Source organism: Nycticebus coucang, chromosome 18 (genome assembly GCF_027406575.1).
Source record: "Nycticebus coucang isolate mNycCou1 chromosome 18, mNycCou1.pri, whole genome shotgun sequence".
In the NCBI taxonomy this organism is placed as follows: Eukaryota; Metazoa; Chordata; class Mammalia; order Primates; family Lorisidae; genus Nycticebus; species Nycticebus coucang.
Genome location: NC_069797.1, coordinates 56,724,402 through 56,796,134, shown reverse-complemented (window position 1 = coordinate 56,796,134; position 71,733 = coordinate 56,724,402). Strand labels below are relative to the sequence as shown.

Genomic DNA, 71,733 nt, shown 5'->3' with positions numbered 1-71,733 from the left:
TGTGTTCTTGGCAGTGCAGAAGCTTTTTAATTTGATCCAATCCCAGTAACACATAAAGTGTTCTCCCAGGCCAATTTTTTCAAGTGTTTCCCCTGCACTCTGTCCAAGAATTTTTATAGTTTCATGTCTTTAGTTTAAGTCCTTTAACCAGTCAGAGTCAATTTTTGTTAGAGGAGAAAAGTGTGAATCCAGTTTTAGTCTTCTACAGGTCGCGAGCCAATTCTCCCAGCACCATTTGTTAAATAGGGAATCTTTCCCCCAATTTATATTTTTGATAGGCTTATCAAAGATCAAATGACATAAGTGTCTGGGTTCACCTCTTGGTCTTCAATTCTGTTCCATACATCTACCTGTCTATTTTTGTGCCAATACCATGCTGTTTTGATCACTATCGATTTATAGTATAGTTTGAAGTCTGGAAGCATAATTCCTCCCAATTTGTTTTTATTTCTGAGTAATGTCTTGGCTATTTGAGTTTTTTTCTGTTTCCATATAAAACAAAGTACTAATTTTTCCAGGTCTTTAGAGTATAACAGAGGTGCTTTAATAGGGATTGCATTAAATCTGTAGATTGCTTTAGGCAGTATAGACATTTTAACAATGTTTATTCTTCCCAGCCATAAGCATGGTATGTTTTTCCATTTGTTAACATCTTCAGCTATTTCTTTTCTTAGAGTTTCATAGTTCTCTTTATAGAGATCTTTCAATTAAACTGTCTTGTGAGACCCCAGAGTCCAGTTGTAAAGGTCAACAGTGGTGATATTGACACTCCTCAAAGGTGAAGTATCAGTCAGTTAGTCTTTGCCACTAAAGAAATTTTAACAAATATGGGGGAGTTAGGGACTAGGTTCCCAATGAAAGCTAATGACTACCTGGGCATGGTAAAGAAGCCTAGTCAAAGATCAAATATAATCAACTTTGAAAGGCTTTCCGAATGTTAAACAAATAACTCAGGGGCAGGCCAATTATCAGTCAGGGGCCAAATTACTTAAACACAAGGAAGAAACTTTAGGAATTATGTAAATAGGAGCTGGCCAAGGCTTATAAAAGGCCCAATGTGGAAATCACCACCAAAAGTAAAAATCTTCTCCAAGCAACCCAACCCTCAAAGCAATTGTGGACACCATGGCCTGCTGCTCCACCAGTTTCTGTGGATTTCCCAGCTGCTCTACCAGCGGGACCTGTGGCTCCAGCTGCTGTGAGCCCAGCTGCTGCCAGTCAACCTGCTGCCAGCCAACCTGCCTCCAGACCAGCTGCTGCCAGCCAACCTGCCTCCAGACCAGCTGCTGCCAGACCAGCTCTTGTGGAACCAGCTTGGGCACTGGCTGTGGCCAGGAGAGTGGCTGTGGGGCTGTGAGCAGCCGCACCAGGTGGTGCCGCCCAGACTGCCGCGTGGAGGGCACCTGCGTGCCCCCCTGCTGCGTGGTGAGCTGCACACCCCCTACCTGCTGCCAGCTGCACCATGCCCAGGCCGCGTGCTGCCGCCCGTCTTACTGTGGACAGTCCTGCTGCCGCCCAGCCTGCTGCTGTGAGCCCACCTTTTAACCCTGTTAAAAGCCAGGTTGCTGATTTTCAACTTGAAGTTTCAACTGTCAACTTAATCCATGAACTAGTTATTTCTTCAAGCACTCCTGGACCACTAACAAAATCTTGAACTTTTATTTGACTTTAGTTATGGGGGTTACCAACTATTTTTAGTTCTCAGGCCTGTCTGATTCAACACTGGAAAGACCTTGATCTTCTCCCTGAGCATGCCAACATACAAATTTACAAAAGAAATGAAAAAACGATTTTACCAGGGGATTGACCCTCAGCACGCATTCAACCCTACACTCAGACTCAGTGCTTCCAAGGCCATGGAAGAATCATCAGCCTTCTCACATATATTCACCTCCTCTCTTCTACCACTCTGCAAATTGCACTTTCTATAAATGGGGCATCATATGCCAAAGTCTAATAAATTATATCTATTGGTGCAGAAAACATCTTTTCTTTTCATTGAGTGTATTCATGATGTATATTTCATAGAAAGTCATACAGAAGATTTTAATCTGTTTTAAATATCCCACACTGCTCTTCTGACATATAATAGAAATTTGGAAAAGTCCAGGAGAGGTTAATTCATTAAAAATATACAGAAAAGGCAATTCCTTGGGGCCTCAGAAATGGCACAGACTCTGTGGCCTATCCTGACCTCACACAGTGCTTTCACAACCAGAAAATTATAGAAGCCAAGATATTTTTCCTGTCTGTTAGAGGAATGATGTTCTGGACAATCTGCAAACAATGGAAATGTTTCCTAACAAATCACATAGTCTTGCAGGACATAGCAAGAGAAACAGAAGCTAGGGAAGCCTCTCTGAAAATGTGTGTTCTCAATTAGATGGAGTTTTTTACTCCAAACTCTTTTTTCCCCCCAGTTTCTATACAGGAAGTGAGCATAACGAAGGTTTTGCTTTATTTTCATAAATGACACATCTACTTAGGTTTAACATGTTCACTTGCATAAATATAAATGTGTGTTTATGTATAATAATACACATACGCAATAAAATTATATACATTTAAACACAAATACTAGGGAATGTTTCATAGGGTAGGTGGTTATGGACAAGGATCAGTATTAATTCAGGGTTTCTCAGAATTAGAACTAGGAAGTACAGAAGGTTTTTTTTTTAACTTAGGTATAAGTTACAATGCTTAATTCAAGGGCTAATGAAAATCTAGAAATTAGAAGGCATGCATAAAGGATAACATGTATGCAAAAGAGCAAAATATTGATTTCCCTGACGTATTATCTAGAAACCTCATTCAATCCAGAAAACACCCATGAATAACAGAAATGAAAAATGTTCTATCCCCTTGATTCTAACTACACACCAATCCCTTTAACTTGTCACTACCTAGACAGCTACTGCTGGGAGAAAATATAAAATGACAAGTGACATGTGTAAAATGCAAACTTGGCTTTTCATCATCACTATAGGTTGAGAACTATTCATCCCCTCTTTTATTCAGTAAGCATTTACTGAATCTCTACATGCAAAATGGTGTATATGGCACTTCACAGGATCCCAAAGTGAATTAGGCATGGTCAGATTACACTCTTAAGGAATGAATGATCTAGTAAATCAGTGTTAGCCCTGGAATGTGTATGAGAAATCCTCTCATGTTACAAATCAATAAACCAATATCCAGATGAATTAAGTGATTTTTCTGAGGTCACATCATCATTTCGTGGTAAAAACCTGTTTGAGAAGCCCATTTAGTTTGATTAACTTAATTCTCAGTTAAGAGCTTGGTCCCATACATCATGTGACCATCCCTAATTACCTAAAGCTGGATCCATTTAAAGTCCCTTTCAGCTTAAAATTTGATGATTGTAGGATACACCTATAAATTGTATAATATAAGTGAAATGGATAAATTCCTAGAAGTTATACACATTTGTTGTATACAAAAGCATGAGCTAAATATGATCAAGGCTTTGTGTAGTATCGAGAAGGGTATGATTGAATAAATTGTGGTATGATCAGGCTTTGGAATATTGTACAGCTATTAAAAGAATACTAATATATATATATGATACAGCAACAAATCATATAATCTAGATGAAATGGATAAACACACAACCTACAAACTTTATCATGAAGAAACGGAGAATCTTAACAGACCTGTAACTAACAGAGATTTGGAATCAGTAATCAAAAAGCCTCCTAGCAAAGAAAAGCTCAGAAGCAGATGGTTTCATTGGTGAATTATATCCAACATTTAAAGAAAAAATAACACCAATCCTCCTCAAACTCTTGGAGAAAATTAAGAGGGTAAAACACTTCCAAACACATTCTATGAGGCTGGCACTACCCTAATACCAAAGCCAGATAAAGCCATTGTAAGAAAACTACAGACCAATATTTCTAATGAATATTCATCATAAAAATCCTCAAAAAACACTAGCAAACAGAATTCAACAGCTCTTTTTTTTTTTTTTTTGAGACAGAATCTTACTTTGTTGCTCTCAGTAGAGTGTTGTAGTGTCACAGCTCACAGCAACCTCTAGCTCTTGGGCTTAGGTGATTCTCTTGCCTCAGCCTACCAAGTAGCTGGGACCACAGGGGCCCACAATGATGCCTGGCTTTTAAAAGGATTAAATGCTTCAACCAAGTGAGATTTTATCCTAGAATGCAAGGATGCAAGGATGGTTCAACATACAAAAATCAATCATTGTAATACACTGCACTAACAGAATAAAGAAAAAACTTATGGTCATCTCAGTGCAGAAAAAGCATTTGACAAAATGCAAAACCCTTTAATAATAAAAAGAAAAGCCTCAATAAACCAGACATAGAAGGAACTACCTCAACATAATAAAAGTCATATATGAAAAGCCCATAGCTAATATCATAATCAACAGTGAAAGACTGAAAATGTTTCCTCTAAGATGAGAAACAAAACAAATGTGCCCACTTTTACCCATTGTATTTATCATAGAACTAGAAGTCCTAGCCAAAGCAATTAGGCAAGAAAGAGAAATAAATAAATGAATTGAAAAGAAAAAACAGATCATATTTGTTCATACACATGACCTTTTATGTAGAAAACCCTAATGATTCCATGCCAAAAAAAAAACTATAAGAATTAACAAACGAATTTGATAAAATTGCAGGTATAATATCAATGCATAAGTCAGTCGCATTTCTATACATTATTATTTTTTAATTTCCTCTTACAATACCATCAAAAGTAATAAAATGTTTAGAAACAAATTTAATCAAGGACAGAAAAGACTTGCACAACAGAAACTACAAAGTACTGCTGAAATAAATTAAAGAAGATGGGTAGCACCTGCAGCTCAAGGAGTAGGGCGCCAACCCTCTATACCAGAGGTGGTGGGTTCAAACCCAGCCCCAGCCAAAAACTGCAAAACAAATAAAATAAAGTAGGGTGGTGCCTGTGGCTCAAGGAGTAGGGCTCTGGTCCCATATGCCAGAGGTGGCGGGTTCAAACCTAGCCCCAGCCAAAAAATAAATAAATAAATAAAATAAAGTAAATTAATTAATTAAAGAAGATGAAAATGAATGGGAAGATATATCAGGTTCATGGGTTGGGAAACTTAATATGTTAAGACGTCAATACTAACCAAAGAATCTATAGATTTAATTTACTCCCTATCAAAATCCCAATGGTGCTTTTTGCAGAAATAGGAAAATTCATCCTAAAATTTATGTAGAATCAAAAGGGGTTCCAAATAGCCAAAATTATCTTGAAAAAAAAAGAGCCGAGTGGGTTTTACACTTCCCAATTTCAAAATTCATTACAATGCCACAATAATCATAACAGTTTTGATGATTGCAAAATTTGATGATTTTAGGATACACCTATAAATTGTGTAATATAAGTGAAATGGATAAATTCCTAGAAATTATACACATTCGTTGTGTACCAACGCATAAACAAAAGCAAAGTGTGGAACTGACATAAAGAGAGACATATATAGATCAATGGAATAGAATGGAGAGCTCAGAAATAAGCCCTCACATATATGGTCACAAATTATAATATTTTCTCCTTCATTCATTCATTTAAATTGACAAATTATATATATTTATTGTGTACAACACTTTGTATTGTGTACAACAAATGTATTGTGTACAATACATTTGAAATATGTATTACTTTTTGCAATAGCTAACTACCTATATGCATTGACATTAACTCACATACTTTTTTTTGAGGTGAGAACACAAAATATTCTCTGAGTAATTCTCAATAATACCGTACATTGTCATTAATTATAGTCGCCACATTGTACAGAAGATATCTTGAAATTATTCCTCCTGTGTATGTGAAGTTTTATATCCTTTGACCAATATCTACTCACATCTCTCCCCACCCCATCCCATTAACCACCATGCTACTTCTTCTTCTTCAAGCTCAGCTTTTTTAGATCTTACTTGTAAGTGAGATTGTGCAGTGTTCATATTTTTCTGTCTGACTTATTTCAGTTAGCATAATGTCCTCAAGGTTCACCTATGTTGCTCCAAATTCCAGGGTTTTCTTCTTTTAATGGCTAATAACATTTGTGTGTGTGTATTGCATTTTCTTTCACCATTCACTCAATGATGAACACTCAGATTTTTTTCCATATCTTGGCTATTGAGACTAATACCACAATGAACATGGAAGTGCAGATATCTATTCAGAATACTGATTTAGTTTCCCTCAGGTATATACACAGAAGTAGGATTTCTGTATTATATGGTAGTTCTCTTTTTAATGTTTTGAAGAAACTTCATATTGTTTTTTATAATGGTTGTACTAATTTACATTTTTACCAATAGTGTACCAGGATTCCCTTTTCCCCTTATCCTCCCCAACATTTGTTATTTTTTGCCTTTTCAAAAATAACCATTCTAACAGATATGAGATGATATCTCATTATGGCTTCAATTTGCATTCTTGGATGTTTAGTGATTTTGAGCATTTTTCATACAGCTGTTGGCCATTTGTATGTCTTCTCTTGAGAAAAGTCTATTTAGATCTTTTGCACATTTTTAAGTTGGGTTACTTGTTTTCTTACTATGGGTTTGGAATTGTTTGAGTTTCTTATATGATTTGGGTATTAACTCCTTATTAGACATACAATTTGCAAATACTTCCCCCCTTTCTGTATATTGTCTCTTCACTTCGTTGGTTGTTTTTATTGGCTCTGCAGAAGCTTCTTTGTTTGTCATAATCTCATTTGTCTATTTAGCTCCTTTTGCCAGTGCTTTTGAGTTCACACCTAACCAATCTTTGCCCAGATAAATGTCACAGACCTTTTCTTCTCTAGTTTCATCAATTTGGGGTTTCATGGTCCAGCCTTTAACCCATTTTTTGTTGATTTTTCAACATGGTATGAGATAAAGGTCTTATTTCATTCTTCTTCATGTGAATATGGTCAAATGATTTTCAACAAAGGTGACAAAACCAGTTAAGATAGATATAATATAAATGGTTTAAATAGCTGACACAAATTTTATGTTGTTATATTTTACTACAATTAAAAATTTTTTAATTGTAAATATATGCAGGAGACCCAAACCTTACTAAAATAGTCTGGTTATACTTGCAGAAGCAGGGGTAGAGATATCAAAGAATGTGCACCAAGCTGTTAATATTGATTGTGTCCTGAGTGCCTGTTTTGGAAGGGATGTGTGTGTGTGTGTGTAGGAGGAAAGCTATTAATTTTTCTTTATATGCCTCTGTGCTGTTTGATCTGTTACAATGTGTATTCATTACTAGTATATACTTTTTCTTTTTTGTCTTTTATTTTTTATTTTTTTAATTTCAGGTTGATATGAGGGTACAAATGTTTAGGTTACATTATTTTCATTTCTAAGGTAAAGTTCAAGTTGTAGCTGAACCCTTCATCCAGGGGGCATGCTGAACACCCTCACGTAGTGCACAGTAGGTGAGATGATAGCTAGTCGTCCTCCCTCCTCCACGCTCCCCTTGCCCTCACTTCCCCACCCCCTCACTAGACTATACTTGGGTTTTGCTTTCATGCGGGCTTGCAGTTGTTTATCTATTGGTTTCATATTAGTATCAAGTACATTGGATACTTGCTTTTCCATTCTTGTGAAACTCTACTGAGAAGAATGTGTTTCAACTCCCTGCAGGTAAACACAAAAGATGTTAAGTCTCCATCTTTTGTTATGGCTGAATAGTATATGGCATGTACTCCATGATATACATACACCACAGCTTGCTAATCCATTCATGTGTTCAGGGGCACTTGGGTTGCTTCCACATTTTGGCAATTGTGAATTGAGCTGCAATAAACATTCTAGTGCAAATGTCCTTGTGGTAAAATGACTTTTTTTTTCTTCTGGGTAGATACCTACTAATGGGATTGTGGGAGCAAATGGAAGGTTCACTTTTAGTTCTTTGAGAATTCTCCATATTTTTTTCCATAGAGGCTATATTAATTTGCAATCCCATATATTTTTAATTTAATAGAGTCAGTAAACAACCTGTGAGCAAAAATCTAATAAAGATTTCTTGGTAATATGTGTATTGATGACAGCAAAAATATTAGTCAAAGCTCTAACTTGCACAAGCTAATCATAGAAAGGCTTACTTGGTTTGAATGTCAATAAATCAAGTTATGTTTTGATGACACTAATATTAGTGTTTCCAAGTATGGGCAAATTGTTTCTAAACTTATGATCATGATGGAGTGATCACTTAGGAAGAAAGTCAGTTTAGATAAATTATGCATAAGGTTATCAAAGGACAAATATGACAAAGGAAGCCAGGGCAACACTTAGCTCAAGTCCAGTCTGTCATGTGACTTGCATAAAGAAGCATTGCTGTGATTGGCTTCCAGGATGAGCCCTCACTTAGTCCCAAAGGTAAAAAGGAACATGATGAGACTTAATTGAACAATAGTCAGATCAGGTTATTAAAATGCTATTTTTAATTTTTTAAACAACTCAGATATTAGCCAGTCTGAGACAGACTTTGCAATTGACATCAAAGAAAGATGTTAGGTAAATATGCAGCTCTAAGGAACATATAAAAGGACAGGAAAATGCAGCCAAAACGCAGAAACTTCTCTTAACAGTACAATTCTCAACCCAACTCCTGACACCATGGCCTGCTGCTCCACCAGTTTCTGCGGATTTCCCAGCTGCTCCACCAGTGGGACCTGTGGCTCCAGCTGCTGTGAGCCCAGCTGCTGCCAGCCAACCTGCTTCCAGACCAGCTGCTGCCAGCCAACCTGCCTCCAGACCAGCTGCTGTCAGCCAACCTGCCTCCAGACCAGCTGCTGTCAGCCAACCTGCCTCCAGACCAGCTGCTGCCAGCCAACCTGCTGCCAGACCTGCTCTTGTGGAACCAGTTGTGGCTTTGGCTGTGGCCAGGATGGTGGCTGTGGAGCTGTGAGCAGCCGCACCAGGTGGTGCCGCCCAGACTGCCGCGTGGAGGGCACCTGCGTGCCCCCCTGCTGCGTGGTGAGCTGCACACCCCCTACCTGCTGCCAGCTGCACCATGCCCAGGCCGCGTGCTGCCGCCCGTCCTACTGTGGACAGTCCTGCTGCCGCCCAGCCTGCTGCTGCGAGCCCACCTGCTGTGAGCCCACTCGGTAAAAGCCAGGGTTGCCTATTACTTAAGAAATGAAAGAAGAAGCCCAGCAAAGCTGCCCTGATCTCTGAAGAATGTTCAGTTTTACCTGGAAGCTAAGTATTACAATGCGGCTAAACCGCTCAGCGATCATGAAGCTCTCTAGTCAGGACCTCGATGGATATGCTGAGTTAGCTCACTGAAACATGCATGAATCAGTGTTCTGGCTATCCCGCCCTGCAGAGCAGGGGACCAGGATGGGGTCATTCTTCCTTTCAGTGACTCTCTGCACCCCACCCTATCTCTTGATCCCCATACATCTCTGACCTGCTTTCAGCTTTAACCTCCCCTGTTGATTGCGAATAAAATGTTTTCATGTGCAAAATAAACTGACTTATGTCCTCCTTCTACCTTTAAGCATGTCCTCCTATAGATGGAATCCATGAACATAAAGAAAGATGAAATACAAATTAAAATGCTCAATCCATTCATTAATAAAATCTCCATGAATTAAATAAGCTTTATAATTATTCTTACACAGTAGAACCCCTATAAATTGACCACCCAAGGGGCTGTAACAAATTGGTCAACATACAGCGGTGCTTAACATAAGGAACTGGGCCTACTATACTGATACGTACGTGTGGTGCATGTCCGGTTTATGAACATTAGGTCAACTTTAGGAGGTGGTCCATGTACAACAGTGGTTCTCAACCTTCCTAATGCCATGATGTATTTTCATTGTTACACAGGGGTCTTGACCCACAGGTTGAGAACTGCTGATGTAGAGTGTGGTCAACTATGAAGATTCTACTGCACTTACCTGCTCTCATCTATTACGATTAGCCATTTTTACCTAAAACTTTCAGGCTGATCAAAGCTACGGATACCAACTAGATGTACCTATACCATTTTTAGTCTCCTTTCATTTAACATACTGGATGTTCTTCACTCACACCCAACATCTAAAGAAGTTGTATTACCTAAAATAGATTTTTAAATGTCTACCAAATACTATCTATTTTCCAAAAGCATTTAGATTTGATTCCTATACCTTAGCCTATCACATTCTTCCCACTCATCCCCAAATTGTTCTCTAAGCCTCAACTCCCAATATTTGCCTCATTTACTGTATAACATGTATCTCTGGCCTCAAGGACAGGAGGACAAATAGCTCTAGAGAGCAACCATTGAGTTCCACCATCAGATGCATGAAACAAAATATACACAAAACAAAATTTGAAACACCGTATTACATTTTGCACTTTGCAAACCCAAGTTGAAAGATGGTCTTTTAAGAAGTTAACACAAACCTAGAACAACAAAAAAATATAGCTTTTACCACTCAATTTTTAAATTCCTCATTAAGCATTTAAGTGTAATATTCAAAATACACAAATACACACTAAGAAACATACTTTTCAAGTTATTTACAAGCTCCCAGCACTTACCTCTACTGTTTAATTAGTAGCAATGATGGATCACACAAGATTGTGCATTTCAACGAAGAATAAAGTGCACAGTAGAGAATACACTCTTCAAAACGTCATAAGTCCTAGAGGTTTTTTTCCTGAGACTTGGCTCAATTATGAAATCCAGAAAAAAATTCAACATTTCCTAGTCTCTGTTTACAGCAAATAACAAGGCTTTTTCATGAGACACACTCCAGCTTGAAAGCTCTGTTTCATCGTATTTGGCACTGACATCCCTGAGTCATGCCTTTTACTCCACCTATTCAATCAACATTCATCCAATCAGATTCAATAAACATTTATTTAGATCCTACTGGACGGTAAGCACTCTGTTGGACACCTTCCTATAAAGTGTATCATTTGATTCACAAGAAAATATTTCTGGCCTGGAACGTAAATAATATTTACACATTTCAAATTGGTTGACGTGAAAGGACTAGAATGGTAGTTTGATATGATGGTGGAGTAAATGAGGTGGAAGGTACTTCTTCAGTTCAGTGAATGTCCTGCTGCCCTAAATTCAACAGAATTTCTCCAAGAAGAAAAAAATAATAGTCAAAAATAACAACACAATTACACTTAGCCTTAGTGCTCTGGATAGATTGTCACATGGACTAATTATCATGAAAAATGAGGGTGTTTACTTGGCTAAAATAGGAAGACTCTTTGAACATGGGAAACCACAAGTATGTTCCAAAGAGCAAAGGACTAGGATGAGGAGTCCTGGTGAAACTATAAAACAAAGTAATTTCCAAATTGCTGCTCATAATGTGTCATAAGTGTTTCAACGTAAGCCAATCAGAGGACCACTAGGCAAGAGATTGAAACGAAAACAAGGAAAATATGTTGAGAATTTTATAAACAGCAGCTGGCTCAGATATATAAAAGGCCTGATGTGGAAGTCCAGCCAAAACTCAGAAATTCCTCCAAGCAACCCAGTTCTCAACCCGAATCCTGACACCATGGCCTGCTGCTCCACCAGCTTCTGCGGATTCCCCAGCTGCTCCACCAGTGGGACCTGTGGCTCCAGCTGCTGCCAGCCAACCTGCCTCCAGACCAGCTGCTGCCAGCCAACCTGCCTCCAGTCCAGCTGCTGCCAGCCAACCTGCCTCCAGTCCAGCTGCTGCCAGCCAACCTGCCTCCAGTCCAGCTGCTGCCAGCCAACCTGCTGCCAGACCAGCTCTTGTGGAACCAGTTGTGGCTTCGGCTGTGGCCAGGAGGGTGGCTGTGGAGCTGTGAGCAGCCGCACCAGGTGGTGCCGCCCAGACTGCCGCGTGGAGGGCACCTGCGTGCCCCCCTGCTGCGTGGTGAGCTGCACACCCCCTACCTGCTGCCAGCTGCACCATGCCCAGGCCGCGTGCTGCCGCCCGTCCTACTGTGGACAGTCCTGCTGCCGCCCAGCCTGCTGCTGTGAGCCCACCTGCTGTGAGCCCACTTGTTAAAAGCCACGTTGCTGATTTTCAACTGCCCTGGACACAGTCTCTCTAAACTATTCTCTTAACCACTAGACCAAGCTCTCAGAATTCTCTCGTATTTTCTGTTGTGGGGGCTACCACACACACTACAGTGAATTCCCTGACCCTTCACTGGGGATGCAGAAATGCTGCAAACTCACTTGCTGATCATCAAATTGATTTGGATATAGAAGTTCCGCTATTTCTGCAAAATTAAAAATCACTGACATGCACAGCTTATCCAGAAGAACTGTCCACAGTTACTTTTGCCCTGCTTCATGGTCTATTATTCTCTTTTGTTTATCTGATTTTTTTTCTCCAAGATCAAAGGCACCAAGGTATAGCCAAGTGGCATTTCTTAGACAATGGAAGCTCCCCAGCCAATATTCAGCTTCTGAATCCAGAAGTAAGCTAGAGTTTAACTCATGTTGGTTTTTGGAGCATAATGATGTTTTTTTCCTGTTGGCTATTTCAATATCTATGATACCATGTCTTCTGTTCTTTCTTAATAAATGTTATATACTGGGCAAACACATCACAGTCTGTTTCTACTTGTACATCACATGATTTAACTGCTTGTAATTTAAGAATGCTGACTTGAAAGAAGTTCATTTGCTTCTTTTTCACAGAGAGAGAAGTATAGAATTCATTCATACATTCAATAAAAATGAATCAACTGCCACTTCTAAAGCAGGGACAATAGAGATCAGAAAAACACAGAGTGAATTCTCATCCCTGAGAAACTTACCATCCAGAAATAAAAACAGATATGTATAAAAACAGCTACATAAAATGTAATGAGATGAGTTGTATTCTCTTAGAAGCCGATAAGATGCCTCCTGTGGGGATAGAGTCCTCCTTGGCCAATATGCCTTGAAAGGCCAACTCTGAAAGCCAACTCACACTAGGTCCACTTCCATGAGATATATGTGTCGCAGTTCCAAAAGCCTAATGGATGGATGTGAAACAATTACACACAAACAGAGAAATAGTTTTACTTCTGCAAGGGAGTGAGGAGAAAGGAGAACACAGTCCTTAGGGTGGGTCAATGTTCCTGTGAAAACCAATGAAAGAGCTGAGTTTTGCATCAAGATTGATCACGGGAAGACATAAAATAGCCCAGGAGCCAGGCAGAGCCAGGAGACCACAAGAAAGTAATGCCCAGGATTTTCTAGAAATTGTGCAGAGGCTTTGGATTATCACTGCTACGGGAAACGATATCTTGGTTATGTGCAAAGACAGAGACAGAGGGATAGAAACAGGGTTTCAAAAAGGAAGAGATCATTTCACTTTGGGACCAGAAAGGCTGTGTGGTGGGGCCAGCACCAAGGAGAGCTTCACAAGGGAGGTGACTTGGAGGGGGGCCTAGAAGGTCATTCCAAATAGAAAAAGAAAGAATGTGGGTTGGTCATTAGACCAACCCACAACCTATTAGAACGGCTAAACCCAAAGCAGTGACAACACAAAATGCTGGCAAGCATGTGTGGAGCAATGGGAACTCTTACTCAGTGCTGCTGGGAACTCAAAACAGTACAGCTTTATTTGTAACTGCCAAAACTTGAAAGTAGCCAAGAGGCTCTTTAATAGGCAAACAGATAAACCGTGGTATATTCATACAATGAAACAGCCTCTGTGACAGCATTCCTTTCTCAGTAAAAAGGACATGCATTGCTGGCGTACCCACATTCTCTTCACCTCAACTCTTTCTCCTACTCTTACAGGCATCAGATATGATGCCTGGAGTTGCAAAATCTTAAGAGAACGGGAGACACACTGATCCTCACATAGTGGAGCATCTGACCCAATGCTAGCAACTGCCTACCTGTGAAAAGAATACTCCCTATTTGATCAAGCCAATATCTGTTAGCTTTTCCAAAACTTAAAACATATACATTCCTGGGCGGTGCCTGTGGCTCAAAGGGGTAGGGCGCCAGCCCCATATGCCAGAGGTGGCAGGTGCAAACCCAGCCCTGGCCAAAAACTGAAAAAAACAACAACAACAAAAAAATGGACATTCCTAACTATTACATTATGCAATGGAGAAAGCCCTCAAAAGAGCAGTGTCCTCTACATGACACCTAAGCAGACTTTTAAAGTGCACTGAACAGTTCAGTGAAGGCAAAAGGACATACAATTCAAATTCCAAAGTAAAAGCAGGAGCCTTTCTTTTCTGGTCGATCATTGACCACATGAAGGCAGGTGAGCAGTAGAAGTGATAAGGGTATGTTAATGTATGAAAGGATAAAAGGAAGAATGAAAAGAGGATAAAAGAACAAAACACAGGAGAAATGAAAGAGGTGGGGGACAAGAGGCTGGAAAGAAGAGGAAGAATGATGGGGAAGAAACACAAGAAGGAGTAAGAGGGAGCAGCGTGGCCTTGCTAGCACCATATGCTGCACGACTGCAAATATTCTCCATGTTAACTTCATTTTGTATAGCATTTGTACCAATCCTATGAAATAGATATTGATATTCTGCTTGTAGATGAGGAAAATGAGTCTAAAAAGAGGTTAAAGAGCTTGTTTATAGTCACATGGCTGATAAATGATAAGTTAAAAAAAAAAACTGAAATCTGAACCCAACTCTGACTCCAAAATTCATGAAGAGAAAATTAAATTAAGGAACTCAAGTAGACCAGACTGAGCAAGAGTGAGACCCCAAGTCTACTAAAAACAGAAAAACTAGTTGGGTATTGTGGTGGGTGCCTGTAGTCCCAGCTACTTGGGAGGCTGAGGCATGAGGATTGCTTCAACCCAAGAGTTTGAGGTTGCTGTGAGCTGTGGCACCATAGCACTCTATTGAAGGTGACAGAGTGAGACTCTGTCTCAAAAAAAAAAAGAAAGAAAAGAAAGAAACTAGAAGTAAAGAAAGGTGTGGGTTGAGTTTCTAAGATTTAATGGTAACATTTTGGAGGCTGTGGGCTTTAGAATAACTTACTCTGTGCTAGTTGTTAAGTTGTGGTCTTGCAAGTCCACGTCTTCATTTGTATGCTCAGCTGGGTAAAGCTGGTGGTGTCTGCAAACCACCTTGCTGCTTTGCTACCTTCTCCATGTCAGGTTTAGCTCCAGCCAGACAGCAACCTATCTTCAGATTTCTGAGTCCCAGATACATTGGAACCATCTTCCAAATTCAAGGACACCAGAAAATGTCAAGAAAAAAATATAATTGTCAGCACTGCAGGACCATTCCTCTAAATTTATACATTTCACCTCTTAACTTTTCCCTTTCTTGCTTCAATCCTAAAGTCAGTAGCTGCTGCCTGTGGTAGCTACTTTCATGTTCAAATAACTGGCATGGTTTTTGTCTCCTCGGTGGACCCTGATTTATATAAAAGTTGATATCAAAAGTAGTAACAGAAAATAGACCTATGGAGAAGGGATTTTAGAATGATTTGGTCCCTATACTTGAAAACAGTGTTAAACTCCTTGTCAGCTGAAAACAGGACACATTGCTTGCAACAGCATCACAGTTACTCTTTCCTTGATTTTAATGAAGTACCTACTGAAGCAAAGTGCCTTGGTGCCCCAAGTGGCTGCTGTCCTTAACTCTCATAACCATCATGATGATGTCTTCTGAGCATGCTGTAGTGGTTTCAGAAAGAAAAGGAAAAACCGAGACCTTACTATCTCAGATCAAGTCACAATCAGAAATCCAGAAAAAATTCAATGGCAGCCCAAAAAGAATCATTTATTTCTAGCAGCCATATGAATGATACTACCCCCAAATTAAACACTAAACATATTCATTTGTGTGGGTCACATAATTGAAAAGTCATTTGAATTCACAGCTTCAAAAAGTCTCTTGTGGAAGTAAGAGAATTGATAAAAAAAAAAAAAAAGGAAAAAGGAGGGTCATTTAAATTTGAAATAGGGGTATTGAGTTATATTTAACAGAGGTTAAGAACCTTGAATTTCCAAGTGACTCAGAGAATCTCATTTCAGTGAAAATAGATTTCCTGCCAGTGTCTGATGAGAATAGCTGCCTACTTCTGGAAAATCCTTTAATAACCTCACTTGAGGAAGTTACTTGGAAGAAATGCCTCTCGTCCTCGAGAGTCACCTTTCAGCTACACCTTTGATACTAATCCTGTATCTAAGATTGAATCTCAGGTGCCCCATAAGGCAAATACAAAGTATGACCCAAGAGGAAATAGCTCATACATCTAAAACCATTCAGTAGGCCAAGACCCAGAACACTGGCAACATCAAATGCTGACAAGGATGTGGAGGAACAGGAACTCTCATTCATTGCTGGTGGGAATGCAGAATGGTGCAGCCACTTTGGAAGACAGTTTAGTGGTTTCTTAAAAAATTAAATATACTCTCACCATACAACCCAGCAAGCCTGCTACTTGGTATGTACCTAAAGGAGTTGAAAATTTATTTCTACATATGGATGTTCATAGCAGCTTTACTCATAATTTCCAAATGAATATGAAGCAACCAAGATGGCCTTCAGCAGGTGAACAGATAAATAAACCATGGTACATACAGACAATGGAATTTTGTTTAGCACAGAAAAGAAATGAGTTCTCAAGCCATGAAAAGGCATGGAGGAGACTTACATGCATATTACTAAGTGAAAGTAGCCATTTTGAAAGGCTACATGCTACATAATTTCAATCATAACATTCTGGAAAAAGCAAAACTATGGAGACAGTAAAAAGACCATTGGTTGCTAGGGCTTACGGGGAGAGTAGGTGGAGTAAACAGAGCACATTTGTCCAAACCCATAGAATGCATGATACAAGAGGAACCCAGGTGTAAACTGTGGACTCTGGATGATAATAGTGTAGGTTCATCAACTATAATGAATGTGTCATTCTGGGATGAGGGGATATTGATAATGATGAAAAGCTAAGCATGTGTGGGGCCAGGGATTTTACGGGAAATCTCTATAGCTTCTGCTCAGTTGTGCTGAGAACTAAAAACTGCTACAAAAAAAAAAAGCATATCAAAAATGTGCGATATTTTATTAGTATATGTTAGCAGAAACCCGGGAAATATGTGTGAGAGTGTATTTTTTAGTGTAGTAGTAAATCAAGGAAGATGGAATATAATACTGTTTGACATATTGATATCATTACACGTAAATATTCTGGATGTAGAGTTCTTCTACAAAGAATTCCTTGGTTTATTGACAAAATTTGGACTCACCAATGGTCTATGTTTATTAAAGCTCAGATGTCAGAACTTCTCTGGCATGATGTAAAGGAAAGATCCAAAGACTTTAGAAGATAGGAATTTTGAAATCATATGATATTTCACATCTACCCATCCCCCAGTAATTCCCCAAAGGTGCCAGGGACATCTATCTTCAGTCAAGGCTTTTAATATTCCTAGAGGAAACTCTCAGGGGTAGGCTAGGAATGATGTTGGGAAATGAGGCCACTCTTTGATTTCAGTAGAGATAACAGGATCAGAGCAGTGGAGGCTAAATCACATTTAACTACCAAAATAAAAGTACCTTTGGCCCTTGAGCAACACAGGTTTGAATTATGTGGGTCCACTTACATGTGGATTTTTTTTTTTTTAACCAAATGCTGAAGGAAAATACAGTATTCTTGGGATGCAAAATCTATGTACACAGAGGAACAACATTTTATATATGCAGGTTCTACAGGGCCAACTGTGGGACTTGAGCATGTACAAATTTTGGTATATGCAGGAGTTCTGGAATCAATCCCCCACAAATACTGAGAAACAATTCTACATTTACTGTAAAGGTCAACAGAGATACAGTGGTCATCAGAACACTTTCACCCACAGGCATCTTTGTCAGTGGTATCTCAGGAATGAAATAAATGTAAAGCCATCAAAATGTTGGTTGATCTCAGACCTTCTGGGGATTTTACTAATTTCCAATTGTTCCTATAACAAGTTACCACATACATAGTAAATTAATAAAAACACATCTATTATCTTACAGATTTAGTAGGTCAGAGTACGGCAGGGCATGGTGGGATTCTTTGCTCAAGGTCTCACCAGAGTAAAATCAAAGTATGAGCTGGTTTACAGATAGTTCTGAATGATATACTATCAACAACTGAAAATGGATAGCTTCATCATCACAACCCCACTTGAGAGTGGCCCTGAAGAATGGTGGCAAAAGGAAATATGCTCAATGGGAAGAACTTCAAGCAGTAATTTTGTTATTCACATTATCAAAACTAAAAGATGCCAAAAGTACATATCCACAGTAACTTATAGGGAGAGTCTTTCCAATAATTTAGCTGGAAAGACAAAAGACTAGGGAATATCAGGGTTAGAATATTGGTGGCAAGGAAGTTTACAGCAACTATAGCAGAGGGGGTTCTCAACGATCAGGTGGACAATGTAGCATGTTCTATGTATGTCATTCAGCCTCTTTCCCAGCCATATCAGTATTTGGTCAATGGACCCATGTACAAAGTGGCTATAGTGGCAGCAATAGAGGTTATGCATGGGCTCAACAACATAGTCCTCCCCTCCCCAACATTGACCTAATGCTACTAATGAAGACTTAACCTGCTCAAAGCAGACTTCAATAACGAGCTCCTGAATTTGCATCATCCCCTGGGGGCCCAGTTACACAGCTGGTGATAAGTTGATTACATTCAACCCCTTCCATTATGAAGCCGGCAGAGATTTAACTTACCTGAAAGAGGTATTCTGGATATGCATTCCCTGAGCCACCATGCCTAGGTTTAAGGAATGTTTTATTTGCCATCATGGCAAATTCTGATCAGCATAGTTAAAGAAAAGTAACAATTGGTCCATACCCATGGAATTATCTGTTGTTATCACATAATGTCATTGCCCAAAAGTAGCTGGTCGTATAAAAAGATTGAATGGCCTCCCAAAGACTGTCATGGCATTAATTGGGAGATGACACACTGAAAGGATTTTTACAGACTGCAGAATATGCTTTGATTTCCAAGACTAATGTATGAAACTGGGTCTCCCACAGCCAGAATTAAAGGGTAGGAGTGAGAGTAATATCTCTCATTATTAAATTTCATAATACAATTGTAGAGCTTTTTTCTTGCTTTTTTTACCCTACAAGTTTGAGTCTACTAGTTTAGAGGTCTTTGCTCCCAAGGAAAAAAATTCTTCCACTGGAAAGTAAAATAATGGATTGGAAGTTGAGACCAGCACCTGGCTACTCTGGGCTCCTCATGTCACTGAACCACAGGTAAGAAAGATTACTAGATTTTGTAATCAGTCCTGGATCCCAAAAGGAAATTTCGGTTTCTACTACACAATGGGGAGAGCAAAGACTCTATCTCGGACCCAAGAGGTTATCTTGGCACTTGGTAAAAGTTAATGGAAAGCTATATAAACAAACAAAAGGACAGTATGGATTCAAACCCTTCAGGAATGAAGGTTTAAATCAGGAGTATGAAGAATTCTCAAAGAACTAAAAGGTGACCTTCCATTTAATCTCATAATCCCATTACTAGGTATCTACCCAGAAAAAAAAAAATCATTTTACCACAGGACATTCCCACCAGAATGTTTGTTACAGCTTAATTCACAAGCACCAAGATGTGGAAGCAATCCAAGTGTCCATCATGCCATAAATGAATAACAAGCTGTGGCATATGTATATCACTTATCCATTAAAAAATGAGGGAGGCTTTACATTTTTTGTATTTGCCTGGATGGAGTTGAAACACGTTCTTCTTAGTAAAGTATCATAAGAATGGAAAAGTAGCCACTGTACTCAATATGAAACCAATATATAAACAGCTACATGCCCACATGAAAGAAAAACACAGCATATTCTAGTGAGGGGGAAAGTGGTAGAAGAAAAGGAGAGGAGGGAGGGCGATTGGCAAGTTCTCCTCTAATGTGAACAATGTGAGGGTACACAGCACACCCCCTGCAACCTGAACTTTACCTTAGAAACAAAAATAATGTAACCTAAACATTTGTCCCCTCATATTAATCTGAAATTAAAAAAAGAACCCCAAACAGTTGAAGTCTTGGATGAGGATAAAGTCTTGGATGCAATGGGTGTTGGAGAAAAAGTATGATAAATATCTAGCCTGGCCACCAATTATAGAAACAAGGATTTTAGAAATGATGCACATTTTTTTTTTCAAAGATAGTAGATTCAATACAAAGAATGGGTTACATGATTGGAAGACTGAAAAGCAAAATGAGATTTCTGGGTTATCCAGATAAAAACTTCAGGACTGTTTTCCACTCTTCCCAGGACTGAGTGGACAAAAGAGAGGAGATGGGATGTTGCAGAAGGGACCTCTCTGTCTCTTCATCCCAGGATTAGAGAACAGAGAGAAGTCTGGGCCTCTGTCTATCTACCAAATAGTGTGAAGATTGAATGAGATCAAGGAAGTGTTAGCAGGGGAGTCTGCACAGTTACCTTGGGGACACAAAGGAAGGGCTCCTCAGACTACCCTACCGTCTTAACACCTGCATCTCCAGGCCCAGCATGAGATTGCAGACCCTGGGTATGATCTCAGCCATAACACTTGAAAAGGAAAGAAATGACCAACTCCCCCTCAGTGTGGGGCTGCCTTTTCTCACGTAAACAAACGCACTGTTACTCAGGTTGGGTTTGCCATGCAGGACAGGCTGGAGGAAATGAGAACAAGTGGTTGGCTGGGAGCTGCCAGCAGCCTGCAGAGATAGGTCTGAATACTTGGAGATCTCACATGCAGTGTCCAAGATGAGCTCGGCTGGCAAGTGGAGTGGTGTTCAATCTCCAAGTTGTGACAATGCTCATTTTTTCTTTGCTTGTTTTTCTTTTCTCCCTTTGTGTAGTATCATGGAACACTTATATCAGTCCTGTGAAATAGATATTGTTATCTTGGTTTTATGGGTGAGTACATTAAACCTAAAAGAGGTCAAAAGTTTGCTTACAGTTACACAGCTCATAAGTAAACCCTGAAGTATAAATCCAACTCTTAGTCTAGAACTAAAGAAGAGGGAGTGAAATTAAGGAAGTGGAAATAAAGAACGGTGTGGGCAGATTCAGTAAATCTGAAGATAGTTATTTAGGAAGCTGCAGCCCTTAGAATAAACTAGTCTTTGTGTCGGTTGGTAAGTTACTGTTTCTCAGTTCCAAGCCCTGCTTCCCGGGCGGGGCGGGGCGATGCTGGTGCTGCTGCAAACCACGGGGCGACTCTGCCCGTGGCTCTGTCGGCCTCCGCCACTAGGGGGCAATAGAGGAGAACTGCAAAGCCGGAAGGGACTCTTTCCTTCCTTCTGCTTAATTACGCTTCCGTGTGCTGGCAGGTGCCGGGGTTCCCACCCCAGCAATGCTTCTTCACCCCCGCAGGTGCAGATCCTGACCATGGCAGCTATGTTTGTCGTTTTCTCAACGCTCGTAGAGCCAACTTCATTGTGCCGCCCTCAGAGTCACTAGCAGTCCTCTCCTAAAAGGTCTGAGTTTCAGCTCCATGGGGCAACCCCCTTTCTGAGTTCCTTAATTTCAATTCCTTCCTTCCTCCTTTTAAGACTAGTGCTTTCTACAGTTTCTATTTGTGGTATCTTAGGGTATTCTCTTAACCATTTCAGTTATCTAGCTAATGATTTAGTTAAAAATTCTTCATATAAAATTTACTCGATCCAAACAATGGATGTGGTTCTTGTCTCGTGGTTGGACCCTAACCGTTAAACTCTTATTACCTTTAAAAATTCAGATTATGTAGTGAACCTTTTGTTCAGACTTTTCACTTATTCCCTTTGGTTAGTCACCATCACTGACTCTGGGGAAAAGAAATAATCTCTGAGCTTCAGGAGTGACGGCCAGGGCCTAATACGCATAGAATCTGGTTGAGAAACTAGAAAGATTGCTCAGAACTATTTATCTGTGTAGTTAAGAAAGTGCCACTATTTCTGTCAAAAGCCTTCCACGGAAAGAGGGCTGTGCCAGGAAGAAGTGAGTGCAGGCAGCTCTTCGTTGATGACAGACTTATCCCCAAAACCACAACTCTCACTTAAGAACCCTGCTTTCCATCATGGTTGTTCCATTAAAAGCCAATAGACAAAATTAGTTTTAAAAGCTCAAAGACACAAAGATTTTGAGAAACTTGAAGGGAAAAAACATTGAATCATCACATCAACTAAATCATGAAAGCCTTAAATAAGACGGAAGATTTAAGAGTTAAGTAAAATTATTTGTGTGAGGTTGAGAAAAACCAATCCAAACAATTATTAGTCTGTGTTGGTCCTACTAATGTCTAAGCACATATTTCTTTTGTTTTTCTTCATTCCTGCATTATAGATATGAGACAGAGACATGGGATGGATATGCCACAGGACCCTAAAATTTTAAATCTTCATTTCTAATGGGTTAATATTTAACATAACAAAATTTTAAGACTTCTTTTTCTCAGATTTTTAACATAGTATTTATTTTAGTTGGATGAAACAAATCAAATCTTTTCTCCAAAGGAGCATAGGAATCTTGGTCTGAATGGGGCCAACATAAAGAACTATATTATCAGTAAGATATTATTCACTTGTTCAAAAGATGATACCTGCAAACCTGGGAAAAAAATCCTAGTGGGGTGATCATATTATGGGATGAATAAGTGAAGGAACTCAGCATTTTCAGAACAACTGAGATCAGACGCATGAAGAAGTTTGAGAAAAACTAGAAATGACAGAGTTTGAGAACAACAGCCACAAAGAGCTCAAAACAGAAGAAATCCAAGGTTCCCTAGGCAGGAGGGTGTGAAGGAGACACAATGGTAGAATCCTAAAGATAGAATTCAGGAACTCTGGGGTTAGTGTGTTTAAACTTTACATCAACATTTACTGTTTTAGTTTTCAGATGAGACCAAAATGAAAAAGAACTGCAGAAAGGTTGAGAATAGAAATTAGAGTGAACCAGGAGCTGAAATCATGTGTTAACATGTCCTAAGCAAAACAAACAACTTGTTATGTTGTTTTGAGTATAGACTGTACATTTTGATCATTCTGCAGATGGTTTTAACAGTAGGGAGGGGAGGAAGTGAGATTGTGTCACACTTTATGGGGGCAAGACATGATTGCAAGAGGGACTTTACCTAACAATTGCAATGAGTGTAACCTGGCTTATTGTACCCTCAATGAATCCCCAACAATAAAAGAAAAAAAAGAAAAAGAAAAAGAATCAGAAGACTTGACCTTAAAATCCCAAATATACCCACTGACTGAGTGTGATCTTGGACAAGACCTGTAGCTTCTCAGAAGCTCAGCTTTTATCGTCAACAAATGGGAGTTGAAATACATCACAGTATTGTCATGAATATCAAATAAGGTTATTAATAGTAATAGGCCCGGCACGTAGTCATTGCCATTTTTTTGCCGAAAATAAAAAAATAATTTTTTGTTGATGCATCCTCTCTATTCAAATGTATATTTTTAGGAGCAGAAAAATTCCTTGGGTTATGAAGAGGATAGAAATAGCCAGATACTCATGTGTAAGAAAAAAAAACTGCTAAAATAAACCAAACAAAAAGAAAACAAGAAAATGATTGCTCAGGGTAATATTTTACTCCAGTTGAATGGTTGGTTCTTCTTTATCCTAAACTGCACTCTCGAAACTCAAAACACCCTTAATATTTGTGGAAATTTCCCCTCGAATCATGCTCCTTCCTTTCTGCTCTCTTCTTTCTTCACACACTTCTTCCCAACTGGACCAGAAGCCAAATTTCCACTCAGGAACTCTGGCCAACAATGATTATAAGTGGTTCTAACACATCTTATTCTCCAGGGAAATTTCTCCAGCTGTATTTGAATGTAAATTTCATCACTTCATATAAATCACAGGTATCAGTGAGAAGTACCAAATGGGGAAGAAAGAATTCAATCCTCCAGCTGACAGAGGACTGCTGCAGCCCCCTCTGTGCGCTAAGTCCTGGGGGGCTGTGACGACTGTCTCCACAAAAAGGCAACATGGCAGAGGGGACATGAGAAGCGGCCACTGCTTCCTAATGGCCTCGCAGGATTCCAGCAAAGCAAAGCTGAGAGGCACTGCTTCTTCCTTTTGTAGAGGTGGGGTCTCCATTTGTTACAAAAATAGTGGGGATAACTGTGACTGACAGACTTTCCAAGCATGAGAAGCTAGAATGTTAAATTCCTTCGTTTACCACTGGATACCCCCATTGAGAAGACCTGAAAATGGCAGGAAAAAAGATCTGCAGCTTCCCTCAGCTTATTTAATTAATACCACACCTATGAGAACCATTATTGAACATTTACTATGCTCCAGACACGGCATTACACATTTCACTACATTACTTAATTTATTCCTTAAACATCCCATCAAATGATGGGATTCACAAGGTAATTTCCCTGCTTCAGGAAAACATACGCCTGTGGCTCTCAATAGTCTAGCTAATGACATTCAGACTTCTCATACTGGGAGTCAAGACGGTCTGCGCCATCTTGCTTTTATCTCAGGGGCTTGTTCTCTAGACTAGAGCAAACTTTCCAGCTCTTTTCCACTTCTGTGCCTCTGTTCTACTGTTCCCGACAGCTGGGCTGCCTTTCCTACTCCTCTGCCTTGTGTTCCAGTCCTGGGTACCCAGGGATCCTCAGCAGATTCTTTTTTGTTGTTGCTGATGGGGATTCATTGAGGGTACACGGAACCAGGTTGCACTGATTGCTTTTGTTATCTAAGGAACCTCTTATATTTGTGTCCTGCCCCCAAAAGGTGAACCACAGCAGATTGTAAGACACTTAAGAGGACACCTCAGTCCTGCTTCTCCTGAATGCTCTAAATCTCCTAGCACAGTATAAGGCAAACAGTTGGTCCTCAGCAAATATCGGTTGAAATAAATGAAGTTACATGTTTTATCTTGCAAATGTAGTAATTAATGATGGTGAGATTATAGAACACAGACTCTGGAGCCAGGTTGAGATTCCAGTTCCATCATTGACCAGCTATTGACCTTAAGCAACTTACTACTCTAAGCCTCAGTTTCCCTTGTCTGTAAAAAAAGAGGATAACTTTAATATCAACCTCCTAAGGTCATTATAAGAATTAAACGACATATTACATGCAAAGCACTTAAAAGTACATCTGTTACATAAGGGAAGTCTGTATGAAAATTTGCTATTATTATATAGCCAGCTATATGTTTAGTAAACTAACAGCTCAAAATGTATTTTAAAATAATGACATCAGCTAATATTTAAATACATCACATTTGTCTCTTAATTCCAAAAAATTTCAAGTACTACAGGAGATCTTTAGAAAACCAATGGTTATTTCATTGAATCCACTGATCAGATTCATCCAACCCATGTAGAAAAACATCTGATTCAAAATAAAATTATGAGATACAACTATTGTTGGCCAATGATTTCAAGGATGAAAACCCAAAGTTTACTAGCAAACAATTATAAGTTGAGATATCTCAATATTATATTGCATATAGTAAATAACTGAACATTTTATTTCCCAGTGCCTGGCATCTATTAAGCACACAAATTTTATTGAATGTCCATTTTTCCAAACCATGTTACCTTTAGCTCATACTTACACATTACTTAACTTTGTAAAATTCTCTGTTGCTATTTGCACACTCTGAAGCCTACAATATTATATGGGAATTAAACTGAAAACCCAGGGTTCTCAAGAAAAATATGCAGAAAAGGTAGGCAACAATTCCAGCGAGCAGAAACTGGGTAAGTGACAACTTAGAGGATGTCACATATGCTGTGTGACTGGATGCTGTGAGATGGGCATGGCATGTTGCCATGGGATCATACATGTCCCTGTAAGATAAAGGAGAAAGGCATCCCCTTTAGGTCATAAACACCTACACAGCTAGAATGAATATCTGTTGTCCTTGGATGGAAAACTCCACTGCTTCCCTTCAAAGGAAATCCAATTTGAGAGTAATGTTCAGTGTAGGCTAATAAGGTGGCAAGAGTTATATCAGGCTTGACTATAAACACAAACTGGAAAAAATAAATCTTCTCTTTGAAAAGACCCCAAAAGTGGGCGGCACCTGTGGCTCACTGGGTAAGGCTCTGGCCACATATACAGGGTAGCAGGTTCGAACCTGGCACTGGCATTGTGGTAGGCACCTGCAGTCCCAGCTACTCGGGAGGCTGAGGCAAGAGAATTGCCTAACCCCAGGAGTTGGAGGTTGCTGTGAGCTGTGATGGCACAGCATTCTACCACGGATGATAAAGGGAGACTCTGTCTCTAAAAAAAAAAAAAAAGTTATTGAGAATAATGTCTTCCAGTTCCATCCAGGTTAATATGAAGGATGTAAAGTCTCCATTTATTTATTTATTTATTTATTAAATCATAGCTGCGTACATTGATATATTCATGGGGCATCATTCACTAGTCTCCATCTTTTTTAATGGCTGAATAGTATTCCATGGTGTACATATACCACAGCTTGTTAATCCATTCCTGGGTTGGTGGGCATTTAGGCTGTTTCCCCATTTTGGCGATTGTAAATTGAGCTGCAATAAACAGTCTAGTACAAGTGTCCTTATGGTAAAAGGATTTGTTTCCTTCTGGGTAGATGCCCAGTAATGGGATTGCAGGATCAAATGGGAGGTCTAGCTTGAGTGCTTTGAGGTTTCTCCATACTTCCTTCCAAAAGAGTTGTACTAGTTTGCAGTCCCACCAGCAGTGTAAAAGTGTTCCCTTCTCTCCACATCCACGCCACCAGCATCTGCAGTTTTGAGATTTGACAAGAATGGAGAAGCATGAATCCTATGTACTCAATTTTGATATGAGAACAATTAATGACAATTAAGGTCACGGTGGGGTGGGGGAAGGGGAGAGCAGAGAGAGAGAGAAGGAGGGAGGGGTGGGGAAAGGAAGAACAGAGAGAAGGAAGGAGGGAGGGGGTGGGGCCTTGGTGTGTGTCACACCTTTTGGGGGCAACACACGATTGCAAGAGGGACTTTACCTAACAAATGCAATCAGTATAACCTGGCTTATTGTACCCTCGATGAATCCCCAACAATAAAAAAAAATTAATTAATTTAAAAAAATAAAGTTATTGAATTGAAGCCCAGGATCCTTTGCCTGTGTGCTCATCAAACAGCAAAGTAGACATTCTGCACTGAATAGACTGATGTCAACAGCAGCCCTGATACCAGCCATTCTTTCTTCCAACCTATATTATAATCTAAATTATAATTGATATTCACCAGAAATCTAAAAGGTCATGCAATTCAGGAAATAAAGACCAAGTATTGTTACTTACAGGCATTTTAATTAGGATGACAAACTTAAAAGGTTTCTATATCCTGCTTTTGCGAAGGGATGAAGCGCTCACTCCAACAGGCTTCAGGAAAATTGGCCCCAGACCGTGACCCTTCCTGCCACTCCTGCTGACTCAGGAGCTGCCATCCTGGGAGGGTTTTCCCAACAGCAATCCAGATATCCACTGAGTTCTCAGGAGCTGGCTGTTGGTAAGGCACAAAATGGCTCACAACAAACTGTGACTCATGACATAAAACTCCAGGAACTTCGCAGGAAGCCAGATGTTCATGGTCTGTCACAGCCTCCTGGATCTTCACCTCTAGTTCAGCTCCCTTTCCCGGCTCCAGGCTGGACTCTCTTGCTCTCCCTCTATCTCTGCATGTCCCAGACTGAACTCATCATTCACCCTTCCCTAGCACCACAGATGAGAGGGTTGTTTTGTTTTGTTTTGTTTGTTTGTTTGTTTGTTTTGTTTTGTGTTTTTGCTCAGATATCCTCTCCCTCCCCTCTGAGTAAATCTGCCCCCTGCCCATGGTCTTTGGCCTCTCTCTCTTCACACATTCTCTCCCTCAGCATGACCTGTCATCTCTGCTTTCAGACATGTCTTCCAGACTCTATCACCTCTTCCCAGGTCATCAACCACTAGCATCAACTGTCCCTCCTCTCACCTGGGCTACTGACCAGTTCTGTCTGTTTTCCACCTTGGCTCTGCTGTAGTTTATTTTCCAGAAAACATAAATCACTTCTTATCACTCCCTACTTAAAGCCATCCAATGGGTTCTCAATGCCCTGAGAATTAAATCCAGAACAACCTAGAAAATTCTACATGGCCTGAGCCCTGCCTGTGTCTTTGCCCTCATCAGCTATCACACTCCTCTTCACTACAGTCCAGCTACCCTGGCAAAGACTTCCCCTAAGCAAAGTAGGCCCACTCCCTGGCACTTGTTACTTTGTGAAGTTTTTATTTATCCATTTCTTTTTTTTTTCATTGTTCCCTCTGCTAGAATGAACATCTCAACATAAAGGACCTTATCTGATTTGTTTATTGGTATATGTTTAGCCCTAGCACTACAATGGGCATTGTGCTAAATGGATTAATAAATTTAGAAAACGAATGAACATCATCTACAATTATATATTAACATATAACACATTAATTCCACAAAAATGGTGATTTTATTTGCCATTAGATGAGCCAGCATCCCCTACCTGTGTGACTTTAGAATCATTCCTTAATACCATTCCTCCCAGCTTCGTCACGTGGGAAATGGATATAGTAATAGTTGTGATCTTACAGAGTTAGAAGACATAAAATAGTGCTATGCCTGGCACGTGGTATACATTCAATAAATGCTGAAGATCAGTGGAGTGTTAGTGTTCTGGTTCTCTTAAAAACAAGAATATTCATTGTATTATGGAAAATTATGTTCCTTCTAGAAAGTAGTCCCCCCCCAAAACTGAATGATGTGAGGAGAAATCTCAGATAAATCCCTCTTCTCTATTCCCACCAAACTCTGAAACCCTTCAAGACAGAACTAACACCTTCCTCCTCACTCCCCTAGAACACCCAAATAACTTCCCAACCATTGTCTCTGACTTTAAATTTATGCAATGTAGTATTCTGATTAAAAAGATAGGCTCTAAAATCTCCCATGAAGGCCTCAAGACTTTGAATGACCTGGTTCCATCCTTCCCAGCAATCCCACAAACTAGAGGGTCTTCTTCACTCTAGTCAGAACGATACCCTCATAGTGAAAGGGAACTTGGCACAGTGGTTTAGAGCATGAAATCTGAGCCACACTGCTTGGCTTCACATGCCAGCTACACACTCACAAGTTATTTAGTCTCTCTATGCCTCAGCCTTCCCATCTGTAAAATGGCAAGGATAACAACACTGCAAAGATCATAAGGTTGTTGTGAGAATTGTAGAAGAGAGTAAATCACTCAGCACAATACCTAATATTTAGCAAGAGATGATGGCGACCATGATGAGCCTTCACCCAAAATGCAAATCCACACGTATCTGTCTAACAACCTTTAGTTAATGTCCATTCCCTAGATAAGATGAAGTTCAAAATCCTAAGTGGAGGGTACCAAGCACAGTACAAATTCTTCCTACTGTGGCCCTAACCCACCTTTCCAATCTCATTTCTCATCATTCCCCTCAAGTCTCCCTACAGTCAGATCCAGAGTCCATGCTTTAACCAGTCAGCACTTTTCGCCATCCCCTGAGCACACCCTGGCATTTTGTTTCCAAACTCTTTCACTTGCCGAAGTCCCTTCCCTATTCCTGCTACCTGATAAATTCCTTGTTGCCCTTCAACACCCAAACAAATGGCACTGTTTCTGTGAAGGGCTCCCTAAATCTTCCAGGTAAAATCAGTGGCTCCTACCTCTAAGCTTCCACATGATAACCTAGAAAACCTGAACATACAATCATGGGTTTCCTTTGCCAGTTTTTTCCTTTGTGTCTTTTTTTCTCTTTGAGACTATTTGCTTCTTTTTGGCATGATGCCCAACTTACAACAAGTGTTCAATCATCGAGTGTTGGACCGAAGTAAGATAAGTAAGTTCCAGCGCGGGGATCCAAAATTGCAAAAGCATTCTCTTAAGAAAACAGCTGAAATAAAAGTGGTTTCTCGCTAATCCTTTTTTAATCTGTCATCTGATTGATTTGCATTTCATGTTCCACTCATCTTTAGAGCTTGAGCCATTTTAACTGAAAAATGGGTCAAGCCTTTCAAAGTAAAGTTATTATTTCTAAAGGTTTTACCATTGTAATATTTTTCCACTCTAAAGTAATTCTAAAACATCATATTCAATTTCATGCCTTTATTTATTTTAAAGAATCTTATTAGTAAGATTTTCATGGCTTTTATGCAAGTTGGAAATGTCCCTATGCTCCTGGACAACATAGTGTATAAGGGATTGCTAAAGCTCCTAAAGTATGTTCCATAGAACACAGATCTATAAAGCTGATCTATGCAAATAAACAAAAAGGAGCCTATGATCAAATTTGTTTAGGATAAAAAATACATGCTATATCTCTGTATTTAGAAGGTGCTTTAGCATATTAAGAGCTCTTAAAGGCTCACCAGCCAAGAACTTGGTATTTCCCAAACTTGTTTACTGGAGAACCTTTTAAGCCCCTTGACACAGATATTCATGGAACTCACTCTGAGAAATACTGCACCATTTAGCTTCTAAATGACCCAATACCACTAGTTTCTTGGTCATAAATAATCCTGCGTGGAGATTTAAAGGGCATCCAGCTTTCTTACCCATTCAGACCTTCACTACCACCTGCGAGTCCCTGCTGAGTTATTGTTCAAAGTGTGTCCAAAAGGAACGGACAACAAAGGATTCGTGACATCCCTGTCAGATAGTGCTCCTTTACACAGAACCAAAATCTATTCCTCTACAGATCCCATCCATTCATCTTAAGGCAGCCTCTTGGAGTCACAAACAGTAAATCTAAAGACTGTATCACTTTTCAGCCAGAGGGCCTAAACCATGACATAGCTATCTTTGGTCGCTGGTAGAACAGCAATCAGAAAGCCTACTTACCTCATCTGAAAAGTAAACAAAGTAAAGTGGGGAAGACCTGCAGATACCTGGCATACCAAGTCATGATGAACGGTGTGTAATGATGGGCAGATCGTGGCTCGGTGCCTTTGAAGGCTGAAGTGAAGCTCTCTGTGCAGTGACACGTGGGCAGTGTGAAGAGTCCTAATTCGACAACAAAACAACCTAAATCTCTTTTATGAGGGTGAGCAGTGTGCCTTAGGTAATAAACACTTAAGTAATTAGATGGTTTTTATGGAGATAGCTATAAACTGAAAAATGGGGAAAAAAATCTTAGTAATAGGCCGACGCCCAGGGAGATGGGTATATAAGAGCCAGGGCAGAGGAGAACAGCATCGAAAGAACAGCAAAGAGACTTCTCCTGCAACCCATAAAGCCCCAAGTCCCAACACCATGGCTTTCTGTGTCACCCGCTGCTGCAGTGTCCCTACCGGCCCCGCCACCACCATCTGCACCTCTGACAAATGCTGCCGGTGTGGAGTCTGCCTGCCCAGCACCTGCCCACATGAGGTCAGCCTCCTGCAGCCCACCTGCTGCGACCCCTGCCCCCCACCTTGCTGTGAGCCTGACACCTATGTGCCAACCTGCTGGCTGCTCAACTCTTGCCACCCGACGCCAGGACTGAGTGGGATCAACCTGACCACCTATGTCCAGCCTTCCTGTGAAGGTCCCTGCGAGCCCTGCTGTTAACCAGCCAAGTCTTCGCACAGCTCGGTGACGCAGCTGCTCAACACCCTCCATGTTAGCCAGCCTTCAACACTCCACTGCTGCCTACAATCCAGGGGGAAGCCACCCCAGTTCCCAGGACCGTCTTTTCATGAACTTGCTCAACTTCTCAATTCTCTGCTGCTTTGGGTACATTTGGAGACCTCCATTCTATCTTTCAGGCTACTTCATTGCTCTTTGAGAAATGATCGCTTTGACTATTTTTTAATAAACTCCATTCTGGCTTAGCAAATATGGCCTTGTGACTATTTATTTCCATATTTCTTCTGAGGAAAAGTGGAATTACACCTCAGCCCAAACAGCACGTTACCCCACTAACCAAAATTTACCCCAGCAGAAGAATTCTTATGGTGGAATTTATTGAAAAATTATAGATCCTGGTTCTTTGTGATAGGTAAAAAAGTAAAACATTCAGTTGGTCATTTTTAGCATCTTTTTGTTTGGTAGATTTTTTTTTTTTAAGACATCCACTGAGTCAAGCACTATGATAGAGTCTAAAGATTAATACAATGTTTAAAAAATATTTGATTTAATTTTAGTTTTCATTGATTCTGACATTGATTTCTCTTTCTTCTTTGATTGACTAAACGAACTGGTCATTATGCTGGTGTGTAGAAATAATAGGACTCTCTTAGTCATAGCCATCACTGAAATTCCAAACCCAAAAATGCAAAGCAATTTTGGGAAGTATTAGTATTCATTTCTTGATAGAGGCTATCTTCCAGAAAAATCAATTTTGAATGAATATTACCATTTATTGATTATTCCTTGCTCCCTCAAATGAGGCTTACATTGAGTTACATTAGTCATGAGTATGCCTGGAAGTTTACTAGTCTGTGTGACATATAATATTGTGTCATTGAAATATACTTTCAATGGCTGGGCACAGTGGCTCACACCTGCAATCCTAACACTCTGGGAGGCTAAGACACATGGACCATCTGAGCTCACGAGTTGAAGACCAGCCTGAGCAAGAGTGAGACCCTGTCTCTACCAAAAATAGAAAAACTAGCTGGCGGCGCCTGTGGCTCAAGGAGTAGGGCGCCGGTCCCATATGCCGGAGGTGGCGGGTTCAAACCTAGCCGTGGCCAAAAACCAAAAAAAAAAAAAAAAGAAAAACTAGCTGGGCATTGTGGTGGGCGCTATAGCCCCAGCTACTGGGGAGGCCAGGGGATCACTTAAGCCCAAGAGTTTGAGGTTGCGAGCTATGTATGATGCCACAACACTCTACCCAGGGTGACAGAGCAAGACACTCTTTCTCTCTCTCTCTCTCTCACACACACACACACACACACACACACACACACACACACACACACACACACAGAGAAATATACTTAGAGCATCAGACCACAGTGCACTGCACCTCCTAGAAGCACCAGTGTCCACAAAGTGCTTCCCTGTAGGGGTCCAAACTCTGGCTCCATAGGGCCTCTCCTTTGAGCTTTTGAAATAAGAGCCCTAGTTGGGCAGGGTCCACAAGTCTGAGCCCAGCTCTGCAGGCTCTCTCTTTCAAGTTTCTAGTTCAAATAACCTCAACCTCTTCTCTTCATTCTCCAGTCCTCAAGCTGGTAGCCGCCTCCTGTGTTACTTCAGTTTTCCTTTATTGCTATTTCATTCCTCCAATATCTGTGTAACAAATTCATGATATTAAGATTGTCTCTACTGAAATCCCTTGCATGAAGTTCATCTTCTTTGTTTTCCTGAATGAACTTGATACAAAATTATGCGATAAGTGCCCGTTATCGTTATTTTTCCCACTTCTTCCCTGAAATATCTATTCTCATTGTTTCCCACTTCCAGATTCCATCCATAATCCAGGCATCATGCTAGATGCTGGAGCTACTAAGATGAATAAAGCAATGTTCCTGCTATGAAGGGGATTGCAATCCAATAAAGAGAACAAATATATGTACCAAAAAAATGCAGCAAAGTGTTATGGGAGGATATAGGGTTCAACAGAGGCAGAAAGATTGGATTGGCCAACTCTGCCAGGGACAGGACTGAGAGTGGGAGTAGGACAGTGTTATAGAAGACTTTGTTTTTCTTACCTGAAATACACTTCCCTGATTTCTAAGCATTGCTGATCAAAAATGATTTAATCATAATCTTCCACTAAGCCTTGTTTGATCATTCAGCCCTCTTTCATAGCATTTTCTTTTACAGGAATTTGCACAGTACCCACAGGAGAATCTGCCATTTATTGACTAACTTTATTCTGCCACATATACAATGCTGAATGATTTACATAAGTAATTCTCATTTAATATTTATTTAACTCTTAAAATGGCAACTATAAAATTGGTAGTTATTACTTTCCCCAAATGTGTAATCAAGAAAAATGAATATTAAAGAGGTTAAATAACTTGATCTATGTCTTACAACTTGTAAGTTATAACTGGGATTCAGACGTAGCTCTGAAACTTTATATACATAGTATTATCTTACTAAGTACTAAGTTAAATGTGGTTTGAATCATGTGCAAAGGGATTTATGACCTCTTTTATCAGAGCATGTACTCCAAGAGGACGGAGACATGTATTCTATTTTTCTGTCTCCACCACACCCTTCAGAATATATTGAAGATTCAATAAATATATGACTTAGACTAAATGGATTTGCTGACTAGTCTCCTTCACCATAGTCACATATTAGCTTTACCCATGACATCTTAACAATATAACTGAATTAAAATGGGAGAAATTTTGGAAAAGTATTTATTTGACAGGAGCCAATTATCAGCTTTGGAAATGGCTTTGAAAAATAGAATAGGTAGGTAAGCACTTTGGGTTTCTGAAAAGAAAAGAGAAACTTTTATGCTGTTTTGCAAAGAGACACAAGCTCATTTTTCAGCCCAGATATTGTTTCAAGAGCCTGTGTTTAAACTTGCAGTTAAAACAACTGGTCCTTTGTTAAGATTAAGAGCTTATTTGTGTTTATATATAAATGCATGTCTCAGTAATACAGTGAACTGTATAGAAAATTACCTAGCAGGTTCTGCACTTCTCAAACAAGATTATGTTATATAACTTCAATATTTACTTATTCCCTCAAACCCATGCAATGGTACCAAAGTGAATCTGGTAGGAAAAAAAAAAAATCTGCTTTTGACTTCCCAAATATCTCAAAAGCACACAGTTTGAGAAGGATCATTTATTTCTTAGTTCTTAGAGAAATCATTCTCGAATCTTCACACTCAGCAGCGATCACTTGTAAGAAGAAATTCTGGTTGGTCGAAAAGAGGAAAGCCAAGGTAGATACAGATGGGTTTACACGTGATTAAGCGGAGAACTACATTGACGCCATCTTGAATCTGGGACAAGAAGCAGGTTTGAATGTAGCAACACAACCAAATAAAACTGAAGGAGAGCTCATGCCGTAATATGTAAGAAGTCAGTGAGTTATTTGTGTAGGACTATGGGAACAACAATAGGGATGTTCCATCCAACATTGTGAGGGGTGGGAAGCCATCTTCTCTGAGACAGGTGGATATAAAAGACCCAGAGAAGACAACTTCATAAAAGGAAACCTTCCTTTTCAACAAACTATCCACCTGATCCACTGTCGCTATGTCTTGCTGTTTCCTGTCTCCAAGGATCCTATGGTGTCCCCACTGGCCAGGCTGCCACCATCTGTGCCTCTGACACATGCTGTCAGTGTGGAGTCTGCCTACCCAGCCTCCATCTGTGTGAGCTCAGCCACCTTCAGACCACCTTCTTCAACACCTGCCACATACCACCAATGAGCTGGCTGCTCAACTCTTGCCACCTGACTCCCGACTGAGCACAATCTCTGTCACCACCTGTGTCCAGTCTTGTGCATATGGACCACCTTGCTACTAGCTAAAGATATTTCAAAGAGCTTGGCCATGTTGCCCTAGGCACCTACAATAGTCAGTCAGGGCTGCTTAACAAGTGCCCATTAATTAGGGGCTCTGGAAGATAATCCTGTGCCTTCAGTTTTACAGAAGTCTTTCCCTATCTTAAACAATGATTTGAAATTGGAAGTGGGAAAATGCTATCAAGGTTCTCCTTACATTAAAATTAAACAAACACCACTACTCCTCAAACCGAACCATGTACTGTTTCAATGTTTAATGCTATAATTACCCAACGACTCTTGACACTCGCATTATGAACCTATAAATATATCCAGCAGAATTATACTTTCTGATGACATTGACATAAGTCTCACAGTCAAAAGGAGGCCTCACAGGGACATGTGGGTATCTTAAGAAAACTACAGATACTAACATACATTAGGCTCTAAGCTTAAAATTGTTATAAATTTTAAGGTCAGCCCCTACTTTTAATTATTTTTTGCCTACCTCCAACTAAACTCACATGTGTCCTATAAGAGATAGAGATGCTGGCAATTAGAGATAAACATACTCACAGAAAGAAATCCAAAGATTGAGCCAAGCCCTATTTTTTCATTGTCTCACTTAGGTAAAGCTTTAATGGACAACTGTTTTGACAACTATAAAATAAGAATCACAAATAAAATGAATCACTCTGCTTATGTGAAGGGTTGTTATTATAAGAGGCCATTATAAAAATAAATACCTTTTAATTCTAATCTCTAATTCAATCCAATTCAATAAACATTTGTCAAATGCCAACCATGTTTCAGGCATTGTCCTGGATGCCTGAAAGAGGCAAACAAGATTAAGACGTGATGCCCACTTTCAAGGATTTCAAGGAGTGAGGAAAACAAAGGTAAGTGCCAAACTCTAAAACAGAGCAGAAAGAAATGAAGTTGAAATGAAAGGACGGGCAGCACATTTAGTGCCAGCAAGATGAAAACACCTAGAAGAGTCACCTGAAGTTTCTTTATGAAAGAGATATTCGGCTGAAGCTGGAGGGATCGGTAGTATTTGAAAAGTAGGGAAGTGGTGAAGGACATTTTAAGCCAAAGGAACGAGTCAGATCACAGAAGGATCCTAGGAGACTCTAACTTTCCTTTTCACTTGATGTGCTTTATGATTAATATATGCATTATCTCACATAGTTACCGTTTTCTCAGCAAGAACACTTAATCCACTCTCAGCATTTTTCAAGAACACAATATGTTGTCATTAACTAAAGTCACCATGTTGTACAATAGATCTCTTGAACCATAACATTTCAAGATAAATTTCACAGAGAAGTCAAAGAGAATATAAGGAATGTCATAGAGGGTCTTCTTCATACCAATTTTCTACTTTTCAAACCACTGGTTCACAGACAATGAGGATTTCAATAAATCAAGTGTAAAATAAACATTAAACATTTCCTTGATGATTTCAATTCTCGTTCATTAACTTTGAATTCTAAAATATCCAGGGAAGGAGACTTGAATTTACCTCTTTCAGTTCTTCAACATTAAGGTATATGTATGATGTAAACCCCCTTGGAGTTTGTTGTAAATTCCTGCTAATAAAAATAACTTGAAGATTATTTGTAAATAATAATAAGTAAATATTAACACTTAAGCAAAAATTAAACTAACTACCCCATTTTAAGATTCTTCAATGTAAGGTTCTTCTTACATATAACCTATGAGGCCTACTTACCAATGGCATGTAGAAATTTCCACTGATTCCTTTCTTCCCTTTGGAAAAGATCATACTGGTTTTTGGTACTATCCCCTCAGAAACAACCCAAGGTGTTTATACTTTGTGTTTATTCACAATCAACAAATTATGTAATTTAGATTACACCATCTGAACAGACTTATGCTGACCGTGGAAGGCACAGGAAGAAGCTGGGATCACAGAAGACTACACATTGGAGCTCATCTAGTCCAACACCCTCATCTGCCAACTTACAGTAAGACAAATCAAGGCCAACTGAGGTGAAGACTGCTATATAAGGTATTCCTCAAAGGAATTTACAATCCAGCTGAATGCCCAAGATATGAAAATAAATGAGCATGCAAAGTGGGGAGTAAGTTAGTAAGAATGAACTTCTATTATTACAAATGGCTATAGTTCTAAATTTCCTTGGGCAAGATCCCCTTCCAAAATTCACTATTATTCTGTTAATCGTTTGACTTATCCTTTCAATTCTCACTTTGTCTTATTTTAAAGTATGTAAATCATTGACATGAAGATGAACAAAGGCTGAAGTGGTTTTCTTTTAACAATACATTCAATGAAGGATAGCAACTGGATGGATCTTTCCATCCAATAGATTTATACTTTGATTGGCATAACTTGGAGAATACAGACCCTTTTAGAAAGAAAAAAAAACCCCACAGAGCAATACATTATAAATTGCCTACAGATTTATTAAAAAGAATAAAAAGAAGTTTCATCCTACATCATTCTATCATCTTGCTTGCTCCATAAAACCCGGATTAGAGCATCAATAAATAATACATATATACAATAAACTTTATAAATAATGCATATACATCTGAGATGCACACAGTCATATGACACATTCATCTGTAAATAGCCCTACCCTTGTTGACTATGCTGAATTTAAAATAGACCAGCTAAACATTTGAGCTGCTCGTTCTGAAATTAATAATTAGAAAATCATATCACTTTACCTACATTAGTTTAAATTAACAGGAAAAAATGACTAGACGAGTTTAGACTCTGAAATTATAGCTGAATTGTCACTTAGTCTTATTACCCATAATTCACCGAAGGTTTGGCATACCAAAACCCTGTGAATATAATAAAATGTGATGATCTTATGACAAAAATGACAAGTTGATGAGTCAAAAACATGATTAATTTAATAAGAGCAGGAACTTCTAATAGACAAGAAAATGCCAAACCGATTAGAGAATCTTAGTGAAAAAGGAATGTGGTAAACAAAAATAAAGACAGGAAGCCTTCTGATGGGGCCAACACCCACTGGGGAGGGGATATAAGAGCTCCAATGAGAGAGGAGGAGACATTTGTACCTCGGAAGCCTCATCTTTGTAAGAAACCGAAACAAACCAGGCTCCCCACGCCATGGCCTTCGGCTTTCCCTGCTGTGTTCCCCGCTGCTGCAGCGTCCCCACCGGGCCCGCCACCACCATCTGCACCTCTGACAAATGCTGCCGCTGTGGAGTCTGCCTGCCCAGCACCTGCCCACACACAGTTTGGCAACTGGAGCCAACCTGCTGTGACAACTGTCCCCCGCCCTGCCACATCCCTCAGCCCTGTGTACCCACCTGCTTCCTGCTCAACTCCTGCCAGCCAACCCCAGGCCTGGAGACCCTCAACCTCACGACCTTCACTCAGCCCTGCTGTGAGCCCTGCACCCCAAGATGCTGCTGACCTGTGGCTTCTCTGCCCCGTGCCTGACAATGAAGAACCCAGAAGCTGCCTATTCAGGATTCTCTTGCCTCAGTAGTTTATCCGATATTAAGGTAGACCAGACAGCCTAGATAGAAAGATCTTATTCTAGATTTTAATTGAAAATAAAATAAGACATTTCGTATGGTTATTCAGATAAATAATTGTTTGGTTCATTTGGCCAGGTGAATGTCTAATGTCTTCTATTTCAACATATTATTTAAATCTTTAAGACCTCAGACTATATTTCTTGATCATGTTACTTCCTGGATCTCATTTCTTGTGTGGGGTGTGTTCATAGAGGCAAAAGAATTTCTTGATGGGTTTTACAATAAACTTGATTTCTGTGGCAAGATGTGTTCTCTGTTTATGTTAACATTTTGGGTACAATTCATTCATTTTAAAAAGGTAGAGATTAAAACAATGACTAACATTCTTGCTAACAACAAGAGTGTTGCTCACTTTTCATTGATTATCTTTTATGTTCTCCTTCTCTTCTCTCCTCTTCCTCAGACAAATACAATTCTGCGCCAAGTCAACGTTTATTTACCTACTCACCTGCTAGGTGAATCATTCATGTAATCCTTAAAATATCACTAACAGATGAGGAAAAAAGCACAAAGCATTAAGAGTTATTCAACATTCCCAAACTCATAAAGTTGGTTACTAAGAAAACCAGAATCCAGACTTTTGTATGTCTCACTCTACAGCCCAGTTCTTTATACCTCATCAAAAAGCCTCCTATACTAATACAGCCAGAAGCTTGATGAACACAGTTATGATATTAACTTAAAATATGCAAGAGAAATAAAAAGTACGAGATTCTCTAACAACATCCACATCTGATTGTAGTAGAAAAAGGGTATATTGGCCCATAGCTGAAAATCGGCAGATATTTAATGCTAATATCTGGGTTAATTAATGGGCCTACCTAACGTGACTTGATTTTCCTTAGAGAGAATTCAAAGTGGTCAAGTCTAGTAACCAGGGAACATATCTCTGCTAGGAACCATACTCAGTACAGTTCCCACTAATCCGTAGAATGCCAATGCTTTCCAGGTGATGCTAGAGCTAAAACTCTGATTAAACATCATTTCATTCATCACTTTATTTTATCAACTTACTTAATTTTATCTCTTTCTTAGCCTAGAGAGAATATATATGTATGTTAGGTATGGAATGTGTGTTATATGTTCAATACATATATAATGCATATAGATTTATTTATACATACAATACATATATAAAGACACAAGTCTAAACCTGAAAAATACAGAAATAAAACCAAAAGTATGGATGTGGCGGGGGGAAGGTAGGGCAAAAAACAGGAGAAGCAAAACACGTTTCTAAACATCCTCAATGTACCTGTTAGTCTCTGCATAAAGAAATTCCTCAGAGGATCCCACAGGCTTCTTAGCTGTTCAATTTTGAGTGAACAGAATTTAGCAGCCATGGGGTAGACGGCATGCTACCGTGGGATCGATGGAACACTGTCAACAAGAGATTTGTCCATTTACTCATCATTTGGCCAATATTTTTTGAGTGTTTCCCCTGTGCCAGGCACCATATTTGTACCTAGAGATGTGAAGATAAAAGAAATGTTGTTACCTCATGTGCTTTTAAATCTCTCCCAAACCTGGCCAAGGAGATGGACAACTTATCATAATGGCCTCATATGTGTATCATACCTATTGTATGAACGTAATTACAATGCTGTGTGGGTCCTGCTAGGCCTGGGCTGAGCAGCGTGCCATGCCGGCACACAGGACGAGCAACCAAACCCCACCCAGATGCAGGGATGCAATGTCAGGGGTGAAAAACAGCCACAGGAGGTGGGTGGGAAGGCCTGCAGTGACGGATGCATGGAAGATGGGGAGAAGGGAGGGAGGGGAAGAGGAAAGAAATACAAACAGCCTGAAGTGGGGGCTCCCCAAAGCAAAGGGGCTTGGACTGCAACCTCAAAGCAATGAAAGATTCGCAGCAGAAGACTCACATAATCACATTTTGCTTCTGTTGTTCTCTCATTATCAATCTGTGGTTTACGTCTTCACTGTCCCAGATAACCCTAATGACTGTAGAAAAGTCCAATTAAAACCCAGCAAGTCAGCCAGGTGCAGTGGACAGCCTAAACTCACAGGTTCAAGACCAACCTGAGCCAGAGCAAGACCTGGTCTGTAAAAATAGCCAGGCGTTGTGGTGGGCACCTATAGTCGGAGCTATTTGGAAGGCTGTGTCAAGACAATCGCTTGAGCCCAAGACTTTAAGGTTGCTGTGAGCTGTGACGCCATAACACTCTACAGAGAGTGACAAAGTGAGACTCTGTCTCAAAAAAAAAAAAAAACAAGCAAATCCTTGGATAAGTGTTTGTGTGTCTGTGTGTGTTCAGATTTTTAGTGCTTTGAAAATCTCCCACCTCACCAAGCATCACCAGGTTTTTTCTGCATTAGCTTAAAGGGAAAAAATACTCTCTGTTTTTTAAAATAAAATAGTTAGTAGCTCTGACATACAGTTTAAACTTCCATTTTTAACCACGTAAAAGGTAGCTCAATCCCAGTAGGTCCTATATTTAGCTTTTAACACGTCAGTCCCCAGGCTGTCTAAGGCAAATTATCTCACCTCTCTAGGACCCAACTATCTTCATTCATAAACAAAGCAGAGTACTTGCCAGGTCTCTCAGATCACTGCAGAACAAATAAATTTTAGTAAAGAACGACAAGCCTTGTCAACAAGAGAGAAGAGCTTATTATCATAAACATGTTACTTTATATGTTTCTAATCCTTAAACTCAAGTCTTATTTATAATTAGAGAAACATGATGTCCAGCCTACACAGTAACAATTTCTTTAAACTTTTGAGGTGAACTCAAATTAATATTACATTCTAGATAAGAGATTGATGTTTCTACCATGAAATTCTATTCATAAGGATAGAGTCTTCAGGCATTTTCTTTCTTTGTAATGTTTCCTTAAAATGTCAAAACAAGTTTCTTCTTTTTATTTCTTAATTATTTTGCTCTTGGAGTCTAATCTTTGCCCTTCCTATTATAATATATAATAGCAGCAATTTATAATATACATATTATGTGTGTGATAAACCCTTCCACTAGACTATAAAATTCCCTGAGGGCAGGGATGATGTCTATTTTGTTCACAGCTGTATATCCAAATTTTATTACAGTGCCTGCCACCCCACCTGGTAACTGCTCAATAATTATTTATTGAATTTTTTTAAATAATGGGTGAAATATTAATCAGTTCTAAGTAAAAGGGTGTACAATTCGGCAAGTATTCATGGAAGATTAATCTGGGAAAAGTCCAGGAACACCAGCAAATACTATGAATCCTCTTTTTTTAAAGAGAGCTGTAGAGACCTTTTTTGAATTTTTTAATTTATTTATTTATGCCACTTTCTCTAGTTATAGGCACAAACTTATGTATTGATTGACTGGTGCAAATATCTAAGATAAATGTTTGCTATTACCTAAAATGTTGCTCTCTTACTTACCTTCAGCTCTTTCCTTAATCAACTTTTTTTTTTTTTTTTTTTTTTTTTGAGACAGAATCTCACTCTGTTGCCCAAGCTAGAGTGCCATGGTATCAGCCTAGCTCACAGCAGCCTCAAACTCTTGGGCTGAAGCAATCCTCCTACCTCAGCCTCCCAAGTAGTTGGGACTGCAAGCACCCACCACAACAGCTGGCTAGTTTTTCTATTTTCAGTAGAGATGGGGTCTCGCTCTTGCTCTTGATTGGTTGGTCTTGATTTCCTGCATTCAAACAATCCACCTGCCACGGCCTCCCAGAGTGCTAGGATTACAGGTGTGAGCCACTGTGTCTGGCTAGAGATGGGGTCTTGCTATCTTGCCCAGGCTGGTTTTGGACTGCTGGCCTCAAATGACCTTCTCACCTCAGCCTCCAAGAGTACTAGGATTACAGGTGTGAGCCACCACACCTGACCTCATTGTTTTCTTCTTTTGACTATGTTTTTTTGATCTTTACTTTGCCTTTAATTTGATCTGCAACTTACTTCAATAATGTAGTAATTTATATTTGTATAAAACTTTGTGGTTATCCAGGGACTTTAACCCTTTTTGTCTCACATCAACTTCCCGATAATATTCAGAAGATTATTGATATTATTACCTTTATTTTGCACAGAAGAAAGAGGAGACTCAAAAGAAACCGGAATGAACTGCCTTAACAAGGGAGGTAACCAACGTCCCTGGGAAGAATTTCTGGGAGCAGTAAAGAGCTCTTTGGACCCCTCAGGTGGTCCTCTTGATTCTGTTTCTCCATCCCCAAAACATGCAGACATGCTCTCCCCGCCCCACCACACGCACTGATAGGTCACTTAGGAGGAACTGGAAAGAAGATAAGAGGAACAGTGGCTTGCAGAATGAATGAGGCCAAGCTGAGTGGAAACAGTTTGTGGTATAAGGATACCAGCTAGGAGTCCACCCTATGCTCTTTCTTGAATGCTGAATTATGCCTGACATCTAAATGGTATACTGGAACTAGACTCCAGGTCTCTCCTACCATAGCTACATTTAATTTGGGGGTGGGGGGAATGCAATACAGTGTAAAAAAAGGAGAGAGAATAAAACCAAACATCAACAGATTAATCTATCTCAGGCTTACAACTTCACTTTCCATTAGTAGCAATTTTACTTGAATTTTAGTATTGTGGCCGTAAGATTTTCTTTTTACTTAGTCTATGTAGACACAAGCTAAACAATCAATTTGAACACAATTAGACATGAAGAAAACAATGCAAGCCTGATCACAGTAGAAAGATAAATGGCCAAAACACATATGAGAGAATATTTTACCCTAACTAGTTATAGAGGAAATTCAAACACAATCATTAAATTTTGGTTTATAGCCATCAAATTAGAAAACACTTTTTAAATAAAATATCCATCAAAGGTATAGGAAAATGGGAATTCTCACTTTAACATAGCTAGAGGAAATAGATAATTTAAAAATAGGTAAATAGAATTATTCTGGAGATCAGTATGAAAATAAATGTCAAAGGCCTTAAAAACATCAAAATTGGCATTTTCCCCTATAATCCTACCTAATACTTATTTCTGTTTCTGAAACAATCAGAATGTATACAAAGATTTATCTACACAGGGGCTCTCTATTGTCACATGATCATAGAGGAAAGTTGAAAATAACAAAAATGCTTAATAATAACTTGGGAGTGCAATTATACAACAAATACTAGAAAATATAAAAAGTAACATCATCAAATATAGTTAAGAACACAAAATAATGAAAATACATATGTGTAAGTAAAAATGCACATTATAAAACGTATGTACGATATTATTATGGTAATGTAATAAAATGATAAATGAGTGTATACAAAAATCACTAGAGGGAAATACACACACACCTTCTCACACATAGGGTCTGACCATTAAGTTCCCAAACTCTTTCTAGAAAAGGTGCCACATACCTCATCACTGAATATCACTATGCCACCTTCAAAGTACTCCCCTTGTGAAGGTGTGCACTCACACCAGAGCCTAGTCCACCCTTCAAAGCAGTTTTAGAACTCTTTTGCTTAGAATGTTCTTCAGAGGTGTTGTTGTATGAAGGCCTGACAATTAAGTTCACAGCGCCACCATGCACTTACATTAGCAGCACTGTACAAACAACTCAGAAGGTTTCATAACCTTGGTATATTAGTGCCTCACAGCTGTGCTCATGTTGACCTGTGGTGGTGGCTTGCTGAATGGCAATCATTTATTGTTGTCATGGTTTTGTATACTACACAATGACAGCTCTGAGTGCCAAAATTGTTTTGAATGTGGGCTAGGCCCTGGCATCAGTGCATAGCTCCTCAAGGGGAGTACTATGAAGGTGACGGTAGTGATGCTCAGCAGTGAGGTAGGTAGCACTTTTTCTGGGGTAAGATTGCAAACTGTCAGGCCTCAGGTATATATTGCATCATTAGGGAACTTCTCTTGGTGATAAGATCATAGATAAGTTGTTTTCTTTATATTTTTGTTTTCCAAGTACTTAATATAAACATATGATACCTTACGGTAAAAAAGTAGAATAAGTACTTATTTTTAATTTCCCCATATTTCTCAAACATTGTTTATTCACACGAATGCAATTTTGATCTTCAAAAGCCTCAGAGCTCAAAGAAAGTAACTAAAATTAAGTTCAACTCTTTAAAACAAAAATACTTCATCAGACACACTGGTACAGATAAAGGAGAAGAGAATAAAAACTCAGCGGCAGTGGGGAGAAGACCGACATACCACAGACCTAATATCACCCAATATTCCCCAGCAGGCTGGTATTGGGATTATAATAGTAGAAGGCTTTGGTGACATCTCATAAAGTTTATGTTCCCGTGACAAATGGCAAGAGTAATCAGTTCAGATTTAGCAATGAACTCAAATAAAAGTTAATTAGGAAAATAGAGACTCTTTACAGGCATCTAAATATCAAACCAATTAAGGATAATGGGTACACCAACATAAACAAGAACCAGGAAAGAAGCCTTCAGGCAGCTCCAACACCCACTAGAGAGGGTATATAAGAGCCCCAGACCAAGGAGAGACATTCATACTCCAGAAGCCTCATCCTTCTTCTCAGCCAAACCAATACAAACCACAGGCTCCCCACGCCATGGCCTGCTGTGTTCCCCGCTGCTGCAGCGTCCCCACTGGGCCCGCCACCACCATCTGCACCTCTGACAAATGCTGCCGTTGTGGAGTCTGCCTGCCCAGCACCTGCCCACACACAGTTTGGCAACTGGAGCCAACCTGCTGTGACAACTGCCCCCCGCCCTGCCACATCCCTCAGCCCTGTGTACCCACCTGCTTCCTGCTCAACTCCTGCCAGCCAACCCCAGGCCTGGAGACCCTCAACCTCACGACCTTCACTCAGCCCTGCTGTGAGCCCTGCACCCCAAGATACTGCTGACCTGTGGCTGCTCTGCCCCGTACCTGACAATGAAAGAGTCGACCCAGAAGCTTTAGCGTTCACCTGTCTCAGTACCTGCAACAAATTGACTATGCTTTAGAAGTTGGAGGAACGGTGGCACTATTACTGGCAACCCCCACCCACACACAAAAAAAGAAACTTAGAGACTTTCAACACCATGCAACTATTATCTATAACCAAGTGCAGTTTGAATAGGTGGATGTCTACAGGCTTCTCAAAGTTGTTCAGTTCCTTCATATTAAAGTGTATCTTTCTTTGGGTGCTTTGGGAAGTTTGTTTCCAGTCTTGGGTGGTTTCTTTCCAGAAATTGAGGAAGTTCATGATCATGCTAATAAATTTTATATTTCTGGCATAGCACAAATGTCTACAATTACTTATGGTTATTTCTGTTAATTCACTAAATGTGTTTCTTAACTCTGAATGTTGGTATTTTAAGAAAAACTAGGAACATCAGTAAAACTGAAAATGGTAACAGTATGGACAAATATTTCCTGCTTTTATTTGTTTTGCTGTTTTAAGAAAACTAAATGCCCTTGCATATAAGATGGTCCAGTATATCAGCATACTTGAAAGTAGATTTCCTCTAATTTGTCCTCAAAAAAAAAAAAAAATGGCTTAAGGTAGGTTGGAAAATACTGAACATGACCCAAAGGCCAAACATGACAAAACATATACACTAATTCATGTGACCTGATCTACTTATGAAATAATTTATAATATAATAATGTCATTATTTCTTGAACTAACATTCATTAAACATCTATTACGTGTCCTGTGTTTTATTATCTCTGCTAAAAATGAGGTGACTGTCGGGCAGGCGAAGAAGATACGAACACATCTAATACCCATTCATTCCTTCATATAGTTGACAATTATTTATTAAATGCCACCTGCTGTTTTATAATTCAAAAATACAATAAGTATTCTACTAGCAGCATTAGCAAAGTCCTGTGGAACCATAAAGTTAAGAACAATTAAGATTGTTGCCATAGAGATAAAGTGGGAAAAACATAGTCCATGACAAATTGACTTGAGCTAGTCATCAAAGAGATGTGGAGAATAAGGCATTGGAGGGAGACCAGACAGTGGGTATTGTCACCAACCAAGCCAGTCAGCACAGCAGAAGGAGAGAATTTAAGATGGAAATACTGTGTTCTGTTCTAAACGTGCCAAGTTTATGGAATTAGGACAACTTTTCTAGAGAGGAAGAAAATGTATACGGGCAGGTGCAGAAGTCTGTGTAAAAGTTCTTCTTAAGGACTTGTGGAGGGCTAAGTAGCATGTGTGCAGGATGGAATTCCATGAGGCATAGTGGAGAATGGCTGCTGGGGTAATTAGAAGCTCAACAGAAATCCTAAAGGTCAAAACTTGCTAATAACAGACATTGAATTTCCAGCCCAACTAGAAGGGAAAAAGCTTGCTAAGCACCTCATACATTCAACGGATATTCCAGAAGGGGCACAGCAAAAGAATAACCTCAGTCAAGGGACATGCCAAATTATACCCACCCTTACAGGGTTTAAAACCAAGCCTGAGATGATAAAGAGATGCTGTCAGAACAAAACTGAATACTCAAATTCTGTAAGATAATCAACATTTTCTTTTTTTTTTTTTTTTTTTTTTGTAGAGACAGTTTCACTTTATTGCCCTCGGTAGAGTGCCGTGGCATCATACGGCTCACAGCAACCTCCAACTCCTGGGCTTAGGCGATTCTCCTGCCTCAGCCTCCCGAGTAGCTGGGACTACAGGCGCCCGCCACAACGCCCGGCTATTTTTTTGTTGCAGTTTTGGCCGGAGCCGGGTTTGAACCCGCCACCCTCGGCATATGGGGCCGGCGCCCTACTCACTGAGCCACAGGCGCTCTAAAACTTATCATCCAAGATGAAGAGCATAAAATAAAAAGTTATTAGATATGTGAAGAAACAGGAAAATATCACCCATAACCAAGAGAAAAAGCAGCTAATAAAAATAGTTCCAGAGAGACATAGATGTTGGAATTAGTAGCCAGGGATCTTAAAAGAGTTGTTATAAATATTTTCATGAATTTAAAGGAAGAGGTGAACAAGATGTGAAAGAAAAAGAAAAGATAGGGGTCTCACCAGATAGAAAAGATAAGGGGTCTCACCAGAAAAGTAAAATGTTAGACTTTTCTTCTATTTAAAATAGTAAGTTAAATTTAAATTATTTAAATTAGAGAGAAACAAATAAAAATCTAGAATAAAAGTGTATAATGTCTGAAATAAAGAATTTAATAATGTGTTTAATAGCAGATTAGACACTGCCAGATAGAGATTAGGTCAATGAATTAAGATAGATCAAAGTGGGAAAAAAAAGGTAGATCAAGGTGATCTTAAAATAAATCCAAATTCTCAGAATGAAAGCATACAGGGCAGAGGGGAGATTGAAAAAAAAATGAAAAGAACCTGAGCAACCTGTGGGACAGTGCCAAGTGGTCCAATATACATGTAATTGGAGTCTCAGAATGAGAGGAATGAGAAAATGAGGAAGAAAAATTGAGGAGTTGGAAAATGTCCCAAATTTGGTGACATATTTTAATAACCTTCAGACTCAAGAATCTCAAGAAATTCTAAGGAGGAGGACGGAGGCGGAGCAAGATGGCAGCCGAGCCGAGTAACAGCTTCCTTGCATCTGGGCACGGTGAGTCTGGGGACATAGGACTCCAGGCATCTCTGGCTGGTGGGATCTGCCTATCATCACCCCTGAGAGGATACAGGGAGTCAGCGAGAGACTTCTGGACCCCAAGAGGAGGACTAAAACAGTGGAAAACCGGCAAGTGGTCACGTGTGTTCAATCCGTCTAAACCCACCCGCAACTGTAAGTTCAGTAGCAGCGAGACTGCAAACCAGAAAGGCCTTACCTGTGAACTGTTTTGGTGTCTTTGGACTTGGCACTCTGCTGAACTGCCTTGGGGAGAGCCTGAGCGGGAGTGCGGAGAACTTTGGCCTTTGTCTAGGGCCCCAGTCTGAGCCGCTGAGCCAGATGGAGCTAATAGTGTTTGGCTCTGGGTCACAGGCAGACATTGTGAGCAATCTGCCCCGGCAAGCTCCGCCCTTAGGGTCGCAGAGCTGGAATTGGGTGGGAGCTGGTAACCCAGCGACCAAGTAGCCTAAGGGTGGGGTCTGAGCCGCCTTGCAGCCCTAACACTGGGGGCAGAGGGAGACCAGTTTTGACACACAGGGTAAGTGGATAGCCACTTCAGCAGTGATTCCAGCGACAAGCACTTCCCTGAGAAAGCTTCTGCTCAGTAAGTGAACAAGTTCAAAGTGCCTTTTAAGTGGGCTGAAGAGAGATTTAGGGTGTCTACCTGCTGGGGTTTGAGAAACTAGCAGCCTCCAGTCGTATCAGAACTGTGATTAACATCTCATACCCCAGAAGACCACGTGTTGCCCAGACAATATTCAATAACATATACATACTGCTTTGTTTTTGGTTGTGTTTTTGTTTGTTTGTTTGTTTTTTTTTTGGTTTGGTTGTTTTTTTTTTGTTTATTTTGATGTTGTGGATTGTTGTTTTGTTTCGTAAGTTCAAGCTTTTCCATACAGATCCTTTTTCTTTCTCAATTTTTCTAGTTTAATTATAATTTCACATTGCTGCCTATTTCAATAATTAGAACTTCATTTTCGTTAGTGTTTCTACCGCTATTATTTGGTTTTTCCAGCCAATTTTATCCTGTAAAGTTTTCTGTTTCTTGTTTTGGTTTGATTTATAGCATTTTTGTCTTTCCTCTCTACTTGGTGGAGGTGGGGTACTGTGTCTGATCAGGTTAGCAAAGAGCTGCTGACCTCAAGGGAACCACCCAACTGGGCACCCCCAGAAGGTGGTCTTTTTTTTAAGGTTGTATCAAAGTACCCTACTGTACACCTATATTGCTCTGTCTCCCTCTTTCTGTGCCTCTCTTCTTTTTGTCAATATTCCTTTTACCCACCCCCTCTCCTTTCTCTATTTTTCTTTTTTTTTCCTTATCACTCGGTCCTCCTTTCTTTCATCCCTTTCTTGCTCTTAAACCTTCTCACCCTTCTGGTCCTGTAACCCTTAGTCCACAGGCACGAGAACTTAAAGAGCAAGAGGAAGTGAAAGGAAAATTAGGGCAAGGAAACAGATAAAAGAAATCACCCATGAGGAAGAATCAGCAGAAAACTCCAGGCAACATGAAGAACCAGTCCAGAACAACCCCGACAAGGGACCATGAGGCAGCTACTGCAGAGGATTCCACCTATACAGAAATGTTAGGAATGACAGAAAGGGAATTTAGAATACACATGTTGAAAACAATGAAAGAAATGATGAAAACAATGAAGGAAATTGCTAATAAAGTGGAAAATAACCAAAAGGAAATCCAAAAACAGAATCAAATCAGAGATGAATGATATGAAGAATATAAAAAGGATATAACAGAGCTGAAGGAAATGAAACAGTCAATCAGGGAACTTAAGATGCATTGGAAAGTATCAGCAACAGGTTAGACCATGCAGAAGAAAGAATTTCAGAGGTAGAAGACAAAGTTTTTGAGATAACTCAGATAGTAAAAGAGGCAGAAAAGAAGAGAGAGAAAGCAGAACGTTCACTGTCAGAATTATGGGACTTCATGAAGCGTTCCAACATATGAGTTATAGGAATTCCAGAAGGGGAAGAAGAATGCCCCAGAGGAATGGAAGCCATACTAGAGAATATTATAAAAGAAAATTTCCCAAATATCACCAAAGACTCTGACACACTGCTTTCAGAGGGCTATCGGACCCCAGGTCGCCTCAACTCTAACCGAGCTTCTCCAAGACACAGTGTGATGAACCTGTCCAAAGTCAAGACAAAAGAAAAGATTCTGCAAGCTGCCAGGAGTAAGCGCCAGTTGACCTACAGGGGCAAATCCATCAGAGTGACCGCAGACTTCTCTAATGAAACTTTCCAAGCAAGAAGACAATGGTCATCTACCTTTAATCTACTTGAACAGAACAATTTCCAGCCCGGAATTCTGTACCCTGCTAAGCTAAGCTTCAAAATTGATGGAGAAATCAAATCATTCACGGATATACAAACATTGAGGAAATTTGCCACAACAAGACCAGCTCTACAGGAAATACTTCAACCTGTTCTGCACACTGACCACCATAATGGATCAGCAGCAAAGTAAGAACTCAGAAATTAAAGGACAGAAGCAAACCTTCACACTGATGCAAAAGATAAAACTAAGCAATGGACTCTCACAAAATAAGATGAATAGAATACTACCACACTTATCAATTATCTCAATAAATGTTAATGGCTTGAATTCCCCACTGAAGAGACATAGATTGGTTGACTGGATTAAAAAACACAAGCCATCCATTTGCTGTCTGCAAGAAACACACCTGGCTTCAAAAGACAAATTAAAGCTCCGAGTCAAGGGTTGGAAGACAACTTTTCAGGCAAATGGAATTCAGAAGAAAAGAGGAGTTGCAATCTTATTTTCAGATACATGTGGATTGAAAGCAACTAAAGTCAAAAAAGACAAAGATGGTCACTTTATATTGGTCAAGGGAAAAATACAACAAGAAGACATTTCAATTCTAAATATCTATGCACCCAATTTAAATGCTCCCAGATTCTTGAAACAGACCTTACTCAGTCTGAGCAATATGATATCTGATAATACCATAATAACAGGGGACCTTAACACTCCTCTTACAGAGCTGGACAGATCCTCTAAACAGAAATTAAACAAGGATATAAGAGACTTAAATGATACCCTAGAACAACTGTGCTTGATAGACGCATATAGAACACTCCATCCCAAAGATAAAGAATATACATTCTTCTCATCACCCCATGGAACATTCTCCAAAATTGATCATATCCTGGGACACAAAACAAATATCAACAGAATCAAAAGAATTGAAATTTTACCTTGTATCTTCTCAGACCATAAGGCACTAAAGGTGGAACTCAACTCTAAAAAAAATGCTCAACCCCACCCAAAGGCATGGAAATTAAACAATCTTCTGTTGAATAACAGATGGGTGAAGGAAGAAATAAAACAGGAAATCATTACCTTCCTTGAGCATAACAACAATGAAGACACAAGCTACCAAAACCTGTGGGATAATGCAAAAGCAGTTTTGAGAGGAAAATTCATCGCTTTAGATGCCTACATTCGAAAAACAGAAAGAGAGCACATCAACAATCTCACAAGAGATCTTATGGAATTGGAAAAAGAAGAACAATCTAAGCCTAAACTCAGTAGAAGAAAAGAAATATCCAAAATCAAATCAGAGATCAATGAAATTGAAAACAAAAGAATCATTCAGAAAATTAATGAAACAAGGAGTTGGTTTTTTGAAAAAATAAATAAAATAGATAAACCATTGGCCAGACTAACGAGGAATAGAAAAGTAAAATCTCTAGTAAACTCAATCAGAAATGATAAAGGGGAAATAACAACTGATCCCACAGAGATACAAGAGATCATCTCTGAATACTACCAGAAACTCTATGCCCAGAAATTTGACAATGTGAAAGAAATGGATCAATATTTGGAATCACACCCTCTCCCTAGACTCAGCAAGGAAGAAATAGAGCTCCTGAACAGACCAATTTCAAGCACTGAGATCAAAGAAACAATAAAAAAGCTTCCAACCAAAAAATGCCCTGGTCCAGATGGCTTCACTCCAGAATTCTATCAAACCTTCAAGGAAGAGCTTATTCCTGTACTGCAGAAATTATTCCAGAAAATTGAGGAAGAAGGAATCTTCCCCAACACATTCTATGAAGCAAACATCACCCTGATACCAAAACCAGGAAAAGACCCAAACAAAAAGGAGAATTTCAGACCAATCTCACTCATGAACATAGACGCAAAAATTCTCAACAAAATCCTAGCCAATAGATTACAGCTTATCATCAAAAAAGTCATTCATCATGATCAAGTAGGCTTCATCCCAGGGATGCAAGGCTGGTTTAACATACGCAAGTCTATAAACGTTATCCACCATATTAACAGAGGCAAAAATAAAGATCACATGATCCTCTCAATAGATGCAGAAAAAGCATTTGATAAAATCCAGCATCCTTTTCTAATTAGAACACTGAAGAGTATAGGCATAGGTGGCACATTTCTAAAACTGATTGAAGCTATCTATGACAAACCCACAGCCAATATTTTACTGAATGGAGTAAAACTGAAAGCTTTTCCTCTTAGAACTGGAACCAGACAAGGTTGTCCTCTGTCACCTTTACTATTCAACGTAGTGCTGGAAGTTCTAGCCAATACAATTAGGCAAGACAAGGAAATAAAGGGAATCCAAATGGGAGCAGAGGAGGTCAAACTCTCCCTCTTTGCTGACGACATGATCTTATACTTAGAGAACCCCAAAGACTCAACCACAAGACTCCTAGAAGTCATCAAAAAATACAGTAATGTTTCAGGATATAAAATCAATGTCCACAAGTCAGTAGCCTTTGTGTACACCAATAACAGTCAAGATGAGAAGCTAATTAAGGACACAACTCCCTTCACCATAGTCTCAAAGAAAATGAAATACCTAGGAATATACCTAACGAAGGAGGTGAAGGACCTCTATAAAGAAAACTATGAAATCCTCAGAAAGGAAATAGCAGAGGATATTAACAAATGGAAGAACATACCATGCTCATGGATGGGAAGAATCAACATTGTTAAAATGTCTATACTTCCCAAAGCAATCTACCTATTCAATGCCATTCCTATCAAAATACCAACATTGTACTTTCAAGATTTGGAAAAAATGATTCTGCGTTTTGTATGGAACTGGAAAAAACCCCGTATAGCTAAGGCAGTTCTCTGTAACAGAAATAAAGCTGGGGGCATCAGCATACCAGATTTTAGTCTGTACTACAAAGCCATAGTTGTCAAGACAGCATGGTACTGGCACAAAAACAGAGACATAGACACTTGGAATCGAATTGAAAACCAAGAAATGAAACAAACATTTTACAACCACCTAATCTTTGATAAACCAAACAGGAACATACCTTGGGGGAAAGACTCCCTATTCAATAAATGGTGTTGGGAGAACTGGATGTCTACATGTAAAAGACTGAAACTGGACCCACACCTTTCCCCACTCACAAAAATCGATTCAAGATGGATAAAGGACTTAAACTTAAGGCATGAAACAATAAAAATCCTCCAAGAAAGCATAGGCAAAACACTGGAAGATATTGGCCTGGGGAAAGACTTCATGAAGAAGACTGCCATGGCAATTGCAACAACAACAAAAATAAACAAATGGGACTTCATTAAACTGAAAAGCTTCTGTACAGCTAAGGTGACGATAACCAAAGCAAAGAGACAACCCACACAATGGGAAAGGATATTTGCATATTTTCAATCAGACAAAAGCTTGATAACCAGGATCTATAGAGAACTCAAATTAATCCACATGAAAAAAGCCAACAATCCCTTATATCAATGGGCAAGAGACATGAATAGAACTTTCTCTAAAGACGACAGACGAATGGCTAACAAACACATGAAAAAATGTTCATCATCTCTATATATTAGAGAAATGCAAATCAAAACATCCCTGAGATATCATCTAACCCCAGAGAGAATGGCCCACATCACAAAATCTCAAAACTGCAGATGCTGGCGTGGATGTGGAGAGAAGGGAACACTTTTACACTGCTGGTGGGACTGCAAACTAGTACAACCTTTCTGGAAGGAAGTATGGAGAAACCTCAAAGCACTCAACCTAGACCTCCCATTCGATCCTGCAATCCCATTACTGGGCATCTACCCAGAAGGAAAAAAATCCTTTTATCATAAGGACACTTGTACTAGACTGTTTATTGCAGCTCAATTTACAATCGCCAAAATGTGGAAACAGCCTAAATGCCCACCAACCCAGGAATGGATTAACAAGCTGTGGTATATGTATACCATGGAATACTATTCAGCCATTAAAAAAAATGGAGACTTTACATCCTTCGTATTAACCTGGATGGACGTGGAAGACATTATTCTTAGTAAAGCATCACAAGAATGGAGAAGCATGAATCCTATGTACTCAATCTTGATATGAGGACAATTAATGACAATTAAGGTTATGGGGGGGGAAGCAGAAAGAGAGAGGGAGGGAGTGGGGTGGGGCCTTAGTGTGTGTCACACTTTATGGGGGCAGGACATGATTGCAAGAGGGACTTTACCTAGCAATTGCAATCAGTGTAACTGGCTTATTGTACCCTCAATGAATCCCCAACAATAAAAAAAAAAAAAAAAAAAAATGGAGACTTTACATCCTTCGCATTAACCTGGATGGACGTGGAAGACATTATTCTTTGTAAAGCATCACAAGAATGGAGAAGCATGAATCCTATGTACTCAATTTGATATGAGGACAATTAATGACAATTATGATTATGTGGGGAAACAGAAAGAGGGAAGGAGAGAGGTGGGTGGGGCCTTGGAGTGTGTCACACTTTATGGGGGCAAGACATGATTGCAAGAGGGACCTTACCTAACAATTGCAATCAGTGTAACCTGGCTTATTGTACCCTCAATGAATCCCCAACAATAAAAAAAAAATAAAAAAAATAAAAAAAAAAGAAATTCTAAGGAGGATAAATGCAACTTAAACACACACACATGAACACACCCATATGCACACACCACACCTAGACGTGCGTAGTATCATAGTCAAACTGCTGAATAATAAAGGTCAGGAGAATATCGCAAAGGAAAGAAATACACATCAAACACAAGACCGCAAAGAAAAACAGGATATACGACCTCTATTCAGGTAAGATTTCACATGATTGACCCATATCCTAATGCCTTTCCTTCTTTGCTCTGTTTGAGAAGCCAAATGCCTCGACCACTCTGTGACCTGGCCAGCTGCTGTTGCCCTTGTAGGCTTGAACCCAAGCTGGGCCTTGAACATTCCCAGGCACTGATAAAGTTGTTTAGGTTATTGCACAAAACATTGAAAATCAAACATGTTGCTAAACAGAAACTAGCCTCAACCCTGAGCCAAATTCCTTGAGGCCTCATATAAATTCTTTTGAACATTTTGAACATATCTGGGCAAAACATTTCAGTTTGTCATGAGTAGTACCCTGAAGCTCTCTGTAATTTCCCCTAGTAAAATCAAAATGCTTTGAACTGATCACCCTGGTGTTTAGTGCTTCTTCTCCTGTTTTTTTTTTTGTTTTTTTTTTTTTAATTCCAACTGGCCCCATCTCAGGACATTTTGGGCAGTCCCTTTTGGGAGTTATCCCATCACTTCAGGGATGATTCCAGACATGGCTTCACCTGAACAGAACACATATTAACTAAATAGAAGAGAAATAATACAATCACCTAAATAGATACAAAGGAGCATCTGACAAAATGTAACACCCACACTCATGATAAAAGTTTCAGCAAACTAGGGCGGCACCTGTGGCTCAGTGAGTAGGGCGCCGGCCCCATATGCCGAGGGTGGCGGGTTCAAACCCAGCCCCGGCCAAAACTGCAACAAAAAAATAGCCGGGCGTTGTGGCGGGCGCCTGTAGTCCCAGCTGCTCGGGAGGCTGAGGCAAGAGAATAGCGGAAGCCCAAGAGTTAGAGGTTGCTGTGAGCGTGTGACGCCACGGCACTCTACCTGAGGGCAGTACAGTGAGACTCTGTCTCTACAAAAAAAAAAAAAAAAAAAAGTTTCAGCAAACTAATAACAGATCTAATAATATCTGGGAAAGATATTACAGCCAACAATATACTTAATGGTGAAATAGCAAATACTTTTCTCCTGAGGTACAGGGCAAAGGTGCTTGCTCCCAACACTATTCAATATTTTATTAAAGATCCAAGTCAATGAAATAAAGCAAGAAAGTGAATAGATTTTTTATGAACATTTCTTTTTGAGCCACAAGGATAAATCTTTTCAATGATGCCAGATCAAGTGACTGGAATAAAATGAAATATGACTCTATTTCACATCATTTGCCAAAAACTAATTAAGATGATTTTAAGACCTAAATATAAAAGCGAAAATTATAAAGCTTCTATAAAAATAATTAAGATAGTAAACTGTAAACCGAGAAATCACTTTGAGGCACCCAGTTATTTCTTAGGACACACAAAGAGAAATGAGAAATAGGACTTTATAAATATAAAATTCTATGCCCATGAAAAGGCATGATTAGGAAAATAAAAAGGTAAGTCACTGGCAGAGAAAAAGATATTTCAAAAATATTTAAAATACATATATCTGACAAAGAACTCATACCCAAAATATAAAAATAATTTCCAAAAGTCAGTAAGAAAAAGATAAGTCATGAAAAATAAGCAAAATACTTAAATAGTTGCCTCACTGGAGAAGATATCCAAATGGACAGTTAGGTGCAGGCAGTGCCTGTGGCTCAAGGAGTAGGGCATATGCCGGAGGTGGCAGGTTCAAACCCAGCCCCGGCTAAAAACCACAAAAACAAAAACAAAAAAGACAGTCAGATGCATGAAAAGCTCCTCAATATAATTAGACATCAGAAAAATATACATTAACCTTAAGACAACACATTATGACACTGACAATGTCTAAAATTAAAATGGCTGACAACACGAAATATTGGGGAAGATGGTAACTCGTGTTATTTCTTACAAAAAGAAATACTGTATATACCTAGCCTATGCCTCAACACTTCTACTCCTGGGTATGGATCCAAGATAAATGAAAACATATATCCACAAAAATCTGGGTACTGGAGTGTCTATGGATGTGTTCTTCAATAACCTCAAACAAGGAATAACCTAAGTGTTCGTCCGAATGAAAATAGACTAATCGTGGTAGAGTCATACAATAAAACATTCCTCTACAAATAAAAACAAGAATTTGCTACTGATGCAAATGATATGAATGAATTTAAAAACACAGTGCTAAGCAGAAGAAACCAGACACAAAAATATGCAGGGTTTTATTCATAAAATTCAAGAATAGAGAAAAACAATCTATGCTAATCGAAACAGTACAATTCAGGTATTTACCTGGGGAAAGTGGAGACTCTGTAAAAAGGGGCCCAGGGAAACTTCTGGTGTGATGAAAATTTTCATTATCTTGTCTGGGGTGATGGTGACATAGTTGCATGCATTTATCAAAACCGAATTTTACCATAAGTAAATTTTATCTGAATTGAACAAATGTAGAGTAAGGGAAAGAACATGTATTTTTGACAATTGTAGACTCATTGGGGACCAAGATTCATCAAATGGAGGCCTTACATTGGCATGACATTTTGCTACTTATGAAGTGAAAGGCATTCGCAGGGCTTATCACTTAATAACTCTATACGGTTGGGCAGAAACATTATTTTTCCCACATTATAGTGAGAACAAACTAAGACCCAATGTAATAATCAACCCAGCAAAAGACCCCTAAAGGCCCCTGTCTCAGCCTGAGTCCCCGCACATCTCAAACCACCACCACCACCACCCCACCCCCGTCAGAATCCGTGAACAGTTTTCAAAATAGAATAAGGAAGTTCCCTGAGTTCCCAAAAACTCCTAGCCGCTGGTAAAACAATGGTGAAAGCTTACTCAAGCTAAGTTTCCCAAGCTGTCCCCATGCCAACACCACACTGTAACCCTGCCCTGAGCTAACCATCACATTCTGCTTCTGTGCTAGCTAGCTTGCTTGCCACGCAGCACAAAAATGATCTAAAAATCAGCCTGCTCCTCACTTCAGGGCTGCCTGCCCTTTAGGGCAGTGGTCCCCTGCACAGGTGTAATAAATCACCATCTGATTTATACCTGAAGTGAGGTCCGAGTTTTTCTTACAGGTTGCAATGGGTACAACACCAAAGCGTTTGCAGAAACTGTCATGGCTACTAGGATAAGTGTTCTTTGTCTTTTCCAAGTTTTCCTTGTCCTACTGTGTTAATTTTTTTCATAAAGAATCACATATTAAAACAGAAGCATCTGTGAAGCCAAGCAGATATATTTTTAAGCAAATACAAAGGGCCTACTACATTATACCCAATGTGCTGAGGTCAAGAAGATAAATAAAATATACTTATCTTAAAAGGAACATTATTTAAAAAAATCAAGAAACACAAAAATGCATACAATTTTTGAAAGCAATGTGATAACTGCTATAGGGGACATATGTGCAAAATGCTTGGGAATAGCCCCACCTCAACATGAGGCAGTGGAGCGACCTTTCAGCTGAGCCCTAACATGCAAATTCAGCCAGGAAAATGATGGTAATAGAGCAGTGGGCCAAGGAAACAGTACCTACAAAGCTTAGAGGACAGCTGAGCTGGGGTTTGTGAGAGAAGATCCAAAAATGAGCTTAGGAAAATAAATTGGCACCCGATTTGCCAAGGTGGGATGTTTGGTATCATTAAGTGAAGATTAACAAAAAGAAGGCTGGTATTGTAGAAAAAAACGGCATTCGGTACATGTGCTGAGATAAGAGCATATTAAATGACTCTATCATTGTCAAATAAAACAACCCTATCTTTTTATGACCTTTCATGGTACCTGTTCACAACGTTCTTTTCTTCTGAGGATGAGATGGTAGAGAGTAAATTCTGGGCCATTTCCATCTTCTGAGATCGGCATTGCAGCTATAGATCATTATACAGCACTACATGATTAGCCCCAACTTCTGTATGTTACAATAACCAAAAACCAACATTTTACAATCAGAAATTAGCTCCACACAAAAGCAAGCATTTCTTATTTAATCTGCGGTTACATTCCTGCTTTTTAATGAACTGGAACCTCTGAGGGACATGGGTTCACTTCAAAGATATTTTCCTTTTGAGTCATTAGGTTCCTGTAAAACCATAATTTTCTTTCAGAGATTTGGGGTTGTTCAAATGTGTTTCCAAATCCTTGAACTCACGTCTCTTGCAGGTCAACATCAATAGACCAGGAGGTGTTCTTGGAACTTCTAGCACAAATGAGCGTAAATGTTGAAAAGTAAAGAGAATCACAACATTCAACCCATTCTGTCCAGTGAATAATAAGTCAGAAGACATTATTTTAATCAATGATAGATGTTCTTCTGGTTTGGTTTTGTTTCTATTACCCACTATCTAGAAAGCAGTGCTCAGAGTTAGGGAGAAAAAAATAAGTTTATTCTAGATCATAAAACTTTTAACTTTGACAGATAAATGGGTTTTTTTCCCCCCCTAGAAGAGTCTTAAAGATTATAGAGGTAATTTTCTCAGTGCATCTTTGGAAATAAAATATATACCACAATCAAAGCCAAGCAAAGTGAAATAGGTTATGCTTCACGATGGAGAGAAAATTCAAGAGGGAATCCAAAAGAAGGACATCTCACGTTCCTGCCTGTCAGTACTGCACGGGAGAGCCCACCCCACCCCACCCCCATGGCATTGCAGATGTGGAACAATAGATTTTTATTTCCCTACTTCCAGTATTTTTAATTTTCATGAAATTTATAAATAAACAAAAGAAAACAGATCTCAGAAGAAAAACTTACGTGGCTTCTTTGCCCCTCCTCTGAGGTATAATCAATGAGAGTTTCCCAAGAGACTGAAAGATTACAACTTAGAATTTATATTTCACTCTTATTAGAAATGCAGGTAAAAATAGTATAGCTGATCTAAAAATAAGTCATAGGAAACGTGCAGAAGGCAAGTTTCAAGAAATCAAAGATCACAACTCCAGGTCGTGGTAACCAGTTTATATCTGGGCCCACAGGGCACAGCTTATTCCCATTAGATTTGTAAAGTGACGTTTTCATTTGTCCACTGGGAGCTGTGACGCATGCACACAGCCCTTACACCTAGCACATGCCTCCCTGTTTTCCCACCTAAGCACATGCTCTGAGATCACAAAAAGAATTGCTAATCACACCGACCATTTTTAGGATGTGGCATAAACAAAGAAATGTCATTTAATGACTCGTAACATAATTTAAAAAGAGATACAAGCAGTCAGTCAAGACACCGAATCAAAAATCTATGGGAAGATTATTTTTCTTATTTGTAACAAGTTCTATCTATAATTAATAATTGGCCAAATTTTCTCTTTCCTTTCTGATTCTACCAAAAGGACAATGGTTTCTAGGGTGATTTTGTGGAATAAGTATTCTATCTTACTAGCATGTGGAAAGGGTAGAAGTTACTATTCAGTAACCTGAAGTTATCCCTCTTTTATGAGGCATAAAACTCTTCCTCAGTAAATAAACAACTCTAATGAAATGTTTGTATGAGAACCAGCACCAACAGCGATAAAGGAAACATCCGGTGCAGTCTGTAAATACCCATCTGGGGACTCTATATAAAAGTCTCAGGAAGGAAGGACAGTTTTGGAGTCAAGGCAAGTGGAGTTTCACAGGCAGGTTCTGTCCCTCTCTTCTGCAAGGATGACTTCGGACTGCTCCCCTACACCTTGCGCTGGAGCTCCCGGTCATGAACCTGCTTCAACCTGTTCCACGGAAACCACTTGCATCTCCAGTGCCTGCGCTGCCTCCAGGTGCCAGACCCCCAGCTTCCTGGGCAGGTCTCGCCTGCTGCCCGGTTGCCTCGCACCATGCTACCTTGCCGGGAGCTGTAACAGCCCGTGCTCGGTGGGGGCCTGTGCCTGGTGTGAGGATGGGGTGTTCACGAGCAATGAGAAGGAGACCATGCAGTTCCTGAATGACAGACTCGCCAGCTACCTGGACAAGGTGCGCAGCCTGGAGCAGACCAACGCAGAGCTGGAGGGCAGGATCCGAGAGCAACGTGAGCAGGAGACCCCACTGGCGTGCCTTGACTACCAGTGTTACTTCAACACCATCGAAGACCTCCAACAAAAGGTTTGGTGTCCCATTACTCTAAAGCTCGACCTTCCCAATCTCCGTGATCTGCCTTCTCTTTACCCTAAACAAGGCTATTTTATGGAAGGAAATCAAGGGAAGTCAAAATTCTAAGTGCTGATGTGATACAGAGGAGAAGGCACTGGACTGGTAGTCAGGAAACCTCAGCACCAGTCCCAGAACTGCCCTGACAAACTTACATACCTGTAGATTTTAACTTTATTACCTATAGATTTTAACTTTATTACCTATAGACTGGGGGGGAACTGTATCATAGTTAAAATCACTTCACACTGAAGTTCATACTAGTTTTCACAAACATTTTGAAACATCATTTTTTAAGCTTACAATTTCACCTAGTAATCATTTTCTTTTTTTCTTGATGAATTTCTGTGATTACAGATGGGGATATAGTCACAATACAAGCTACTTACAGAGAAAACGTTAATGGTGTTCAATTGCCAAGGAATATTGCAAGATATCTTTGCCCATTAAAAAGCTGAACATTTCTCTATTTTGTTTCTAAATTGACGCTGCTTTTTTCCTTCATGACCTCACATGGTTAGTAAGAAAAGCAGTCTGAAAATGATTTTATTCTTTCTTATAAAGATGTTCAAAGACTTTCAAAGAATTCAACAGCTAAAGGAATAGCTGTTAACTGAGTAGACATTTAGATTTCTCTCAAAGAACCATTTCTCACATAACTTACTCCCTAGATCTTGTGCACCAAGGCAGAGAACTCCAGACTTGCTGTACAGCTTGACAACTACAAACTGGCTACCGATGACTTTAGGTCAAAGTAAGTTTCATTTTAATTTAAAAATAAGTTATAGTTGTCTGATTGCCTCTCTCTCAATCTCTCTCTCTCACCCCCCAAATTTCTCTATATAGTATTTGTAAAGTTCAGAATGTTCTAGAAGCTCGAATTTATCCTTATTTAGGATGTAAAGAAACAGCAGATGGCTCCTTGAGCCTGTGTCTTGATCACCCGTGTGCCCCAGCACTTTGCCCAGCATCCAGCAGGGTAAACACGGGCTTCATGTGTTTTGCTATGAAAGGTACGAGAGTGAGCTGTCCCTTCGCCAGCTGTTAGAGGCTGACATCAGCAGCCTGCGCGGAATCCTGGACGACCTGACTCTGTGCAAATCCGATCTGGAGGCCCATGTGGAGTCTCTGCAGGAAGATCTCCTTTGCCTTAAGAAAAACCATGAAGAGGTGAGGAAGGTGCGACAGCGCTGAAGGACCCGGAGAGTAAGAAAGTTAAACTGATCCAGATCTGATGCTGATTGGTGCACATACATTGAACTTGGGCAGACATTCTATAAGCGGGAATATAACTACATGGGACACTATTACTGTTCAGCCTGATCATCCCAGGTTGTCTCTGAATGTAGACGTGACCTAGCCCCTGGCCGGTGCCTGATGAAGGAACCAAAAAATTCTTGACTGCCATTACTTTTGTGCAGGAAGTGACTCCACAAATGGCTGTCCCTGGAGGCTTTATGCCACCCCTAACTCAGTCTACCTGATACAAAATTTGGGCTGATGAGCATTGATTGTGAAGCCCATTTCAAAAAGGGAATAAAGGCTCATGCTGTATTTGGATCAGTTTTTTTTTTTGGCACGGGCTGGGTTTGAACCCACCACCTCTGTTATATGGGCCTGGCGCCCTACTCCTTTGAGCTATAGGCGCCACCCTAGGTTTTGTGTTTTTTTTTAATATTGTGCATTTACAAACTTTTCTAAGCCATATAATATGAAGTGATTGGTTATGTAATATTTATGAAGCTGGAAAATGAGAAGCTAAATGGGGTAGCAAAGCACATTTGCTCTGAACACTTGCTGATAACAACTAACATCTAATGGGACTTCACTGTGTGCGAGAACTTTCATAAATTCCTGATGAAATTCCTTATATGAACTCTTCTATATCTCACTATAAACTTCCGGGAAAGGTACAGTTATTATGCCTATTTGGCAGATGGGGAAACTGAGACCCTTATAAGTGGTGAAGAGAGATTCAGCACAGGCAATCTGAGTCAATTCCCTCACTCTTAGCCACTGCTTCAAAAAAGCAGAAATGGGACACCATTGACCATCAGATTGATTTTTCCTTCCACCACTCTGGGACTTTTCTTACTCCATTTCCACTTTCAGGAGGTCAACTCACTTCGTGGACAGCTTGGTGACCGACTTAGCGTAGAGCTGGACACTGCCCCCACCATCGACCTCAACAGGGCCCTGGATGAGATGCGGTGTCAGTACGAAACAGTGCTCACCAACAACCGCAGGGACGCTGAAGCATGGTTTGCTGTTCAGGTCGGCAGGGGAGCGGTAAAAGGTCAGGCTTCCGACTTCTGCCTGGTGTGAACTCTCTAACGAGGCCTGTGTTGCAGATAGAAGAGCTGAACCGGCAGCAGCTGTCCAGCGCCGAGCAGCTGCAGGGCTGCCAGACGGAGGTCTTAGAACTGAAACGCACAGCCAGCGCTCTGGAAATCGAGCTCCAGGCCCAGCAAAGCCTGGTGCGTAAGGCAAAGGCAGTCTCAGCTGTTCCCTGATAGTCAGGCCCCGGGATGCTCCGTCCTCTTCCGTAATTCAAGGATTACCATTTCTCGCCTTTCCCAGTACTGCCGTGCACCCCCCAAAAGCAGAAGAGTTAGGTCAATTGCCCTGCTAGGATATCTAACCTTCCTTCCTGGGCTTCAGCAGGATCCTGCCATCCCCTCCAGACACAAGGAGAAAGGGAAAACCTGGGGCACAGTGAGAGAGGGAGCTCAGAGCCAAAGGCACGGAAGCCTTCCAACGAGCTTTATTTCTCTTCTAATTCAGACCAATTTTCCAGGCTCACCATCATATTTAAAACAAACGTTTTATCCAATAACTACCCTAAAGTTTCCCAGGATCCGCACTTAATTTGACCCCTCACTGCGCCCCACATCACTCAACCAATAAGAATTCCATGGATTCTAGATTACACATTCCTTGAGGTCCTGTGCTGAGGACCTGGATGAGATAGCTGAGCATTCATCTCCTGAGGGGCACCATGCTGACTTAAGCCTCACAGTCAGGTTTTGGGGTAGATACCTTTACCCCATTGCACAGATGTGAAGAACTGAGACTCAGATTAAGTAACCTGCAATTTTGCAAGAGGCAAAAGTGGAAGCTGAATCCAGGTAGTTCAATCTCAAAGCCTCCTCTCTTTAAAAAAACAAAACACATATTTGCTTTCCTTGATACACAATATTCATACTTATTTATGAGGTCCATGTGATATTTTCCTGCGTATAGAATGTATAATGATCAAGTCAGGGTATTGAGGGCAGCCATCACCTTGGTTGTTCATCATTCCTGTGTGTTGGGAACACTTCAAGGTGTCTCTTACAGATATTTTGAAATATACAATACATTGTTGTTAGTTATAATCAGTTTGCCCTGCTACCAAACATCAGAACTAATTCCCTCCATCTAACTGTATGTTTCCCCCCATCAACCAACCTCTCTTCCTGCCCCCACCCACCCCCCCAGCCTCTGGTACCCAGAGACTCTTCTCTTACCCAGACTACACCACTCCTCCTCACCTCCTCACCAGGAGCACAAACTCAATGTTTCCTCTAAAATGCTGATAGTTCTTAACCTAACAGTTGCAAACCAGTGGGAGGCAGGGACATGGGAAAACAAACTATCCTTGACACCTCCCCCCGCACCGCGCCCCACCCCCACCACACCCCACCACCCCACCCCTCCACCGCCTTTAACAGATCGCAGTAGACATAGGTGGTATACAGCCTTTAAAATTTTTTTCAGGCATTGTTCTAAGTGATTTACACATACTCTCATTTCATCTTCACAACCTTCCTCTGAGATAGGTACTTGCATTCCCCACTTTATGTAAAATAAAACTGAGGTTCAGAGAAGCTAAGTAATTTTCCCACAGTCACACAGCTGAAAGGGTAGAGCAAAGACTTGAAAACAGGCCATCTGGCCCCAGAGACTGTGCTACAGGGTCCTTTGGACGTTGTTTTCTTCTTGCAGTCAGAATCTCTGGAATGCACGGTGGCAGAAACCAAGGCCCAGTACAGCTCCCAGCTGGCCCAGATCCAGTGCCTGATTGACAATGTGGAGAACCAACTGGCCGAGATCCGCTGTGACCTGGAGCTGCAGAACCAGGAGTACCAGGTGCTGCTGGACGTCAAGGCCCGGCTGGAGGGTGAGATCAACACATACCGGGGGCTGCTGGAAAGCGAGGACAGCAGGCAAGTCCCATAGCTGCTCATGAAATCTCCCAGAATCACAGAGAGGCTGATGTAGGAGAATCCTCTTTCCCCAGGGTCTGGCCAAGGTCAAACCTCCCTAATGTGTTAAGATCATCTTAAAAGAGATGAAGAGTGGCTGAGTCAAAGGATGTCACAACAGAAACGTTCTAAAACGCTCTAAAGTTCTGAAGCAGAATAATCATCATGTCCAACCTTTCATGCTGAACACCTCCCTTTGCCCCTTTTTCCACTAAAGGGAAAGCTTGAAGACACTTAAGATAACATTTGCACAACACAGAAAATATATAAGCTATTATTTAACTGCCACTGTTGCAGCGGATGTGAAGTAACAATTCTGATTCCAGAGATGAAATAGGCTTCAGTCAAACCTGCAAAGAGTTTTCTTCAGAACATAATCTGTAGGGCAAATCTTGACATTTTATTAGCTTGTTGTTTCTTGTTTAGCTTAGTTTAAAATTAGTTAAAATTAGTTTACAATTTAGTTTAAAATTGATTTTCCCCAGGCTTCCCTGTAACCCGTGTTCTACAACATGCACATCAAGCCACATGTGTGAGCCACACTCAGCCTATGTAATTTGCACGGTGGAAAATTGCTGTTCGTGAATGTTAACACCAGCACAGCTAATGGAGGAATCAATGCCCAGTGTCCTAGAAAGGAGGTGGGGCTTCAACTAGAGACATCCAAACTGGAAAGACAAGTCTGGAAAGCTCTCGTGTATCCCGGGGATCCTCCGTCTATTTCTGCTTTATCATTTCTCTCTTTCCAGTTCATTTGCAGGGTTCTGGGAGCCTGTAAAGCATTTTCCCTTTAATGCTTCCCAAATAAAAAGTGTTTCATTCCTTCAGCATGGGAAGTACAGCTTCGTGGCTTATTATTGTTCACAGAATATTCGTTTGATGACTATAGTTTGAATTTGCATAAACCCACTCTAAAAATGTGTTTAACTCCTCAGCACAAATCAACTAATTCATGAAAAATGTCATATATCATAGGAGATAGTTGTATGTATCTTTCTGAGAGGAAAAGGGGGTATAATTATCTTTATTACATTCTTAATTATAAAAGTACTAGGTTCTCTTTTTTTAATTTGGCTCATTAAAGGGGGAAAAGTCCCTCATAATTCCATCTACTAACCATCCCTTGTCAATACTGTGGAGAACATCCCTCCGCTTCTTTTTCTATTATACTAGGTTTTCCATGTAGTTATATCCACGCTTACCTATGCATACGGTTGTGCAATCTTTTATTTTCATTTGTGTCATCTAAGCATTTACAATTCTAATAAAAACTTAAGACTAAGACTTCTCATGGCCATGGTTTTAGTGGTTGCATCATATATCATAAGTTACATTGGTCAGTTATTGCACATTTAGATTATATGAATAATTATTTTCACACATTAGAAAAGTAAGGTAGAGAACGCCCACTTCCAGAAAGATGAAGTAGACATACACTGTGACGTGTTCCCTGGATTTTCTTTTTATCTCATCTGTCCCAGAGTGGGAGTGAAGCAACCAACAACCCAGAAACACTAACAGTTGCAGATAAAAAACAAAAACAAACTCCCGCCAAAAGATCTTCCTAAAACCAGAAAAGGGGCAGGCTAGCAAGACAGAAAACCTTTAGACAAAACCACTTAACTCAGCCAAACACCACAGTCAAAACCAAGCCCACCACGAGAGGCCAAGTGGAAAGTTCACACTTCCATTCTTACCAGGCTGTTTTTCCATTTGTTTGTGTCATCTATGATTTCTTCCATTGGTAGATATCTTTCACCTTCTTGCTTAAGTATATTCCTAGGAATTTCATTTTCTTTACAGCTATTGTAAGTGGTATTGAGTCCTTGATTTGACTCTTCATTTGATCGTCATTAGCATATACAAATGCTACTGATGTGTGTGTTTATCGGTTCCAGGAGTCCTTTGGAGAAGTCTTCGAGGTTTTCTAGATGAAAGTTCATATCATCGGCAAGCAGGGATAGTTTGACCACTTTTTTCTGATTTGGATGTCCTTTATTTCTTTCTCTTGACTGGTTGCTCCGGGTAGGACTTGACTAGAAGTGGTGAAAGTGGTTATCATTATTTATAAAAATCTATCCATTTCCTCTAGATTTTCTAGGTGGTGTGTGTGGACATTTTCATAGAAGTCTCAGCACTCAAAGCACATAATAAAAATATAGGTAGGTTTAAACCAAAATCAAGTTTAAGACCTAAAATTGTATACTACATCTTTTTTCATAGTTCTCTCCTGATTTAACAATAAAATGTAGTGAAAATAATCAAAATAAAATATTTCTCAGATAAACCCATGACATACTGCTCAAGCTCTATGACAGTAACTTGATGTACAAGTTTATACACATAGACTAGGAGCAATAGCCTGTACCACATAGCACAAGTATGTAGTAAGCTAGGCCATCTACATTTGTGTGAGTGCATTCTGGATGTTTGCATGATGACTAAATACCTCTGAGGAGGGATTTCTCACAACTTACGCCCATTGTAAAGAGACACATGACTGTGTGTATATGTGTGTGTGTATATATATATGTGTATGCATGTGTGAGGGTGTATATATGTATATGTAAAATGGGGAAAGAGAATATTTTTATCCAATCTGTGGCTTGCCTTTTCACTTTCTTAACTATTCATTTTGATCCACAAAAGGCTTTATTGATGAAGTTTAATTTGATGAAACTGTTAACTATAGAGTCATCCATTTTCTAAGAAGTCTTCACCTAGGTTATGAACATAATCTTCTGTTTGCTTCTCAAAACTTTATATTGTATGTAGCCTTCACATTGAAGTTCTTGATCTGGTGGTGCCTGTGGCTCAATGGGGTAGGGCGCCAGCCCCATATGCCAGAGGTGGCAGGTTCAAACCCAGCCCCTGCAAAAAACGGAAGTTCTTGATCCCTCTTGAATGACTTTTTATGTGTAGTGTGAGGTAGAGGTCAAGACGTAATATTTTTTGCTATATAATTACCTACTTGATTCAGAAACATTTATAGAAAAGGCTTTCCTTTTTTTGTGATGGCTTTGAGACCCTTGTCAAAAATCAGTTGAGCTCATACAAATGACACCATTTCTAGAGTCTATATTCTTTCTTACTGGTCCATCTGCCAATCCTAATGCCACTATCACACTCTCTTAATTATAAGAACGTTATGTGTTATAACCTGTATGGATTTATACTCCCACAAGCAATGAATGAGGGTACTGTACCCAGCACAATGCCTTTATTACCAAACTTTGATTTTGTTTTTCATTCTGATAGGTGGAAAAATGAAACGATATCTCAGTGTAGTTTAAATTTACATTTCCTATTTTTAGGGTGACATTCAACACTTTCTCTCATTTTCTTTTCTGAGACAGAGTCTCTCGCTCTGTTGCCCAGGCTAGAAGGCTGTGGTGTCAGCCTCTCTCACAGCAACCTCAAACCTGGGTTCAAAGGATCCTTCTAGCTCAGCCTCCCAAGTAGCTGAGACTATAGGTGCCTGCCACAATACCTGGCTTATTTTTCTATTTTTAGTAGAGATGGGAGCTGGGGGGTCTCATTCTTGCTCAGGCTGGTCTCAAACTCCTGAGTTCAATCAGACCTCCCACCTCAGTTTCCCAGAGTGCTAGGAATATAGGTGTAAGCCACTGCACCCAAGCCACTTATTCTCATTTTGCATTTTCTTTCTTGTCACTGTCTGTGGTGTAATTATTAATATTCTTTCTCAGTTTGTCATTTTGTCTTCCAGTTTTATAGGCTGTGATTTTTATCCAAGCACAAGTGGAAAAAATTGTTATTTTCCATAGTCAAATTTATCATTTTATAGTTTTTAATTTGGGGTCATTATTGGAAAGGACTTCTGACTACAAATTTATAAAAATAATTGTGAGTAAAGGGCACACATAACTTGGACTTAAAATATACAAAAGCAAATTATGTAACCAGAACATGTGCATCCCATGTATTCTCTTAGCAGATTTATTATTTCTTTTCTTTCACATTTGACTCTTTAATCCACTTGCAATCTGTGGCATGAGTGAGGTTTCAATGTTCCCTTCCTCCTGAGTGATACAAAATTGTCCCCAAAGTACACATAATGGTCTACCTCTTCCCCATTGACTTCAAATGCTGTGTTTATCATATACTAAATCTCAATCTGTTCAGGAGTATATATCTAGACTTCTTAGTCCATTGATCTGACTAGCCAGGCATCAATACCACACTATTTTAATTACTAAAGCTTTAAAATAGACATTAGTATCTGAAAGGACTATTTTCCAGGATTTTCCTGGCTATTTCAGTTTGTTTATTTTTCTCATACAACTTTCAGAATTGTGTCATCTAGTTGGGAAAAAATTACCTATATGGAAAATAAGAGGATCTCATTAAATTTATTGAGCTTTAATTACATTACGTAGAGACAGTTGACATTTTTCTAATGATGAATACTATTTTTCTGTCCAAGAACATGATACATCTTTCTGTGTATTCTAAAGTTCAGTATATTGTAATTTTTTTTTCTTTTTTTTTTATTGTTGGGGATTCATTGAGGGTACAATAAGCCAGGTTACACTGATTGCAATTGTTAGGTAAAGTCCCTCTTGCAATCATGTCTTGCCCCCATAAAGTGTGACACACACCAAGGCCCCATCCCCCCTCCCTCCGTCCCTCTTTCTGCTTCCCCCCCATAACCTTAATTGTCATTAATTGTCCTCATGTCAAAATTGAGTACATAGGATATTTTATTCATGTAGATTTTGTGCCTTTCTAACTAAATTTGTTCCTACAGTATTCCATTCTATAGTACCCAATGATGTCCATGTCCTAATCCCAGAACCTGGAATATGTTAGTAGGGAAAAGAAAAGGGAAAGAAAGGTTGCTAATTACCTGACCTTAAAATAGGAAGATTACTTTAGATTGTCCGGGTGGAACCAACATAATCCCCAGAGCCCTTGAATGTGGAAGTGGGAAGAGAATGTGAATGTGTTTGTGTGCCAGATGCAATGTCAAAAAGACTCTGGTGGCCCTTCCTGGCTTTGAAAATAGAAGGAGGTCACAGACAAGGATGTAGACAACTTCTAGAAGCTGGAAAAGGCCAGAAAGGGATTCTCCCCTAGAGTCTCTTTAAAGGATCAGGAATAAGTAACTTTCTTAAGAAAATGCCAAGTAAGTATTCCTCAGGAAAAAATAACTTTTGATAGATCATATCTAAATATCCAATATAAGCCAGTATCATGAGAAGTTTCTAATCAATATAAATCCACAAGCAAACACTGAGCACCCAAAATGTTATAAAATGTGGGCTTTGGCAAACCAAAAGGTAACCAGCCTGTTTCCTAAGAAATTACTTGTTAGCAATCAAATCCTATGTGGAAAGCTAAATCATGAACCTAGCAATTACCTTTAAAAAGAGCCTTATTTAACAGTGAACATTTTAATCTATGTAACAACGTCCTAACATGAAATGGGAAAATGAGAGGAACAGAACAAAATTAAATACTGATTTCTGAGTTCACCAATAATTGTCAGACATTAGTAGTTTCTGTCTTCTAGAGAAGAAAGATGGACTGATTGGTGTTCAAGCTCAAGGCCAGGTGAGGGTGTCAACAAGTACTTAGTAGACTTGATAAACTCACACCTGCTTGATCACGGATGCTGTTAGGACTATGATGACAGTTCCTTTTGAACACAGAATGGGAAGCTCTGCATCCAATGACAAGTAGTAGTTGTGATGGGTAATAAATTTGTAAGAGCCTAAATGCACATTTTTATGGGGCAAGTAACTCTTCTCAGGCCAAGTAAAAAGGAGGCTAATGAGATGTTCCTATGGGATGTGATATAACCATTAGAAAGCAAAACATCCCACCTGTTGTGACACCACCTAGAGGCTATATAAGCACTTCAAAGAGGAAAAAGCCAAGA

General features: G+C 39.7%; 7 protein-coding genes across 8 annotated transcripts; all 7 read left to right on the top strand.

Annotated features, from left to right (window-relative positions):
• The first annotated feature begins 1,125 nt into the window (after positions 1 to 1,125).
• LOC128571116 (keratin-associated protein 1-3-like) lies at positions 1,126 to 1,545 on the top strand. Its single transcript, XM_053570760.1, has one exon. It carries the CDS (start codon positions 1,126 to 1,128, stop codon positions 1,543 to 1,545), a length of 420 nt encoding a protein of 139 aa, XP_053426735.1.
• Positions 1,546 to 8,636: 7,091 nt separating this feature from the next.
• On the top strand, positions 8,637 to 9,131 carry LOC128571115 (keratin, high-sulfur matrix protein, B2D-like). The gene has a single exon (XM_053570759.1). It carries the CDS (start codon positions 8,637 to 8,639, stop codon positions 9,129 to 9,131), a length of 495 nt encoding a protein of 164 aa, XP_053426734.1.
• A 2,408-nt stretch (positions 9,132 to 11,539) lies between these two features.
• On the top strand, positions 11,540 to 12,019 carry LOC128570490 (keratin, high-sulfur matrix protein, B2A-like). Of its 2 annotated transcripts, XM_053569689.1 has the most exons (2): positions 11,540 to 11,661; positions 11,728 to 12,019. In XM_053569689.1, exons 1-2 carry the CDS (start codon positions 11,540 to 11,542, stop codon positions 12,017 to 12,019), a joined length of 414 nt encoding a protein of 137 aa, XP_053425664.1. The 2 variants fall into 2 exon arrangements, with proteins under 2 accessions (XP_053425664.1, XP_053425663.1); XM_053569688.1 differs by having other exon boundaries at positions 11,540 to 12,019.
• A 19,130-nt stretch (positions 12,020 to 31,149) lies between these two features.
• LOC128570489 (keratin-associated protein 3-1) lies at positions 31,150 to 31,751 on the top strand. Its single transcript, XM_053569687.1, has one exon. It carries the CDS (start codon positions 31,187 to 31,189, stop codon positions 31,481 to 31,483), a length of 297 nt encoding a protein of 98 aa, XP_053425662.1. The 5' UTR covers positions 31,150 to 31,186; the 3' UTR covers positions 31,484 to 31,751.
• Positions 31,752 to 38,428: 6,677 nt separating this feature from the next.
• On the top strand, positions 38,429 to 39,151 carry LOC128570487 (keratin-associated protein 3-3-like). Its single transcript, XM_053569686.1, has one exon. The coding sequence runs from the start codon at positions 38,472 to 38,474 to the stop codon at positions 38,778 to 38,780; it is 309 nt and encodes a 102-aa protein (XP_053425661.1). The 5' UTR covers positions 38,429 to 38,471; the 3' UTR covers positions 38,781 to 39,151.
• Positions 39,152 to 45,362: 6,211 nt separating this feature from the next.
• LOC128570486 (keratin-associated protein 3-3) lies at positions 45,363 to 46,124 on the top strand. Its single transcript, XM_053569685.1, has one exon. The coding sequence runs from the start codon at positions 45,446 to 45,448 to the stop codon at positions 45,740 to 45,742; it is 297 nt and encodes a 98-aa protein (XP_053425660.1). The 5' UTR covers positions 45,363 to 45,445; the 3' UTR covers positions 45,743 to 46,124.
• Positions 46,125 to 61,053: 14,929 nt separating this feature from the next.
• KRT40 (keratin 40) lies at positions 61,054 to 66,416 on the top strand. Its single transcript, XM_053570758.1, has 7 exons — positions 61,054 to 61,539; positions 62,256 to 62,338; positions 62,598 to 62,754; positions 63,697 to 63,858; positions 63,936 to 64,061; positions 65,572 to 65,792; positions 66,317 to 66,416. The coding sequence occupies exons 1-7, from the start codon at positions 61,108 to 61,110 to the stop codon at positions 66,414 to 66,416; spliced, it is 1,281 nt and encodes a 426-aa protein (XP_053426733.1). The 5' UTR covers positions 61,054 to 61,107.
• The last annotated feature ends 5,317 nt before the right edge of the window (positions 66,417 to 71,733 follow it).

Excerpts from the sequence above, each read along its gene's own strand:
- LOC128570490 (XM_053569688.1), top strand. The coding sequence starts at position 11,540 with ATGGCCTGCTGCTCCACCAGCTTCTGCGGATTCCCCAGCTGCTCCACC.
- KRT40 (XM_053570758.1), top strand. The coding sequence starts at position 61,108 with ATGACTTCGGACTGCTCCCCTACACCTTGCGCTGGAGCTCCCGGTCAT. Across the intron at positions 61,540-62,255 it reads TCGAAGACCTCCAACAAAAG|ATCTTGTGCACCAAGGCAGA; the intron begins GTTTGGTGTCCC and ends CTTACTCCCTAG. Across the intron at positions 64,062-65,571 it reads TCCAGGCCCAGCAAAGCCTG|TCAGAATCTCTGGAATGCAC; the intron begins GTGCGTAAGGCA and ends TTCTTCTTGCAG.
- LOC128570487 (XM_053569686.1), top strand. The coding sequence starts at position 38,472 with ATGGCCTTCGGCTTTCCCTGCTGTGTTCCCCGCTGCTGCAGCGTCCCC.
- LOC128570486 (XM_053569685.1), top strand. The coding sequence starts at position 45,446 with ATGGCCTGCTGTGTTCCCCGCTGCTGCAGCGTCCCCACTGGGCCCGCC.
- LOC128571116 (XM_053570760.1), top strand. The coding sequence starts at position 1,126 with ATGGCCTGCTGCTCCACCAGTTTCTGTGGATTTCCCAGCTGCTCTACC.
- LOC128570489 (XM_053569687.1), top strand. The coding sequence starts at position 31,187 with ATGGCTTTCTGTGTCACCCGCTGCTGCAGTGTCCCTACCGGCCCCGCC.
- LOC128571115 (XM_053570759.1), top strand. The coding sequence starts at position 8,637 with ATGGCCTGCTGCTCCACCAGTTTCTGCGGATTTCCCAGCTGCTCCACC.